The sequence below is a fragment of the Lytechinus variegatus genome, chromosome 14 (assembly GCF_018143015.1).
Source record: "Lytechinus variegatus isolate NC3 chromosome 14, Lvar_3.0, whole genome shotgun sequence".
Taxonomy (NCBI): Eukaryota; Metazoa; Echinodermata; class Echinoidea; order Temnopleuroida; family Toxopneustidae; genus Lytechinus; species Lytechinus variegatus.
The window spans coordinates 29,971,160-30,043,248 of NC_054753.1; the positions used below are offsets into that span (position 1 = coordinate 29,971,160).

General features: G+C 37.0%; 6 non-coding genes across 6 annotated transcripts; all 6 read left to right on the forward strand.

Annotated features, from left to right (window-relative positions):
* The first annotated feature begins 26,536 nt into the window (after positions 1 to 26,536).
* On the forward strand, positions 26,537 to 26,608 carry TRNAP-CGG. The gene has a single exon. It is a non-coding gene; the product is annotated as a tRNA-Pro (tRNA).
* Positions 26,609 to 27,217: 609 nt separating this feature from the next.
* Positions 27,218 to 27,289, forward strand: TRNAP-CGG. Its single transcript has one exon. It is a non-coding gene; the product is annotated as a tRNA-Pro (tRNA).
* Positions 27,290 to 27,552: 263 nt separating this feature from the next.
* Positions 27,553 to 27,624, forward strand: TRNAP-CGG. The gene has a single exon. It is a non-coding gene; the product is annotated as a tRNA-Pro (tRNA).
* Positions 27,625 to 28,166: 542 nt separating this feature from the next.
* Positions 28,167 to 28,238, forward strand: TRNAP-AGG. Its single transcript has one exon. It is a non-coding gene; the product is annotated as a tRNA-Pro (tRNA).
* Positions 28,239 to 28,671: 433 nt separating this feature from the next.
* TRNAP-AGG lies at positions 28,672 to 28,743 on the forward strand. The gene has a single exon. It is a non-coding gene; the product is annotated as a tRNA-Pro (tRNA).
* A 1,070-nt stretch (positions 28,744 to 29,813) lies between these two features.
* On the forward strand, positions 29,814 to 29,885 carry TRNAP-AGG. Its single transcript has one exon. It is a non-coding gene; the product is annotated as a tRNA-Pro (tRNA).
* The last annotated feature ends 42,204 nt before the right edge of the window (positions 29,886 to 72,089 follow it).

Sequence of the window (72,089 nt, forward strand, 5' to 3'; positions counted from 1 at the left end):
AAAAAATAAACAAAAAATAAAAATAAATAAAAATAAAAATTAATGAATCAGTATACACTGTATACAGAAATCATAAAACGATTAAACATATATACAAAGAGAAATTAACAAACACATTTACATATTAAGTTCTGAGTTACATAACTTTGTGGAAAAAAAAACGATAATCTAATATGAATCCAGAAGATATTTTTTCAGTTTTCCTTTGAAATTTTGTATTGAATTACATTGTATAATATCCTTTGAAAAAGAATTCCATAATTTTGGACCAGTAAAAACAAATGTCTTCTGTGCAAACGATGTTCTATTCAGAGGTTAATGAAAGGAACTCGCCTGGCGAGTAAAGTGCTTATGAATTGTATTATTTTTTACAAACATATTATTAAAAGGTAACGGTAATTGTTTATTAATAAACTTGTACATTAACTGTCCGAGTTGAAAAGAATATAAATCTTTAACCTTCAAGACTTTATTTTTCAAAAACAGAATATTTGTATGTGCCCTGAATTCTGCATGACTAATAATACGAATCGCTCTTTTTTGTAATATAAAAAGTCTATTAATTTGAGAATTCGCTGCGTTACCCCATGCAACAACTCCGTAATTCAGATAAGGTAAAATTAACGTTGAATATAATGATAACAAAATATAATGGGGTAAGAAGTGACTTAATTTTCTAATGACACCAATATTGCGAGCAATGATTTTACAAATATTATCAATATGTGTTTTCCAAGAAAGTTTATCGTCAATGAACAGTCCCAAAAATTTAGTAGATCGCACTCTTTGAATAACAGTATCATTTAAAATTACATCTTTTGGTACAGTCGTAATCTTGTTGCTAAATAGCATGTAGCTAGTTTTTGCTAGGTTAAGAGAGAGTTTGTTAGCTGTTATCCATTTAGAAACATTTTTTAGTTCGTCATTGAATATTTGCGTCAATTGATCTGGGTCGGGGTGTGACAGAAATATATTAGAGTCATCAGCGAAAAGTATAAATTGAAGCAATCTTGATGACATATCAATATCATTTATATAAGTAATGAACAAAAGTGGGCCAAGAATGCTGCCCTGTGGAACTCCACAAAGAACAGGTTTACGTTCAGAAATATTACCATCAAGTGAAACGAACTGTGAACGCCCGGTTAGATAATTATTGAAATCATTTAAATAAATAGAATGACATAAACATATACAATAGATATATATATAATGAGGCAGATATAAGAAAGAAAGGGAAATAAATAATTATCATGGTGACTATTATTTTTTATATTATGTCGAACTCTATCACAAAATTGGATTTTAGTAATGAAACTGCAGAAATTTTTGGTCTCTCGCTTTCGCAACTTTGTATAAATTTTACCCGATATCAGACCCCCTGAACATTTTGTCGAGTTGCGCTTGAGTGAAAGAGGGGGAGGGGGAAGAAAAGAGAGATATTCTTTGGGGGTAACATGAACAGCATGACAAAATGCTTACCAAAGTGAATAGAATTTTTAAGTTTTGTTGTACTTGGACGACGCCAATGAGCAATCTTCATGCAAAATTAATGATCGGAAAATAGGCATACACCTGTGAAAAAACTGACATTTCTATTCTTCAAAATGAATTAACTAGTTTTCTCCCAACAAACTACTATTTTCTTCCTTCAAACTCACGGCTGTTGATTTTAGAATACGTGAGCAAAAGGAACATAACCGGAAAAAAACCCAGTAGGATGCTGTGAAATGAAGCGTTCCAAAAAAAGCCCACTTACAATAATCAATGATTCGTCGTGGTTTTGGGGGTGGTTAGTAAAACCCCCCGAGTAGTAGTATTTTAAGTTGAACTCATCAATGATTCGGATCCCACGGAACTATAATATGGCAATGCACTTGTGCGGTTACTATACAAATTCAAAGGCTTGAATTTGGAGTATCTGTTTGTTTATGCTTTTGTAAAACGCCCCTACGGAGTTGACTTATGTGGTACAATAATTGGGTAGGGTTTTTTTTTTCATTACATTCATAGCCAGGGGGAGGGGGAGGATTGAAATGACTTCGATGATGATTGATAACGGAATTAGAAAACAATGATTGCTTACGACCGCCCTCCCTAATAAAGCCAGGCACCACATTAAAAATAAACGAGCAATACAGAAAAGGGGTGTATTCATATTCAAGGTATATTTATTCAAAAAGAAAGAAAAAAATTACAATAATGATTCGCATAATGCAGGGTTAAAATGTTTATGTTTACCATTATTAAATTACATGGGTCATGTGGGAACATGTAGGTGTGGTATGAACTAATATCCTTCTGATGTTCAAGGAAAGTCACAAATGCAACCGAAACAGTATAAATTAACAACAACTAACAAAGAGAAAGGGGAGGGGAGATGGGGGCAAGAGAGGGGGGGGGGGGGTCGACATGAGCTTCCTATTTATCATTCCTGATAAAGTGAAGTTCAACGTGGATTCCATTTGTGCACATCAACAATGGAAAATACAGGATTTGCATGCTCATAGTACAAAATGTAAACGTTTACCTTCCCCACTTCCCCATTCTTGCCCACGCCAGGTTCAAGGGAAGTTAAAACACGAGTAACTACACGTAAACACCAGATTTGCGCCCATGAATGCTTAAACACCCCGAGGGCAGTGACTTAACTTACAACGTGATCGATTCGTTGTTTTAACCCTTCTAACCACGCTTGAACAAAAGTACGCTCTTTAAAAACTAGATTATACGGTATTTATTTGAAGGGGGGGGGCGAAAGGAAGGGTCATTGCCCTCGCTTGCCCCAATATTACGTCTTATGATCTTGTTTTAAAAGTGACAAAACCCTCGAAACAACAACAACAATACTACTACTAATAATGATCGGTTCATTATCCCCTTGCAGCGATGGTGCTACAGGCTAGGGAAAGACCACCCCTTAAATAGAGCAAAAAAAAAGTAGAAGTGGGAAGAAAAGGAGAAATAAAACGAAGAGAGAAGAAAAAAAGAAAAACATAGATTAAGACTACTAATTCTGCTTTTATCTCTGTAATTAAACTGTGTTCAAGAAAATAGCACCCCCCATCAGATTATTTTGGCCCCGCCCCTGTTTATTGTTATACTTTGCATTATCACTTTATAACTGGACTGAAACATAATAATAATTTACGATGATAAAACATTTGACACTCTTTCTGGTAACCAGCATTGCTTATTTTTTTCAGCAGGAGGATTTTTTTAAAATTATAATAAGTTCACATCTTAGGGAGATAGCTCGAATACGGTTACGCGGGTTACACACGTCCGATGCCGGTGTTGGCATGCCAGGTGGGTGTTTCATAAAGCTGTTCGTAAGATAAGAACTACTTTGAGAACGACTGGTGATCCTTTCTTTTGGTAAATGCTATACATCATTTGCGATGGTTTTGCGCTTATAGAAAGGTTCACCAGTCGTTCTTATAGTCGCTCTTAACTTACGAACAGCTTTATGAAACGGCCCTGGGGTTCTTGAAATTCATTGCATACAATACTTGAGATGTCAGCTATACATGTCTAAATGAAGAAGAATTCAAACCTTTTCATGATTCTTTTTATGTGTTTAGGACAATTTACCACTTAAATTGATAACTTTAAATGCGGAGATATGAAAACGAACAAACGCGCCAAATAAATTTAAGACAGAGTATTACGTAGGAATACCGATTTCATTTTAAGTATGTCACTGGTTACTTTTCTTATAAATTCAGTCAATACTTCAACAACAAAAAAATTACTTACTCCCCAAACATGGTAAAAACATGAAATCAGTTTTCCATCTGAACTTTGCAAATGTCTTACTTCTTTAGAAATATCTACTATCTATTATTGAGCGTATGATACCTAATCTACAAATGAAAACTAAAATGCTGCAGCTAGTAATAATAACAATAATAAAAAAACAGCATTTATGATGCGCCATCTTTCTAGTAAACTCTTCCGAGGCGCAGAGGGATGGAGGGATTACGGAAAAAATGTTTGCTCGTGTGGGTGTATGGTCAGATCATATTACCTTAACATATTCAACAAAAGTAAGAAGAAAACAGATTTTAGATACTTTTTAAACGCTTCAAGCAATTCAATTGTTCGGATCCTCAGTGGAAGAGCATTCCAGAGAGAGAGAGAGCTAAAGAAGCAAAGGCTTTTTCTGGCCTTTCCTAGGGTTAAATTTGTTCTCTCTACATTTAGTTGTTTGCTAGTGGTAGTGGAGGAACAAAGATTTCTTGCGGGAGTGCACAGCAAAAACTGTGGTGTTAACCGGTGTACATAAGAGGACCGCACCAGTTATTTTACACTGGTGTTAAATTGGTAGTGTTAGTTTTACACCTATAGGTGTTATTACAACATCTGTTGTTGTTACATTTACACTCTTTGGTGTTATGTTTAATATCTAGGGTGTAATTTTAATACCTCAGGGTGTGGTCCTACATTAACATCAATTGGTGTCAGTTTTAACACCACAATTTTTACAGTGTGTATTCTGAAGGTACTAGTATATAGGGGACAGATCATGTAATGCTTTCCATGTGTGGAGTAAGATTTCGAATTCTATTCTTTTAGATACCGGTAACCAGTCAAGACAAGAAAACAAAAGGGGGGAAAAAAGATTGTAGACTGAGTATTAAAGAATGAGAGCTGATTAAGTAACTCATCTATTTTTTCCCAGATAAAATGTATTCATATCTAGCGTAGATAAGTTAACATTCACATAACTGAAAATAGGTGTGGCATCTGAATAATATGGGAGATCTAGAGCTACATACCGTTTCGACCGTGCATATAGTTTGAAGAATCCGTGAACCAATTGAATCTTTTAGTATTTCAAACATCGATAATTTCAAAATTGCTTCAAAAACCCATTTGTTTGAAATTGCCTTCCAGTAGTTTTCCTTCATTGTCATGACTGTCCTTCTTTTATCTTTGTCCCATCCTGTTCCGTGTAAGTTTTCTCTCATTTCCTTTTTGTAGCGCCTTGAGCGCATAATCAATGTGGATTCTATATTATTGTCATTATTATTTACAAGCGATCTCATCTAATCTCAGTTGGTCTGTCTTCAATTCCAATTTGATCGATTGACTTTTTCTGTTATTTTTTTTCGTGTGTGGGGGAGGGGACAGCTTGTCCTTATCGCATCGATCGCATATTGTGCGCTGGGCTTTAAAAAGTATCTTATTCCCTCAGTGTTTTTCATTAAAATGTTCCAGTTACTAGTCCGGGATGGAGTCGATGGAGTATGTGGAACGAGTGGAACCACTGGTCCTATTGCTCCCTGACCTGCGGGGAAGGTCGGCGGTACAGGAGACGCACCTGCAAGACGAAGACCAGCGGCCATGATGCGGACATACAACGGTGTGAAGGGAGCCACAGAGAGGTCCAACCGTGTTTCGAGAGACCTTGCACCGGGCAGCGTCCCGTCAGGAGATACCGCGGAGGTCGATGAGAGACTAATAATGCGACCAGCAAGAAGATGATGGGACGATGCGAACCTTGGATTACCATGTTTATAAATTATAGGCCTGCAATATTCATCATGTAACCATTAGTCTCATTGATTACATAAGAATATACACGTATTTGTGATGGTGTTGATGTAAATTAATACAATGTATTATTTCTAAAATAAAGTTAGATGCAATGCAAATTTCTGTATATATATTTTAATATTGGGGTATGGCTCGGGGGGGGGAGGGGCTGAGCCGACGGGAACCATTGCAATGATACGCTAATATTCATCTATGGATGAATATGAAATTGAATTAGAATTTGAATCTATGGACGATAGAACCATGATGGGGGGGGGGGTGCCATTGCTGTAGTAATTATTCTTTTGGTGGCATGCTTGCTTGTGGATTTGTTTTTGTTAAAGATGTTTCTCGCTCTTTTGCTTTTTGCTTTCCATACGATCTATTTGAATTTGAACAGGGGAGCGTTTCATCAATATTTTCATCCGACAAGTTGTCAGATCTGACATTTTTTCATGATTTTGATTGGCTGAGAGGTACTGTTCCTATGGTAACTGTCGGATAAAATGGGACTTGTCGGATAAAACGTCCGACAAGTCCTTTCATGAAACGCCCCCCCCCCCCCTATCTAGGGGTGCACTTAATAGAATTTATGTTGAAAGATTAGATTCTTATCAAAACGAATATTTTTTTTCACCTGGCATGGTATGGACATATTTTTTCGTAATTTTATCTATAATTTGTAAGTTAGATTCTATCAACTTACACCCTGGTACACTCATCAAATTGCAGTAATTTCATGTGAACTGTTTGTTAGAGCGAGTGTGGACCGACCAGTTATCATGTTCAACCTATTCACTTTTTCGAAAGCCAGTATCAAACATAAATTTAATGGAAATGCATCAGAAAAAGAAAATGAGAAATGTTATCGCGAGCGCAGTTTCTAAGAAAAAAATATGAAAAGCTTTATAACATTAAGATGTACCTTATAGATCTTAAATCAGTTAATCCTTTAGTAACGCATTTTAATTTTTTTTCAATCAATTTCAAACAACCGTAAAGAAAACATTATAGTTCGGTTTTTTTTGCTCAAACAATGTATGACTACCAGAGATCCCTGATGAATAAACTGCATGGCTATCGATTCGATTAATGCGTACAGACATGCTGTAACAAAAACATCGAAATGAAATAAATTAGGGCAAGTAATGCATGAGATTATGTTTTGCTTTTGACATATACACAGTTCATAAAACATTTATTTATTTTAACATTACTTTGGCGTGCAATCAAAGTAATGTGTTTGATTTCCCCTGGTGATTAACCGGTTCCCTGGACAAAAATCCTTCATGTTCAAAACTGCTTAAATAAAAGGGAATAATTGCATTTTCTCTGTTGCAGCACAGCTGTATCTGCACGAAAGATCTCGGTATTTCGATGGGGGGGGGGAAGACGTTATGATACCCCCTCCATTTTTTCCTCTTCTAATTAAAAGGAGGAATGTAAAGTTACACGGCGGAGATCTTTCTGTTTCTTTTGCCTTTTTCTGTCCACCTTTCCCTTTCTTCCTCTTTTCTTCTGTTTCTACTACCTTTTTCATCTTTAATAAAAAAAACACAACATAGGAGATGGTCATATCTCTGACCCCCGGCCCCCTTGGCGACACTCTTGCCATAGATGATTCTTTGCCCCCCCCCCTCTCTCTTTTTCTCTCTCTCTCTCACTCTCTAAACTATTCGGAGGGTTCTTCAGACCTTTCGAGACAGAATGGCCCGAATTCACAAAGGTGGTTTTTGCAAAAACCACCTGAGTTATTGAGATGGTTATTGACAAGGAATAGTTATATAAGGTACAGACTGTTCATGATTATTCCAAAGCTTTTCCAGAGAAGAATTGCGTAATTCATTCAGCTTTTTTTTTTTTATAAATAAATGAACATTTGAATAAGTGATGCAAGTGCTATAAATCTTAATAAAAAGTGACAGTAATGTCTAAAGGAGCCTATAGCTGTATAGTCTGATCGATTTATTGAGAGTATATTATGATGCCCTATTTGGATAAAAGTCCAATAGGAAAAATGCATGTGTCGTATAGGAGAATGTAAGGACATTTTCCTTCGAGTGAGTTTATGTAAAGATCAAATGTGTATGAACAATACAGAAAAAACCCAAAATACATGCAAATCCAATAAGTCTTTGGCTCCAAAATTATCATTACAAGAATTATTGATATCCATGTTATTCAAAAGCACGTTTCTTTTGAAAAACATGTCGAAATTCATCATGTTGCGTCTAGCTTTTCAAACAAGACTTCATATTCTAAGCAATTCAAATCATCTTCTATTTTTATATTGTGATTAACATACAAGGGAATTAAACAAATGCTTTGAGAAAAATTCATCTCCAATCAGAAGATGTCTGAATCGCCAAGACTTTAATGTTTTACGTTTAGCTCTTATTGTAATCATCTGTTATATATTTGGTTCACCCGTCATGGGTTTATGGTGGATTAGCAATTCGTATCTTTTCGAGATGTAATAAAGTAAGTATTTCAAGATTTTTCTTTCATTGCTCTATCTTTTCGTTTGGAGGATTGTTTTTTATTCGTCCCTCCCCTTCCCTCAACCAATCTCACCCCCTTTCTTTCCCTTCTCGTCTCTCTCTCAGCCTCTCTCCAGCCCATCTTTAAAACAAGCTGATAGGGTATCGAATTGGAATTGGTGTATATCTTGAAACATTCGACAAAATGCAATTTGCAGAGTTTACAATATCCCCTTTAGCCCTTTCCATTAATTAAAACTTCCATTATGATTTCGATGATGGAAGCGTCAGTCGTCGTTGCCTTTCGAATCTTTCATGAGATAATTTCATGTAATAAATGTATTGCTTTCAATTCGAACTTTAACTTAGATTTGAATTCAAATGATTGAAGTCACCCTTGGATGTTAAAGATGTTCGTTTGTGATATAGACAAGAGGATTTTCAAAGCAAGTGTCTTATAGTATATATTTTCCTTTTCTCGGGCGCTATGATTCGGACAAATTTGAATATGACAGTGATAACATTTACATTATTGCTCCTAATCAAAACTACAAAATTAATCTTAGATTTGCATTGCACTAAAGTGGATGTATCACCCTCCCTCCCTTGCTTGGAATATATTAGAAAGATATTTTGTGTTGATATTGACATGCAACTGGATTAAGTACATAATGAATATACAGTTCGGGTATTATACCACTTGCAATGCAAGAGTATCATTCTCAAAAGCTCACTTTTTCTCAGACACTATAATATGCATGGGGATTTTTTTAATTGCGACCATTAAAACATTTATTTCGATTCAAACTTAATATTTAGACTGAAATCGCATTAAAGTGGATTTATTTTCCCCTTGAATAATAGAAGATGTCTTGTGATGTGGCATAGAAGTAATAGTGTAGAATGAATCAGGCTTTATTCGTATACTATTATTCAAAAGTCGCATTTTATAATCATATCCCCTTTTCTCGGACACAATGAATAGGAAACATTGAAATGTGACGGCGCACCATACCATTAATATAGAGCTTTTAATTCGGACCTATAATCTTGAATTGCATTTAGGTGGATTTCCCCCTTTTCTCTTTGAATAATTGCGATAGAAGTTCCGTGCTAATATGCCGAGGATTTAGTGCAGAATAGAAAAAGTAATTGACTCAGTCTGACTTATCTGCTTATTATGTAGAAGTATTATTTTTTCCCCTATTTCGGAATGATAATCTTCTAATTGTGCTGGTGATTATATTAACATATTGCTTTGGAAATCAAAATTAATCTCAGAGAAATCAATCCCCAAAATGGCTCTTATATTTCTCCTTGGATATTGGGAATGACTTCTCATGCCGCATAATAATGCCACGGGGTTTAGCGTGGAATTATTGAAGCAACATATCAAATTGGCAACATTGCGCAAGTATTATTCGTTATACTTTCATCTTTTCGGACGCAATGCGTCGAATCGCATAACAATGGCATTTTGATTTCTCCTTGAATACTTTTACTGAATTTAAATGGTGCATAGGCCTATATGCCAAAGGATTTAGAGTGGAATGAATTAAGTCACACGTCAACAATGCTTCATACCATCACGGACTCTGTGAATGGACAACATTTTAATTGGGAGTGTGAGGTGCATGAAAGAATGAAATGAAACGAGGAATTAATGCAAGCCGTGATTGACATCATCGATCAAAATGGATCACTGGTTCAATATTGACCATCAATCAAATGGGTCACGTGATCATAATGATAACAGACAAACCTGTCATCTTCAATGGTCTTTCTTTTACTGGGAGCCGATCGCAAAATCGCGGTTTAATGAAAAAGCCCAATTTTCACACCTATCTAGAAAAAATAAGCAATTCCATCATCCTTTGCTTAAAAAAACCCCTGTATGTATCATGGAATGTCTGAAATATGTGAATAAAATGCAACAATTCTGAAAATGGGAATGCAGCATATAAGCTTTATTGGATTGCAGAGGGATAAATTTTTCTTTTTATTTATCATGCAAAAAAAATACCCCAAATCATTATTATGTTTTCAGTTTCAGCTTTTCTCTTTTCTAATTTCCAAGCAAGGTGTAAAATATATACATGTCATGGCATTAAACAATTAACATAGAAAACATGCAATAATGTTAACATAAAGTTAACACGAAAGTTAATAAAGACTCTTTGCTATTCCAAAAACTATTACGGTGAATTAATGATTAGCCGCTGGAAATGGAGAGGTCCAATGCAGAAGCCGGGCGTGTACATCGTGTACCCCTTGCTACACCAAACATTGCATATTATGTATTTTAACCACAAGCTCGATATTGAAACATTTTAAATATCACTTTGCAGACACTTTCTATAAAGACGAAAATCTTTTGTCAAAAGCCGTTCATAAAAAAACAGCCTTTGTCGAAAATCAATAATTCAAAACAGCAGTGTCGCCCTGGACTCTGGACAAACTGCACATTTGCGTGTTATGTTTTGTTTTGTTTTGTTTTGGTCCGAATCTTAGGGCGATGTGCTGTCCTTGTCCACCGACGTTTGACAATGACCTCTAATCTTTCCATTGTTGACAGACATTTTCAATAGATTTTCAACGTTCCAAAAAGCGTCTACGAAGTTGATGCTAAATTACGCTATCGCTATATAGTTGATAAAAACCTCGCGTTTATACAATCTATCGGATAATCCGGAAAAACCGGGAGATTGTCCTTCAAATGACCTTGACAGTTTCACACCAACCCCCCTTAGGTTCACAGTCTATTACACAATCCTCTTTAAGATCAACACCGTCTTCCGGTAAATCTCGCGAGGAAATTAAAGTATGATGTTGTTTATACAAAATCATCGAGCGAATATGACCTTCAGAAAAATCCAACATTCGAGACAAAAGAATTGACTTGGGCCATGTTGGTCGAAGGAAGTTGGTTGTAAGGGCTTTTAGCACGAACGATACCGTTCGAGAAACCTCGGAGAAACGGTAGGTTCAGGGGCCCGTTTCGTAAAACTTGTTTTAATAACACATTTGCAATAACAGTGTAGAGCTACTGCATTCCTTCGATTTGGCTGGCTGATAATATAAAACTTGTTATAGAAATTGTGCATTTGTTATATTATAACAAGTCATGAAAATGGGACACAGTGCCTTCATAAATCTCTTGTCAGTTGGACGATACTGCCGTTGTATAATGCTATTTGATTGGTCAATAGTATTACAAATAGCGAATAGGCATGAGTGCGATGGTGCGAGATTTCGCATGAGGTGAAAGAAAGATGCTCTATTCGACGAGGCGTTAGCCGAGTTGAATAGAGCGTTTCGTTCTTTCACCGAATGCGAAATGTCGCACCATTGCACGAATAAGAATATTCGCTATTTGTGTTGTACAACGCCTCGGAATCTAGCGAAAATATGAAAAAACAAGAGTTTTTCCCTCCAGTAATCTATAAAAAGGGAGCAAAAATATTGAAAGCGAAAAGCAAAATCCCACAAGCCGGGCCCACAAGCGCACATGATCTTGGACAGCATTGCGCATTTAGCCAGCGAGCTGTACGCGCATTGTCATCTTATTCAATGAAATCGCATTGTGACGTCACCTCCTAAAGCCGTGCAATGGTATATTTTGGACGGTACATTTTGGATGGTACGTCTTGTGTGCAACGGTACGAATGTATGACATTCAGCCTCCCATTTGATCGCGTACAACTAGCTAAGTAGGCGTTGTACAATATATAGAGCCTGTATGTCATAGACTTCTAATTTACTTGCAAGACCATAGAGAGGAGCGCTGGTCAAGGTGGGATCGTGGGCGTGGCGCGACCACTCTATTATAGAATATGGGTATTGCAAACGCCAAAACCAGAAAGCGATGTGTTGATGAGAATTATGGTGGGATGCAAGAAAAAAGGTTTAATTTCTGAGTTTGCCACATCGTGTTTATTTGGTTTGGAGTATACCCTCCCCCAAATATAAATAAATTAATTAATAAAAATGAATAAATTCCTTGATTAGATTCATATTCATAAAGATTTACACTTCTTGACTACAAGAAAATATGTAGAAATATAATTTTATGTAGATATCTATAAAAAAATGTGTTTAAGAATGTGTGGAAACCACGTGGACTTGTACAAAAGTACAGTTGAATGTCTCCATTAAGAGTAGTTGTAAAAGACAATATTTTCACGAAACGAGCTGAAACTACGATAAATCTGTTCATCCTAATTAAATCCCAAACGTATACACTTCTAAGAAAGATAAAAAAAAACTAGTCGGTATGAATATGAAATATGCCACCCCATGGACGTTAGTGACGAAGATGTGATGACGGATCTGATGAGATGGTAAAACAGCAGTGTTTAATGCGCTTGGTCGCCGAAACATTAATATGGGCAATTTCATTGGGTCTCTCTTCTTCGACCCCTTAAAATCATATACACGCACGACTTGTCTCGCGTTTAGAGAAAACAAACGAGTGACTTAATTGAGTTTACATGGTTATAGGGCCCCTATCACGAACCGTCTCGAGCAATTTCAGACACCCAGGATTATGACGTTAATTACGTCGTGAAAGCTCAGCGCCATGTTTTTTTTCTTCTCTGCTTAACGTGCTGCTCGATGGGGACATGTCAGGGACTCGGGTGGAGTAGGTTGGAGGAATAAGGGACGCTCGGAGTTAATTCCGTTGGAATCCCACTGTCAAGAGAAGAAGTTTATTGAGGAAGAGGTGGAGGACGGAATGTAGGAGGGAAATGCATGATGGGAATAAGGTCTAGAGGATAAAGAAAAAGTAGATTGAAGAAAAGAGCTGCATACATAATAGGATAAATAACTGATAAAGTGAAAAAAAAATCTCGATGTTGATGATGGTGATGGTGGTGGTGGTGGTGGTAGAGGTAGTGGTGGAGGGTTGATGATAACGTGGAGGGGGATGGATATGATGATAGTTCTGACGGTGATGATGATGATTATGCTGCTGCTGCTGATAATAATAATGATGAGGAGGAGGTGGATGTTGTTGATGATAATGATGATGATGATAATGATGATGATAATGATGATAATGCTGCTGATGATGATGTTTATGATAATGGTATATGGTTATGATGATTATAATGGTGGTATGGTGGTGGTGGTGGTGGTGGTGATGATGATGATGATGTTGGTATTGAAAGAACCTTAGAGAGAGAGAGATGGGGAGAAGAGGGGAAGGAAGATAGGTATGAGGCGGGATAAAACAGACGTCCGTAAACAGAACGAATGAGGAAAATGGGGAAAAGAATGAAAATTAACGTGAAGAGAGGATCGGAGGCGGTGACGTGTATCTCACAGCGGAGGGTACTTTGAAGGCAATCAATCAACGCATCTAAGAGGGATAAGAAGAAGGAAGAACAGAAGTGGAGAGACACTTGACCAATAGTACAGCTGAAGGGGTGTAATCGATTCAACAGGGTGAATCATGCTTTGACGGCGACACGGCGTTTGCTCCGGCGACAAATGCTCCGAAATTTATTACGTTTAAGATAAAGAGTCACCGTTAGGGTTACAATATGGTTGTATGGTAAGTTTAGGGAGGGGTATAAGGTTAAATCCAGGATCCAGGTTTGAAGTTGGTAATTCCATTAATGTGTGACGGGAATTCGCAGTGGAGCATCTGTCGCCGGAGCAAATGTCTTGGAACCGCTAGACAGGAGGAGAGGGAGGGGAGGTGCGTGTGTGTGTGTGTGTGGGGGGGGGGGGGGTGGGGTGTCAATCATTCAAAATTTTCCCCAAAATTAGCTCATCAAGGGATATCAGAAATTGGTTTGTCTAAGGATATAACCTGTTTGGACACCCGGCTCCCTTGATCCTCGACGCAGATCCCTGACCCAAATGCAATGAAAATACGTCAGTCACGAGTCTAATGAAATAGCCTACATTCCACGAAATAAGGTTTAACATCAAGGGATGAAGATTGTGAAATGAATTCGGGTAGTTCGGTGGGATTTATCGGAATAATGACCTCAGATTGCCTTTATAATCAGAATAATGACCTCATTTCAACCCTTCTTTCACCGATAAAAATTTTCAAGAGATTGACTCTAGAGTAGTTTAAGTTTAACGTTGAATGATACACTGCCCAGGAAATTTGTTCCGAAGCTTTTCATTTTAATACCAACAGTAGCGTAATGAGTAAAAAGGAAAAGAAAAATGAGGGGCCTGATATGGCAGAACTTCTAAAGACATGGAAGACATGCTATCCAAACGAGCAAAAGTTGTGGACTTCTTGATTTAAAAGAGAAAGTTTTTGTGATAAATTATTACATAATATTCAGAAAAAATCATTTTCTTTTCCTTCTTTTTTTTTTTGGTTTCCTCCTCTTTCTCGTAAAGCCACCCTCCATCTGAACGCAGTGAAAACCGGAATACTTGGCACATCATAATTATTGAAGTTTTATTCAATAAACTTCAAAATGTATCATTTTATGAAGGAAGACAACGCTATAATATCCTCAATCACCATATATTTTATTTATTTGGGTGTTAATTAGGGGAAAAAACTTTATCAGCATAACAACATATATCGTTGTGTAGCACCTATTCGTATCAACAAAATTCAAAAGCATTATGAGAAGAGTTCCTCCGGAAATTAATCCTTCATAAAGCTTGCCAGGACGAATGCAGCATAATGAAAAATCATTCATAATTGTTATATAGTAGCATTACGAACAAGAGGCGTTTGATACAAAAGAAGTAGATCGCAACAAGATGGAAGTCAGAACTAAAGTATTTCTGTTTTTTCCCCCTTTACCTATTGGTTAGCAGTAATCCGATTAAATTTCGTATTATCATGATTATAGCATATTGCAGAGGGCATTGGTAGGCTTAGTATAGTACGATTGCCTCATGAAAATAAAAAAGAAACTCTTTGAAACTCGATGAAATAAACTTGACCATAATTATTTTGCTTTCAGTCGTAGATATGAAGCAAGTAATAGGGAGTCAACTTTAAAAATATCTATTTTATTTCACCTCCATCTCTCTCCCTCTTTCTCTTAATTCATATGTACCACTTTATTTTTCTCTTCATCTGTTTTCTTCCCTTTTTCTATTTTCCCTTTCTATCTTTTCCTATCCAAGCCTCTTTGCCCCCCTCCATCTCTTCTTTTTTTTCTTTGTATTTCTCTCTTTCTCGCAACCTACTGTATGTGCATATAGCTTTTTAATTTTTCATCCCATCTTTGTACAATACTCTTTATTCCTGCCTTCTCTCTCTTTTTCAATCAAAGTTTGATTATTTTTTTTTATACATGATCCATTTTCAGTGCAAGTCTATTTGTTGTCCATATCAAATTCGTAAGTTCCACATACATAATTATTGATAGATTTAGATGAGACAATATAGAGGGTGACCTTATTAAAATAACTCATAATAGTTATTTAAAAAACAGAGGACTGCTTTTGCTTATAAGTGAGTTCTTTGGGCCGGAGTGAAGGGGGTGGGGGGAGGGAGTGAGGGAGGCCCCCTAATGTATTATTCTCGTGCTTGGATACGAAATCTAAGTTTAGAATGACACAATTTTTAGTCTTCTGGAAAACTACGTCCGCTGTATAGTTCAGTAATGCTAAGTTGAAGAAATGTGTCTGATGTAGTCATCATTCGAGTGTTTTTATGCGATTTTTTTAATTGAATAGGATTATCCATAATATTGAAAAATAAAAGTAAACTTACCTCGTTTCAGCCCTTATGGAGCGTCTACGCATAAGATTTTGTTTAAAATTATCCTAATAAAGAAAATATAGTTTTGGTTTGTTTACTCTCTCTCTCTAACTATTTGGTTTTGCATGTGCGCACTGCTATGACGTAACAATGTGTCACTTTAAAGTCACATGATCTTTCAATCTACTTGAAACACTATTTTGACGGATTATGGCATGGAGTATAATGTACCAGCCACTTGAAAGCAATGTTACCATGTGACATAATGTCATTATCATGCATCTGTTTGAAGGAATTGACTACCCTCTTCATATTCGCCAATGCTAAAAAATCCGATTCATATTCGATAAAGCACTCCCAAAGGTCCCGTTCACACGCCGTAATAAAGATGGATGACATCCGTCAGACGACCTTAGGATTTGCGGCTTTTTGCGGAAAGTTGGCATATGTGAACGTCGAATTTTCGAGTGGTCTACAGACACTTTCTGAAGCCAGGTTTAACTTAAACGCAGGTTTAAGTATGGACAGCCAAATTGTGTAGGAAGTATAAACAGATGATTGTCTTTACCATCGATGAATCAGGAAAGAGCACAGTAAACATAAGAAACATACAACTTAAACTACAACTTTAAACCTGAGTTTAAGTTAAACCCGACTTCAGAATATGGACCTTTGTCTACTGCCTCTTTGGTCTAATTCCATTCTGACAATAAACAGTTCGTCTAATAATAACCCTTTCGTCTAAATATTACGTTGTCTATTTTACCATTTCGTCTTATTCCACATAGGCTAATCCTATTTCGTCTGACTCTTGATCTATCACCATTTAGACTAGTATGGTAAGATGAAAGATCATTATATTTGAAAACATAAACAAGTAGGATAAATAGGAATTAGACCAAGGGTATTCTGCACAAAATGGCAATTAGATTCAACTGGTAGTAGACCTAATGGCCCGTATTCTGAATGCTGGTTTAACTTAGACCATGGTCTAACTCTGTGCTAAAACTATGGGAGGCCATAAGTGTCAAAATTCTTGTTAATGTGTATGTTTCTTATGTTTACTGTGCTCTTTCCTGATTCATCGATGGTGAAGACAATCATCTTTTTATACTTCCTAGACAATTATGAATGATTTAAGAGCCAAATGAGCTGAAATGTGATATCTCTTCTGTTAGTGATTTATGTAACAATTGGCTATCCACACTTAAACCACAACTATAAACCTGAGTTTAAGTTAAACCCGACATCCGAATACGGGCCAACTGGTTAGAAATAACGAGGGTCCTAGCGACTGCCAAGCATGCCAGAATGGGGGGGGGGGTAATATAGAATAAATGGCGAAAAAGAAAATGAAACTAAACTTTTCAATACGAAAATTCAATTTCGTTATAGATGTTTTTACATCTTAACAATGCCATATTTCACCCTATTTCCTTCCCTTTTACTTTATTTTTTCTCAACTCTATTCTTGGTCGTGAGACTTTTGTGGGCATGCCCCAAGACCACTCCCCATCTGTATGGACGTGGATTAGCCAGTGTCGTAACTGATATACAAACGAACTGCATGTCGACCAAAAGAACGTAAGCCATGTGAATGGGGGTAATGCGTCACTTCCTCTTTACCAATTCAGAAATGACTCCACAAACGTGAAGTTTGATAGATATCTCGGCAAATAATCATGTCTTCATCTATTTTCAGCGTCAGACAACATGTTGCATCGTTTTTGCATACATTAGTCTACATGGTTACTTCACTGTTACGTCAGTATATCAATGTGCCAGGAATAGTTTCATTATGGTTACAAATTAAAAAAAAAATATATAGATAGCTCGATTTGACTTTTGACAATCGTTACCTAACGATTGTTTTTTAAACAATTTATTTCATTTCTAGCAAATCATAAATCCTGATAACAAAATGATATACGTGAGAATCCTGGATTAAAACCTAATTATCTGCACTGTAAATTGAAAAAGTAATAAAATGAACCTTTGAGTTTCCGACGGCTCGTATTAAAAATGTATAACGTTGAACGATCTATTTCATAAAATTATAGCCCTAATATAATTCATCGCTTTTAATTCAGACACCATGTTGACAAACATAAACGGAAGATATTGCATAAGGTAGTTTTTGTTTTATATTTCAATCTTCAATAAAGATGCAAATACTTCTCAAACTTAGTCATCACATGATCACACCTAGATCAAGACAGCTAAACCAGCGAATTGTGCGCAAAATGTTTACATGCAAACAAAGTGCGATTGTTTCCTTAAAACACGTAAATTCTGCTTCCGATCAGTTCCGTTTTAAACATTTTATTGCGAAGAGTATTTTGTAGAATATGTTGTATAATTATTATTTCCCCTTTTACACGAGGGTGATTGCAAACGAAAAGTAGTTATATGGAAACAAACACAGTGTCATTTTTTTAATGCACACACCACAAGATTCTGCGTTCGATCATATCACAGTTTATTTCCTGAATCCTTTTTTTTATAGCGAAGCGTATTTTTAGAATAGATTGTATAATTCAGAAAAAAAAACTTGGGTTTCTTCAGTCACTGTTTCAAGATGAAAAGATTGAGCTGCAATGACATAACAGCGTCAGAGGGAATAATAAGCAAGATAGAGTTCTTTAAATAATCTGTGACATTTTTAAGATATCCCATTGCCTACGGTGCTGGCATTTCTTGATATGAAATAATTGTCTAGGATATATTATGGCAAATATTGCGATATGGAGCTCCTATTAGAAACAACACATTTTTGGGGGATGGGGAGGTTAGTAATAGTTGCAAAAACAATCTGCTTTGGAGTAAGAGAGGGGAAAATGACATTCATAGTTTCCTTTTCAGTTTTTTGACGAATGCATCTGCGATACATGAAATGTGTTACCTATAATGGTTAATTGTCTATTTTCAAGAAATATTCTTTTTTGAAATACTACAACGTTGTGAGTAGTATTAGTGACGTAATTAGCAAAATGAATTAGATAATAAACTTTTTTTTCCAAAAAAGAAAGGAATGTATTTCTTTTTTCCTTTCTTTACCTTCCGTTTTGGGATGAAGGACAGATTGATGTGAAAATACGGCCCTAAGACCCCTGCCCCTTCCTTCGAAGTGAATATTATGTACTTGTTCATGCTTAGATGACATTATGATGTGTCCTCTTTTGAAGAATGGCATTCGAGGAAAGGTTGGAAATCGGGGAAGTCGCCTTCCCAATGTTTATAATAATCGTAATGACGTAATGATGATTATACCTCAAGTCTGGTGAACATGCCTTGTACCATCATTGGTCGACTGAGCGTGGTAGGATTTCATTTCATTCGTTTATTTCCATTTTCAACAATTACAGTTTCTTCTGTACATGTTGACATAATAAATAACAAAACATATTTCAAATATTCCTGTATGGAAATTATATTCAAGATTATTACAAATCAGGTTGGAAATGGAGGAGGCTGCTAAAAAGCGGAGCTTGTAGAGTGCAGCCTCCTAAAAAATATACTTGCAGTTGTTTAGCATATAAAAAATAAAATAACAACTTGAGCATAACCAGTTGAATTAAAAGGAAAAATGGGAAATAAAAATAGAAAAGGAAATAAGAAAAAGAGAGATTAAAGGTCTCCAGAATCCAGCCCCAGCACTCACAAACGAACCTCGCCGATCAACAGGGAAACGAAAGAGATGTAAAAGTGTATACATGATAAACATGTTTGATTAAAAAATACAAGAGTTTGAGTGATGAAGAGTTAAATTCAATGGTTATCTTGAAGAAATTTTTTGAACTTATATTTGAAAGAATTAAGGCTTGGAGATTCTTTGATGTTACTATTAATAGTTCCCCAGAGTCTTGGGCCTTCAAAAGTAAAAATTGATTTTGCAAGGATGATCCGGGGTAGTGGTAAATGAAATTCATCGGATTGACGTGTGGGATATTTGTGAAGGGTTTTGTTTTTGTTAAATGAAGAATTGAATATGGGTGGTAACATATTCTTGTTTATCTGATACATGAATTGACCTAAATTATATTGGTACAGTGTTTTTATTTTTAGAATTTTATTGTTTAACAACAACTTATCTGTGTGAGATCTCCAGGACAAGTTGAAAATAACACGCAATTACTCTAGGCTTTGAAAATACAATCGGAAATAGCCTTAGCTTCTAATATGCGTATAAGAGAAAATGAGATACCATATTGAAAAGAAAGTTGAATTTGCCAAGTCGTCCAAGATAAATAGTGTTCAGAGAAGAAGCAACGGTGCTATAGCATCGAATGAGAAAGGCTCCTATAATTTCATTTGCTGTAAACATTGAGTAGATTACAAGCATCTAATTTTATTTATGTTCGATAAACCGATCCCATAATCGAATGATATGCTAGTATTGGACGTGAAAGTTGAAGTGATATCGGCAAATGCACCGAAACACATACAGCTACTAGATGGTTATGAAAAGAAGTGTATTGCATTGTGATCTATTGGCTGGGGTAGGTGACTGTCTTTAGAATTGAAGGGGCATCACCTTTTGGAGAAAAAAATAAGGGTAAAAGAGGGCCCCAAAAGCACTGTGTGGCATCGAAAGGCCTATGTTTTCTAATGATGAAAATAAAAACAGCCTGACAATTTGTGTCTGAACTGTTAATTCAGAGAACGAAAAATTCCGCCCCCCCCCCCCTTAATCCTAAAAGGACTATAGGGATCCATAATGCCCCCTTGACGCTACGCGCGATATTTCCGAAACGAAAACGGATAACGCCGGAAAATTGTGTGACTTTTTTCCTAAAGCCCCAGTCACATATAGACACGGATCCTCACGGATCAACACGGCAATGCCGGCATGATCCGGGGAGGTCCGGGATAGTTTTGCCCCGGATGACTGTAAACACGGCATCAACACGGCAGCTTCACACGGATCTACACGGACCATGCCGGCAGAGCACGTCGTCAACACGGACCAACACGTCAGCAACACGGACCAACACGTCAGCGACAAGGACCAACACGTCAGCTACACGGACCAACACGTCAGCTACTATGACCAACACGTCAGCTACACGGACCAACACGTCAGCTCAAGGACCAACACGGCAGCTATATTGACCAGCACGGCAAATGAAAATCTGTTCATAACAATGAGCTGATATTTATCTAATTATTTATTTATCTATTTGTTCATTTTTTTCTCATCCTTGTCGCAAAATTATCATGTTGTGTTTAAAAATATTATATCAAAACTTCCTTAACCAGTAAAAACGCAGTTTTTTATACAACACAGTTTACTGTTTTAACAGTAGTTGTTAAATGTAAAGTACTTTAAATCTTGAACAACAAATGTAATTTCGATTTGATTTGATATCACTTCATTGAAATCACAATAAAGGAAAGGAATTTACAAAGTCTATACAAAACATAATAACAATTAAGGCCCAGGTTATGACGCATATTACTGTCGATGCAGGGCAGTAGTATAAAACTTAATGTACAATTTCGATGTAACAGGTACATAACATATAACATATACATATAAAATATTTTTTAAAAATGAAATGTGAAATAATAATAACAGACAAAGTAGTGGGTAAATATTAGGAAAAAAAGAGAGAAAAAAAATTATTCATACATGCACTAAGTTTACAAATATTAGGTTGGGGCCAATCTCCAAAGCGTAAGAAAATATCCTGAATCATTTAATCATCCACTTGAATAAATTAAGCATGTTTGTGTCAACTGTTTAATAACTACTAAAAAGTTCATAAAGTAAATAGCGCTGTAATGATTTTGATGGGGAAAAAAGAACACGGACTGCCAAGGATACTCCAGGCAGCCACACGGACCTACACGGCAGCTACACGGACCTACACGGCAGCTACACGGACCTACACGGCAGCCACACGGACCTACACGGACCATCCCGGATGGCTTTGCCAACACGGCAGTCCACGGATGACGCCGGATGTTTTTGACAGTCAAAAACTGCCGTGTTGGCCTCCCGGACGTTCAAGGACCAACACGGACCACCCCGGACCTCCAAGGATGCCCAAGGCGCCAACACGGATCTCTCCCCGGACCACCCCGGATCAGATCCGGGATGGTCCGGGCTCTATATGTGACTGGGGCTTAAAGCCCCAGTCACATATAGAGCCCGAACCACCCCGGACCATCCCGGATCTGATCCGGGGTGGTCCGGGGAGAGATCCGTGTTGGCGCCTTGGGCATCCTTGGAGGTCCGGGGTGGTCCGTGTTGGTCCTTGAACGTCCGGGAGGCCAACACGGCAGTTTTTGACTGTCAAAAACATCCGGCGTCATCCGTGGACTGCCGGGTTGGCAAAGCCATCCGGGATGGTCCGTGTAGGTCCGTGTGGCTGCCGTGTAGGTCCGTGTAGCTGCCGTGTAGATCCGTGTAGCTGCCGTGTAGGTCCGTGTGGCTGCCTGGAGTATCCTTGGCAGTCCGTGTTCTGTTTTCCCCATCAAAATCATTACAGCGCTATTTACTTTATGAACTTTTCAGTAGTTGTTAAACAGTTGACACAAACATGCTTAATTTATTCAAGTGGATGATTAAATGATTCAGGATATTTTCTTACGCTTTGGAGATTGGCCCCAACCTAATATTTGTAAACTTAGTGCATGTATGAAATTTTTTTTTCTCTTTTTTCCCTAATATTTACCCACTACTTTGTCTGTTATTATTATTTCACATTTCATTTAAACAAATATTTTATATGTATATGTTATATGTTATGTACCTGTTACATCGAAATTGTACATTAAGTTTTATACTACTGCCCTACATCGACAGTAATATGCGTTATAACCTGGGCCTATCTTAATTGTTATTATGTTTTGTATAGACTTTGCAAATATCTTTCCTTTATTGTGATTTCAATGAAGTGATATCAAATCAAATCGAAATTACATTTGTCGTTCAAGATTTAAAGTACTTAACATTTAACAACTACTGTTAAAACAGTAAATTGTGTTGTATAAAAAACTGCGTTTCTACTGGTTAAGGAAGTTTTGATATATTTTTAAGACAACATGATAATTTTGCGACAAGGATGAGAAATAATTAACAAATAGATAATAAATAAATAATTAGATAAATATCAGCTCATTGTTATGAACAGATTTTCATTTGCCGTGCTGGTCAATATAGCTGCCGTGTTGGTCCTTGAGCTGACGTGTTGGTCCGTGTAGCTGACGTGTTGGTCCTTGTAGCTGACGTGTTGGTCCGTGTTGCTGACGTGTTGGTCCGTGTAGCTGACGTGTTGGTCCGTGTAGCTGACGTGTTGGTCCGTGTTGGTCCTTGTCGCTGACGTGTTGGTCCGTGTTGCTGACGTGTTGGTCCGTGTAGCTGACGGGTTGGTCCGTGTTGCTGACGTGTTGGTCCGTGTTGACGACGTGCTCTGCCGGCATGGTCCGTGTAGATCCGTGTGAAGCTGCCGTGTTGATGCCGTGTTTACAGTCATCAGGGGCAAAACTATCCCGGACCTTCCCGGATCATGCCGGCATTGCCGTGTTGATCCGTGAGGATCCGTGTCTATATGTGACTGGGGCTTTAACGTTCTTTGCAGCTTTTGAGACCAAATTCGCGACATACGGGTATAGCATCGCGACGCCACGTGACTTTTTATGAGACAATGTCATGCCAAAAATGGCTCATTTTTATACTTTGGGTAACAAAGTCTATGGGAGATGAAATTGATAAAAGGATGGTTATTTTTTTTATTCTAACTGGTCTGATTAATTAATTTAGGGTTTGATTTAGTTGTCAAATGGTGTGTAATAATTTCCAATGAAAAACCAAAAAAATACATAAGAAATAAAAAAAGACAAAGAAATGCATGAGGTAAAATGCTCTTTCGCAATTTCTTTGTGAGAACCTTTAAATTAGATTAAAAAGACGACATTTGGAAAAAGAAGAAAATTTGAAATAAAAGTGTATGTTAAATATACAATTAATGTTTTTCATTATTAATAAATTTGCATATTTTATTCATATTAAATAAAAAGATAATCATGTTCAGATTTTTTTCGTAATGGCTTGTAGTTTATGAGCGAGTACTGACTTTTTCTCGTTCAAATTTGAACTAGACAAACCAGCACTCAGAAGTGCAGTCACTATACACAATCTTTAAGAGCTAAATAAGCCCTTCGTAGCTCTTCGTTTCTAAGACATTTAGAGTGCAGATATCAGTTCAAAGCTGCTGGTCTATTCATCAATTTTCGACAAAGAACCCACTCCCAGCTCTTCATTGCCCTTTTACGTATATTTTCAATACATTAACCGTGTGCTTGAATCCGCTCCGCGTCGCGGTGCGAAAACGCCCTAATAGCATGGGTGAAAATAAAGAGGAGACGATTGTCGAATTGTAAAAGCGGCATCTATCAAAGAGGGAGAAAAACACTACGTAAATGAATAATAGGAAATGGGCAACCACTCAAGCATTCAGTGGGCACAAAATATAGTTCACCGGGATAGTCAATTACATCGTCCTTACAGAAATGAGCAATCAACATTTGGAAATAAGCTCAATTAATCATATTCAAAACGAAGTTCAAAGTTGTCATTTTTAAAAGATAAATTAACGGTATTAAAAGCAGAGTGAAAAACTGTATCTACTAATGTACGGAGGTAGGGGTAAATTCATTTCAAAAGAATCGGCCTCATAATAAATACTATCTCTCAGATGATATTGCCTTAATAATCAACAGAAACCAAAATAAATTTGCGTCTACTTGCTATAGTCCTTGAATAATTGTTAGATAAAGTGGATGAATATGGTTTGATATCATGCTTTATGTGATGAAGAGAAAAAAAATACATGCCATTTATCAAGTTCGCCTGAAAACGTACACACATGTAACTCATACAATAAATATACTCCTTATTATGCATGTTGCAAGCTGCAGATGTTTTATTGAATGTGCATGTAAAAGACCTTGTGATATCCTGTCGCAGGCACATAAAGATCTTCATGATGAATTCAAAATAAAAATTATCAAGGTATTAATGTGCGAGAAGCTCTTTCAATTCAAAATATTCATTTATAGAACGTTACAACGCCAGTAACCTCTGCAGCACCTGCATAGAGTTATCAAGGTCGGAAACGACAGTATATAAAATTTGGGCATATGGGGAAAGGAAACATAAAATACACTATCCCCGTTTCATAACCGCTTTCTCCATAAGGATATCACTTGAAAAGATGTTATCTGTTCACTAATGATATCAACGACATTTTTTTATGCATACTTTTTCAATTTCAGTATACCTTGATAAAATACACTGCAAGTTTGTCGGCTATGAGATCAAGTACAGACTGGGGTCAAACCGAATTTCAAAATACTGTAGTAGTCTATTCATTTCAACTGACAGATTTAGATAACCACCTTTTCCCGATCCCTCAGGAAACAACATGGTGTTCGGAATCACTTTAATATCACTATATATAACTTACGAGCAGGCACTTTTTGTTCTCAAACTGCCTTCGCTTGCTGATCGACGTAAGGCATTGTCTCTCTCATTCGCGAAGGACCTGGTGAAGCCAACATCCCATTTCCGCCATCTCTTGCCAACTAGAGACTCGAATATTCGATCAACAAGGCATTCTAGACCATACACACAACTTAGATACAGGACAAACAGATTAAGAGACAATGCAATCCCATATCTTGTAAATCTATTGAATAATTTATAATCATTTACACACCCAACTGAATGTTTCCACTGGCTGTTCCCAAAATGTTTCTTTTGTAACGTACCTTCGATATTCATATTTTGTTTTTATTTTGATTTTTACATGGGTAAATAAAAGTAATTATTTCCCAGAACCCATCTGTTTTATATATCCTCTTTTATTGAAACCACTCATGTACTTCTTTTTTAATCCAAATACACCTTTATGACAAAAATATTATTTCATTATGACAAATCATACCTACCTGGATAATATCATTCTTATTTCCTGCATAAACAGTTGAATGTCAAAACAATGCTAAATAATGTTATTCAAGATGTCATTTTCCGTAATTGTTGAACTGTTCTGAATTCCTTTCGTTGCACTGACTTAGATACATGTATCCAAATATGATTTGTTTCTTCCTTATTTTTTCATTTGTTGCATTATAATCACTATTTCCGATTTTTTTTCCCCATCTTTGTTAAATACCCAATCTCTTTAACTTTGTTCCTGTCTATCTCTCTCTTCCTCTTGTTTCATTTTGTCTTGCGTTCTAACATGTTCTCACTACATGTACTTTATTCTACCTCTGAGGCTTTCTTCTCAGGAAAGAGAAAAGGGTGAAATATGATGCGTTTTCTGAATGCTATAACAAAATCTTCTACAAATTTGATTTTAGTAATAAATATGTTGAAATTTCGAATGATCAATGTTGAAACCTTCGTATTAATTTTCTCGATATCTCCACATTAATCTACCCCCTCAAAATTTGTTGCCCATTACGCCACTGCGTTATACGAAATGAACACGGTTGATTTTAGCTGGTTTGCAGTAAAGCCTATACAAGGGTTCGATCGGAGAGAAATAATATCGATGTATTTTTTTTTAAAGAAAAAAGAAATGTGTATTGTTTATATGATTAAAATCATAATAAACTACACGTTTCAGTTGGCGATTGAACATTTTGTCTTCTTTCGTTCTTCTTTCTCTTATTCCTATTATTTTTACCCTCACCCTCTTCTCCGATCTTCCCTTACTTCCCTGATCAACCCTGTCCCCACATGACTCCACATTTAAAAATTTCAGTGAACTTATCTATAGTCAAGTTTTGAAAATTTTCAACTGGCTTGTTGGTCTAGTGGTATGATTCTCGCTTCGGGTGCGAGAGGTCCCGGGTTCGACTCCCGGACAAGCCCCCTTTTTATGGCCTATTTCAGTCATACAACATTTACTTTTTTATGAAACCCCAAAACACCAATGAAAACAAACACCACAGCTACATTATCAATGAACTTCTTCTTTCGTTATTGTCTATTTAAAAAAAATATTTTAGAAGCGCCGTGGTATAGCAGTTAAGACTCTCGCTTTATAATCAAAGGGTCGTGTGTTCGAATACAACCGTGGCCTTGCGATCCACCTTTGGCACTCTCAACCCAGGTGTTAAATGGGTACCCAGTAGAATGCAAAAGCCTATGTAATATGCCAAACAATTGAAAATTGTAAATTTTGTTGGAATGCTCCACAGGGAGTGTAAAAATTATATCATTCGTGTGCGGGCAAGTCAGGATCGGTTGACCGATGGTAAACAATATATATTTAGTGCTATATAAATGTACATGTAACTATTTTATTTGTTTTTTATTCTACCTTTAAAAAATATGTGCTTGACTAATAGGAAAAAGGGCCTGCATTCAATTGCCAATCTCTTTGTATCATCATAGAAGAAAAAAATGAAAAACTTTGAAAATGCGATATGATTTGAATCAAGGTTCCCAAGAGATCATAGCATTGAAATGACATCGCCTGGCTTGTTGGTCTAGTGGTATGATTCTCGCTTCGGGTGCGAGAGGTCCCGGGTTCGACTCCCGGACAAGCCCCTTTTTTTATTCCATATTTTTGTCCAGTCCTTGTACATACAAGTGCCATAAATCAATAAAAATTATACAATCATCTTAATTTCAAACAACACCTACCTTTCACATACATTTTATCTCCCCCCTTAAAAAGCATTAATCCTGCTTAAAAAATGAATAAAAATTGACAAATAGGAAAAGATTTTGCATTCAGTTGCCGTTCTCCTTGTATCATCACAAGGAAAACAAGGTGAAACACTTGGAGGTTGCACATGGTACGTTATCTCGGCTTGTTGGTCTAGTGGTATGATTCTCGCTTCGGGTGCGAGAGGTCCCGGGTTCGACTCCCGGACAAGCCCCTTTTTATTGCATAGTTTTGTCCAGTCCTCGTACATACATGTGTCCTCAAATCAATGAAATGATACAATCATCTTAATTTCAAACAACACCTTCTTTTCACATATCTCATTTTTTTTATCCCCCATGAATAGCATTAATCCTCCTTAAAAATGAATAAAAATTGACAAACATGAAAAGATTTTGCATTCAGTTGCCATTCTCTTTGCATCAGCATTAGAGAACAAGGTGAAAAACTTTGAAGTTGTACGTGGTACATTATCTTGACTCCCGGACAAGCCCCCTTTTTATTACACAGTTTTGTCCAGTCCTCGTACATACACGTGTCCTCAAATCAATGAAATGATACAATCATCTTAATTTCAAACAACACCTTCTTTTCACATATCTCATTTTTTATCCTCCATGAATAGCATTAATCCTCCTTAAAAATGAATAAAAATTGACAAACATGAAAAGATTTTGCATTCAGTTGCCATTCTCTTTGCATCAGCATTAGAGAACAAGGTTAAAAACTTTGAAGTTGTACGTGGTACATTATCTCGGCTTGTTGGTCTAGTGGCATGATTCTCGCTTAGGGTGCGAGAGGTCCCGGGTTCGACTCCCGGACAAGCCCTGTTATCTCTTTTTTCTATTTAAATTTGAAGAAAACCGAAGTGCTTGATCGGGTCACAGTGAGCATGGGGGTGCCGTGGCCGACTGGTCTAAGACGCCTGGAAAGTCCTAAATTCGATCCTCGGCCACGGCACCTAAGTGCTTTGCATTTAGGTGCCGTGTGCTTCTGTTAAAAAAAGATAGGGGAAGCTGTTTAGATGTTTATCTTTATGAATTTTAAGATTATTACCAACGTCACGTTTTTTTACATTACCTTTTTATTTTGCCTTCCTTTAGTGTATCAATGAAGAAAAACAAGTTTGATTATACTTTCTTACGGGGACGGGGTGCAAAAATTGAAATATGAAAAGATTTTGCATTCAGTAGCCATTCTCTTTGCATCAGCATTAGAAAACAAGGTGAAAAACTTGAAGTTGTACGTGGTACATTATCTCGGCTTGTTGGTCTAGTGGCATGATTCTCGCTTAGGGTGCGAGAGGTCCCGGGTTCGACTCCCGGACAAGCCCTGTTATCTCTTTTTTTATATTTAAATTTGAAGAAAACCGAAGTGCTTGATCGGGTAACAGTGAGCATGGTAGTCCACCTCCTGGATTGTGTTATTTTGTACGACACGACTACCAAACACCAAACACACTACAACCCCATAACACGCATACACACATAAAAATCGTCCAGGACGTGGACTATGAGCATGGGGGTGCCGTGGCAGACTGGTCTAAGACGCCTGGAAAGTTCTAAATTCGATCCTCGGCCACGGCACCTAAATGCTTTGCATTTAGGTGCCGTGTGCTTCTGTTAAAAAAAGATAGGGGAAGCTGTTTAGATGTTTATCTTTATGAATTTTAAGATTATTACCAACGTCACATTTTTTTTACATTACCTTTTTATTTTGCTTTCCTTTAGTGTATCAATGAGGAGAAACAAGTTTGATTATACTTTCTTACGGGGACGGGGTGCACATAATCACAGTCGGACATTGTGCATGTATCAAGTGGAAATGGTGGTATATATAGCGTCATGAAACAAAATCGTAAAGTTTACACATTATGTGGCCGAACGGCATGTTGGTCTAGGGGTATGGTTCTCGCTTTGGGTGCGAGAGGTTCCTGGTTCGATTCCCTGACATTCCTCGACATACTGTGTTCCTTTTATTGCTGGTAGTCTTAAGAAAAGGAGCGCCAAAATGTAAAATCCACCCCCCCCCCCTCAGAGATGTAAATTTGATTGTCATCCGATCTCAAAAATATCAAATCTATAATAACCCTTTTATTTTCTTCTAATCTAATTCGAGCCCCATAAGTATTATGTTTACTGTATGTAATTTGAAAAAGTCAACCTGTGTTGACTCTGAAACAATCTGCCACACGATTTAGCGTCATAATATATATTTTTCCGAAATAGTCTAATTATCAGTCCTCTAGCCATTCAAAACATTTTGCATATGAGTTGAATACGAATTAAAAACAAAAAATCACCCCCCCCCAAAAAAAAAAAACCTACTGATAAGATCAAGTTCACCTTTTTCTTAACAGTTTGCCTATATGAATGATATAACTTAACAAATTATTATAAGCGTGGCTTGTTGGTCTAGTGGCATGATTCTCGCTTAGGGTGCGAGAGGTCCCGGGTTCGACTCCCGGACAAGCCCCATTCAATTTTATTTTGAAGTCCAGGTCTTAAGAAATGCAAGGATCTAGGTAAGAAGTAGTAATAACAAATCTCGAATAACGGGAAAGTGTCCCTTATGAGCCGTTGATACTTTTTATATATTCCAAGTATTCTCGGGAGAACGCTCAAACTGAGTGGCGAAAACAGCCCCTGTTCTCATTAACATTGTTTGATTGCCCCCTTCCCCCTCTCTCCTTCCCCTTCTTAATGAATTTTGAGTTCATACCTGATCGCCAAATAATTTTAGATTTTTTTTCATCACCCAAGCCCAAAGTTTTAATTTCGCTACAACATGTTGTATCTCTCATTTGCACTTTGAACTACGGAATGCCGTTATTGCATTTAAATTTTCTTTGATCATCATGAAGCGACCGTTCTGTTGATTCGTACATTGAAAATATCTGAATTTTTAATAATCAGTAGAGCTCAGTTTACAATTTTAAATTAAGGTCTATTGCTAGGAAATCTGTATCAAGATAGAGCTCTGCTCGCGGAATGCATAATCAAGAAAAGAACACAAAAGCATGAAATCCCAATACAAACTTAAAAAATAATAATAACTTTTGGTTGAATATGAGTTTGCAATCCACACTCCGCTATTAACTGTTATTAGTGTTTATTAGAACTAATTTTCTACTCTAAAAGAATGAAATATCATTTAGTTTCGAAAATCCAAGTCAAAGGGAATAAGTATGTGTTTTCTTACTTTGAGATTAGTTACAAAATGGATGAAAAGAAACATTAATGCCGAAATTACTCAATTTTTGCAGTTCAACATTTGCATAAAACAATTTGAAAACATGATAAAACAGACGACTTTCTTATATCAGGACCATTGTATAAAAAAGCTGCTGTTGATCATGCTTCTTTTAATCTTGTATAAATAAATAGATAAATAAAAATGGATGAGTAAATAAAGGAATAAATAAACATTTACATATAGATAAATAAATTAATTAATTGATTAAATAATAAATATATAATGAATAATAAATAAATAAATATATAAATGAATAAATAAAGTAATATATTAATGATAGAGGGAGATTCATAATGTAATGCCTAAAATCCTTCCAAAGTAACTTTCATCAGGGGCGTATCCAAGATTTTTCAGAAAGGGAAATAATATTTTCTGAAAAAAAAGGTTTTAACCTAAAATTGAAGGTCATTTCGTCCGCAAAAAATTGGAAAGCAAAAAAAAAAACCGAAAAGGAAAGAAAAGTCCTCACTTTTGAAACGGTAAACACGTTACATTTACATTACAAATTTTGATTATGGCTCTCAACAGGGAGGAAACACGGGCCGGCTGTGCCCCCCCCCCCCCCCCCGGATCCGCCACTGACTTCCATTATATTCTCCTGAGACCTTACTTCAGCAATTCTAATTAAAACTAAAAATATATTAACAGTAGAATAATATATTTGTTATACATGTATACTCCGTTCTACACCCCCCTTTTATTCATAATTGAAGAGCTCACTTGCAAAAGGGGTTAGGTCCATTTTTCATCAATTTGATTTTTATGTCTCAATGTATAGATTTTTAGTAGCTCTATAAGATGATACCAAAGAAAAGTTGAAATTATTATTGAAAAGTGAACTAAAATGGCAAAGAAAAATCACTTTAAAAAAGGGGGTTAGGTCCATTTCAGTTTAGTTGCAAAAGGGGTTAGGTCCACACAGCTTTTTTGGAAGAGAGTTAGCTTTTTCTTATACCCAATTTTAGGTTCCCATGGTAGGGTATCATGAAAATTCAGTTTCACATAAGATTATTGCAATATGGGAGAATAAAAAACATAATTTCTTGGATTGGACCTAACCCCTTTTGCAACCAAACTCTTCTGGATTGGATTCATTTCAGTTTACTTGCAAAAGGGGTTAGGTCCGCAATGATTATTTTCATATATAGAAAAAAAATACGACAGGTAGATTTCTTTTATGTTTCACATGATAGGGCAGGGGCCGCGGAACGGTTTTCAAAGTGGGGGGGCTGAGCCAAAAGTGGGGGGGGGGGCTGACCATGCTAAAAATCACAATCGTATGGTCATTTTTGCGTTTTTGTACACGGTTTTGGAAAAAAGTGGGGGGGGGGGGGGCTGAAGCCCCCCAGCCCCCCCCCCCCCGGTTCCGCGGCCCCTGTAGGGTATCACTACATGACAATTTAGTTTCTTATAAAAATATTGCAAGAATATAATAATAGATATGAATAATATATACAAATAAAAAACATGGTTTTTCGGAATGGTACAAAGTTCCAAAGTGGACCTAATCCCTTTTGCGACTAAACTCTTCAATTAGAGGTCTCAATTGGTTGATGTACGCTCTTTTTATACACAACGCCCACAAAAATGCTGCACTCCTCTTTTTCCAATTTAGCTAAAATGTCAATTTCAGGATTATATTTTGATTGGTCCGCACACGGATTTTTATTAATATTTTATGATCATTTTCTCAATGAAAGGAGAAAAATTGGGGAATGCATGTAAGGGCCCAGTAAAGCTTTAAATCCTTGGAATAATTACCTGACAGGTTAGTAAGTAAACCGGAAATGAGAAACTGATCGTCAAATGAACTGTTAGCCTGTATTTCCCCAGTGATATCAATTTCAGGATCTCGATATGTTTCTTAAAACATGTAAACCGAGTGACCTAAATATCAAAGCATTATCCCAAAGACATTTTGGACGATTTTGATTGCGGCTGAAACTACTTTGTGATTGTAGGGTACATGTTCCCTCGGGGTAATTTTATTCATTTTTTGTTTGTTTGAGGTACGGAATAAGTGATTTCAACATTTCATAGCGTGTGCAAGGGATTTCCGAAATGGTTCCGTGATGATCAAACTAAAGATGTGATAATGCGCATGCGCAATGCATTAACTGCTGGCCAATCATTTCTTAGACTACCATTATGGGGGGGGGAGTGGGGGAGGCATATTACGTTGTTTATTTGACCCAATAAATATAGAAATTCGTTAGCTTCTCCATTATCCATTACGATCGTTGAATTGTTTCAATTTTTACAAATGCGTGGTTTTTTTTTCTACTCGTCTAGGGGAATATCTAAATAGGTGTATTATGTTATTTCCCAATGAAATACAGTCCGGAGTGCATGTATTTGTCAAAACGACCAACCACCTAATCATGACAAGTGCAATCTGATTGTCTGCTTCTTCAAACATGTGTCGAGCTAAGGCAGGGTAATAATAGCAGCGCTTTGTATCCCCAGGCGAAAAAAAAACGCTATATAAAAACCAGCTATTATTATTATTATCGATATGATCATAATTATTATTCTTATTTTAATTGCTATTATTATCATCATTATCATAATAATAATAACAATTATTATTATCATTATTATTACTATTATTAGTGTTATGATTATGCAACAAATAACAATGAAAATTTAGTTTTAAATTTGATTTGCTTTTTTATTACAGGAAATAGATCAATCATACACTAAACAAAGCACAAATTAATTATCTTACATCTCTTGAAGTGTCAGTTCTGATCAGTCTATTTGAATATTTCAAATTATATATATATATCCTGGTTGGCTGGCAAAGGTTCCCTGAATGAATGTCCACAATGCTGATTATGAAATTGAATTTGGAACACGATGAATAATAAGAGTCACTGTAACGAGTTGAAATGTCTTTGAAGACGATGTTGATGGTGATTAACAGTTAGTTTCAGCCATTAGCGGCGGAAGCCAAAAATTTTAGGAGGGGACAACCAAAAAATTTTTGACAAGCAAAAAAAAAAAGATTCTCGACCCCAACAAATTTTAGGGGGGACGTAGGAAAATAAATTGACAAAAAAAAAAGGTCATCAACAACAAATTTAGGGGGGGACCGTCCCCCTCCTCAAATTAAGGGGGAACACGTCCCCCCGTCCCCCCCCCCCAGCTTCCGCCGCCTATGGTTTCAGCAATCAATGGGTTGAAAAGCGTTCATTAAAACAGGTTGATGATGTCGATGAGAACTGACAAATCCTCTGTCAAAGCAAGGAGATATCAGATATCTCCTTGTAACTGCAAACAGTCATTTATGGCATGCAATAATTCCACAGAGGATAAATGTTGCATTCCAGTTGGAAATAAACTATGCTCTGAGTTTTGTGTGAAACTCTGAGTTCTGATCTCATATGATGAAGAAACTGCCAGCTGATATGTATAATTTTCACAATTCTGGAAGCTTCTAGTATTGTCTTTGATAAGAAAATTATCCTTCTTACTGGAGCAGTTAAGCTAAGTCAAGTTATGTCATCTACTTTCTTATTTATCTTACTCTTGTTTCAAACATCCTTTGTTTGTTTTTATCAAACCGTTCCTTCAATGTATTCCTATTTGCAAATGTAACTTGTTGTCAATGCGAATATTAGTTTATATGATGAAGTAAAAGAAACCAAAAATAGAGCAAACAAAGTACACACCCCACGCCTACACCCCCCACACACACCCTTCCTGTCTTTATTTTTTGTATTCTAAAAAATGGTTCCATGCGCTTCGCGCCACTACCAACAAAATAACATAATAAATGAGTGTGTACTTTTGTTTTATCAAGGTCTCACAGGCCTAGTTCATTCCCCATAGACTCATGTGTTAAATTGGCACTTTAAAAAAATCATAAGAAATAAGGATGAAATTCGGGGGTCGAATGTTTACTACCAGTGGATAGGATTTATATCTGGCAATCCATATCTGACCAGAAAAGGGTCCCTCGACCGGCTCATTTTAAAAATAAATTGGCGTGTTTGAAGACACCGTCGGGTGGAGCAGATTCATCACCTTAAAGAGCAAAATAGCCCTAATCCTTCCGCCAGTCAAAATATAGTCCAAAATTTGTGATATTTCTTCCCAATTTGGGAAAAGGAAGTTCAGTAATTACCAAAAATAGAATCAGTGTTAGATGGACAATCATATGCATACACTTTGTCAATCAGCCATATCAAAATTAAAAAAAATAGCAATGGGTTGTCTCGAATGAATATCTATGGCCTGCCACTAGTGATTAGGCCCTCGAAACCTCAAGAATGGTTCTCTTCAACATGCACTAGGCATTAAAAATATGTATATTAATCATTTTAAGTTGAAGCCCCCTTACGGCTGCTAACCCCCATACATATCTTCTTCTTGGCGACATACTGGTGAACCACCATGCGGAGGATCTATTTCTGATCCTCAGTCGTCCTGAGGGATCAAGGATTCGTGACTTTCTTCAGGTTTCGGTTCTTTCCAGGGCGATTGGAACTCTTTGATTGACCTTAAACTGTGTAAATTAGAGCACGATGTTGGCGGGTTCAGCTGGCGGTGTCATGCTATGGATGACGGCTGCATAATGTTTGACTTGCAGCGCCACCAGCGATTAGACCACGCTGTTGAAACAAAATGAGTAACCGTTTTATTCTTGTTACTTTGCGATGATTCTGAGAAATGTGTATCCTTTTTTTTAATCACATAAGGGTAAGGACCTGAAATCTCGAATAAGAAAAAGATAAACGAGATATCCCGCTGAGAACAAATGAAATTCAATTGTTGTTTAAACACATCCTTCTCGTCCTTCTCCTTCTCCTCCTCTTCCTCCTCCTCACAACTGCTGTAACTTGAATATTTTGCAAAATGCGCTTGCGCAGAAAAGTTATTCCTGTTCTCCCCATGCAGCCCTCTATAATTATAAAGAATCATTTTTGCCAGATAAACGCAATTCATTGCTAACTGTTACCATTTACATCATAAATAAAAATGAAAGGCTGTGGTATCATCTGATAAAAATTGCATTTCCTATCATAAAAGCACACACTAAATTTTTTTTTTATTGAAACCCTAATGTTCCACTATTGCCCCTTGTTTTCTATATAACCATGAAAATCAGGAAAATTCTGTTTTTAACATATTTCACAAACTATTATTGTGTAAATCTTCCAAGGTACATGTGTTAGAACAGTCCCTTTAATCTGCCGTTAGCATTGACCTTATTCGATTGAAATCGTTGCTAAACAACCTCCTGTAATTTGCAGTGATCGGATACTAATTTGGATCGGGTCAGAAAGCTTTATTTGTCGGTCAGTACAGGGACCAGCCCGCCTTGTCCTCCTATGTCCTAACCGCCAATGGGGAGATCCTACTAATGGTGGATTCCATTTCTTTCTATGATAAAGGAAACGATAATTGAATCGGTATTCGCGTCATTGCCTGTTTATGCTGCAGTCACACCGGCGAAACCGATTCCAAATCGACCGATAGCATGTCATTGTTAATAACGTACCAGTTTGATCGGTCTGGAGTCGGTTTCTTTGTTGTGACTGCAACCGAAACCGACTTCAAACCGACCGATAGTATATCATTGTTAATAACGTACTAGCTTTGATCGGTCTGGAGTCAGTTTCTTCGGTGTGACTGCAACCGAAACCGACTTCAAACCGACCGATAGTATATCATTGTTAATAACGTACTAGCTTTGATCGGTCTGGAGTCGGTTTCTTCGGTGTGACTGCAGCCGAAACCGACTTCAGACCGACCGATAGAATATCATTGCAAATAAACGTATTAGCTTTGATCGATTTGGAGTCGGTTTCTTAAGTGCAACTGTATCACAATGCTTTACAGTCAGACCGGCGTAACGGATTTCAAACCGAAAGATTGTATGTCAATGGAGGTAATGCAATGGCTTTGGTCGGTTTGAAGTCGGAAAGTGGGACTGTGACCAAATGGCAGCACATATCTCGTGTCAGGACAAAGATGGATGGGGAGGGACAGAGACCTATATAGGCATGTTAATATTACTATAGTAATCGCAGAAATAGACTAACTGTCGTCATATCATCATTTATTGCCTCTACGCTCACTGTTAATTAAAATTAATGCTCTTCAGACTAAAGCTTTTAAATACCACCACTATCCCCCCCAAAAAACCCCCCCAAAAAACACGTTGATATCCAATACATTACGAACTTTTAGTTGATTTCTTCATAAGCATATTTATAATTCAATGGGTGGATATGCTCTGCCTATTTCTTTTTGTCGCTAACAGTAAAAAAACACTATAATCAATTCAACAACCAGTGAGGGTATATAGCCAAATGAATTTGAACTCCGTATGCGGATGTTGTTTGTGATCTTATAGGAACTACATGAAAATACGTAACCCTCTTCCCATATGGTTATGTTTTCAGGTTACAAATGACAAGGTGTATGGGTGGGTCATTGCCCCATTGTGCCCCTGATCTCTCCTTTATCTTTTTCCATTTTTTGTTTTGTTCGTATTGTTTGTTCGAAATGTTTAAACATCTGTTGAATAAATTTTGGTGGGGGGGGGATTTAAAACCTCCATTACTCAACGCACGTAAAGTCTCACAAGTTTCAACTGTCTAGATAATCGCCAATTACTAGAAGCAAAGATCGAAAAACCTACAGGAGAAGTCCTTCATTTCCGTACCTGATGTGATGTGATGTATTGGTAGATTTGGCCGCACCCCTAAGCCATTTAAACTAAGTCACCACTACTTTATATTGACGTTAGTCATGTTAGTGGCGTAATACTAATAGACCCGGCATACAAAAAAAAATTGGGGTATTTGAACATTGGTGAGGGACAACATTTATATCATAAGAAGTCGCGAGCGAAAAAAATGACCTTTCAAAAACGAAATTCAATTTTATAAAAGATTTGCACAAATTTTCATCAAAGGGTTTCACAATATTGTATCGCATTTTTTTCCTCTTTCTTTTTTTCTCACGTTCTAGAAATTATTGGGATCCACTGCCTCCTCCTAAGAATAAAAAAAAAGACGCCAATGATGTTAGATAAACTAGGCCTGATTTCAACATGATCAACTGTGTACAAAATTGATGGTCCGTCCAGAAGCACTTAACCACCATCGTATTGACCCTGTAGATGCTTTGATTTTTAAGGTAAAGAGATACCCCCTCTTCCTAATGTATCTGATGACAGGCCCTATGTTTATCTCCGGTGAACATCTGTTTAAATTGGCCGTAAACCGTCGGCTGGGTGACTCATTACTTTGTATGTATTTTAGCAGACCAGTGATTGACATTTTGTTTTAAAAACGCCGATTCCAACATTGCGTCCTCGTCCTCTTCCCTGACACCGACTCCATATCTCTCTACATGCTCTATACACTTATCGTTTACATCATCAATGTACACATACGTTCAAGAGTAGACTCTCTTTCTTTCATCGGAGGACGTTCAAACTTCAACTATGAAGTCGTCGAAAAAGCCTTGTGATATCTATTTTATTTATTTATTTCATTCTAATTGTTGCTTCGTTTCACAGACCAGATGACCTAGCTCATTTTTTTGTATCTGTTTTGTGTTTGATAATATGAAATATAAAATAGTGTATTTTTTCTTCATTATAATGTGAAAAAAATATTGATGTCAATCATAAAGGGGAATCCTAATTGTTAACAATATAAAAGTAGCAAAATTTTCAATTGATAATATAAATACAAATTAAAATGTTGATGAAATTGTCAACATATCGCTCATACAATTACAAGACCAATCATCCGAACAATTTACTCATTAATCTACCAACTGTAGAGAATTTGGAAAAAAAATCATTAGACATGTTGGAGAGAGTGTTCTGACTATTCAATATTTGTGCGGTATTTGAAACCTTTAACGTTCCCAAAAAGGTTTTTAATTACCTCGAACATTCTTTTGGAGCCCTTTTTGGTTTTTTATATATCCATTAAGGTTTTTGGGTAAGCAAAATCATTTAAGAACCCCTTTTTTCAGGGTTCCAAATACGGGGCAAAAGGGTTCTTAGTGATAATTCGATAATAAAGCTTGCGTATCAAATATTAAACAAATCTATCAATCAATCAACAGCCAACCAATCAATCAATACATCAATCAATCAATCAATCAAGCAAGCAAGCAATTAATTAATGAATGAATGAATCAATCAATCAATTCATCAATCAATCAATAATCAAACAATCAATCATTCAGTCAAGAAAAAACAATAAACACGCAATCAATATGTAAACAACTAACCAATTGATCCATCAATTAATCAATCAATAAATCATCAATCAATAAATAAATAAAAAAAAACCCAGATCCCCAACATGTCAATCAACAAATCCATCAAACAACCAATCAATCAATACATTATTCAAACAGTCAATAAATCATTCCATTGATGGGCACGTTACTGTGGAAATGTATACAGAATGTTTAACAACCCATCCACTCAGTTTTCCATCGTATTTCGTTATTTTTTCCTTACCAATTAATATATCATGTTAGGTATCTCTAGATCGCTAGTGGATTCGATCAACGAAACATTATTTAGATTGGGTAGGAAATTTTGAGTCCCCCTCCCCTGCCCGTTTATAGTCTATAGGCCATTGAACCCTTGTTTTCTCACATAACTAGAATCATTTTTCTTTATTGCACTAGGTTATGTTCACAGTACTTACACATCTTTCAGGTTGCAAAAACCATTCATATAAGTTTTCAAAATCATGTCGCAGATATTCCAATGCGTAACCACTTGGACCACCTCCTCCTCTTCATTGGAGCACTCATTCAAATGATTGTTATCACTCTAAATGCAAAAGAGCTAACCTGGGGCCCGTAACACAAAGCACAGCAATGATCGTATAACATTTTTCTACGATTGATTACATTGACTACAATGAACAATCAATCGTAAAACTCAAGCGTGTAATTAATCGCTAACCTTTGTGTAACGGGACCCATGGCTCCATAACACAAAGATTAGCAATCAATCGCTAAATGAACTGACCAATCATTTTCAATGTTACACGCGCAAAGGGTTTAAAATACTGACCAGGGACCAATCAGTGCGGTTCTTTCATATTTGCAGTTCATCGCAAACCTTTGTGTTACGGAGACCTGGACAAAAATCACAACCCTCTTAGAGTGAGACGAGGAAACAGTCGTTTTTGAGTGGGATTTACATCTTTTAAGGGTGAATTATGGCTCCTTCTTTACTTCAGTAGGGGATATAATGCACTCTCGAAGATTAATATCCCATTAAAAAAACAAACAAACAAGCCCCTCGATCGTCTCACCTTGAGATGAGTGTAATTAGGGACCAAGTTAGCTCTTTTTGAAACCTGCACTATAATCATCAATGTTCTTTCCCGTCACGCCACACGAGAACCACTCGTAAGAATATTTACAATTGCCACACAATAAAAAAAACGAACGCATGAATTTAATGGAATATATTTAATTTAGACCAAAAGGAAAGTTGTATATAACAGTCACGCCAAAAATATCATAATTCAACCAAACATGTTTTCAAGTACATAAAGGTTGTTTTATATCGTGATCCGAAAAAAGGGTCGAAAATGGTACGTTTTAGAATGATAATCAAATCCAAAATGCTCAGCCAAAAATTACAGTAACAGAACTATGTTGACAATTTGTATTGATCTTAATACAGAACATGTTTCCAAAGTTTAAATTTTGTATGATTGTACTGACATTACAATATCGAATGGAATGATTCTTGTGAATACAACTACCAGTGATACATTACGAGAAACAGAGTGAGTAGTTCAAAAGAAGAAAAGGAATAAAGACACAGCTACTGGAAACCAGACAACATCATATAGCTTTATTTACTACTAATGAGTATATATATTTATATCTATATCTTTTCCCAAAAAACTTCTTTCCGTATTAGCATTATAACGTTGTAACACAGATATATTTGCAGTTGAAAGCTACCAAGTGTCTTTCTAGAAGCTATAAATATGGTCCCAATTGTAAAATCAAAGATACTTATGTGATTGCTGAAACAACACTTGCTACTTTCCTTGAGTAGACCATGGCGGTGTTTCACAAAGATTTAGGTATGACTTAGAGTCGCATTTAAATCTTTATGACACATTTCCCCGAACTGAAGCCCCTTATTCATGTAAGTTCTTCTCAACGATGGCATGGATACAAGCTGTATTCATTTTGTCCTCTATATTCAGTTCTACTATGGGGCAAGCCTTTCTACTCCCATTCAAGATATCTAATGACTTTTATCTGGACAACAGAATTGAAAGAAGCAGGAATGATTTTGACTGCTATGAAAACTGAATAAATGTCCCACAATGCGATAACATTGCATTTCTATTTACATATTGCACCTTTTAACTTTTCTTCAATAATTGTTGCAAGTCAGTTTAACTGGTATTTCATATTTACAGCTATTCACAAACAGGAACACATTATGGCTGCAAGTTGCCACAATAATCTAATAAGAGACGTAGAAAGGTAAAAGATCATGAAGAAGAAAGGGGGGGGGGGAACGTCCATTTGAATTGAGGGAGGAAATAAATCATAACAATGTTGTCGCTAATCAATGGTTTAGAAACAACCAAGATGTTTACGAATTCGTGGATTTAATTATGTTAACCTAACTCGCCGTTGATTTCCTTTTTAAGGGCAAATAACTCTGATTACCATTTAAATCAAACATATTTTTATGAAGAACAAAAATAGAATGTCTGCATATGACCACCTTATGATAATTATGCTATTACCAACAGTTGCGATTACTTTTTTTTAAGTATTGAATGTTATTTCCAACAATTAAAAAAACCCTTAAGAAAAATCGTCAGTCCCACGTATTCGTTATGGCGGTGGTTAGTAATCCCATTGTCCCACTGGTGAGTTTTTGTGTTAGGTGGTGGTCCATAGAGGAGTCTACTCAATGTCGGTCATCTCTTCAGCAGTTTCCCTCCTGTTTCGGGAGACAAGTTCGGCGAGGTCATCGGGGAGGCTGCTCCTCTTCCTCATGCAGAAGTCTTGGGCCAGGCTGTCGAGGAAGGCATCGTTGCAGAAGTTTCGCTTCCTTGCCATTGTGTATGTGTTGTGGAGTTGGTCTAGGATCGCGGCCAAGTCTTGTTTTTGCTGCACGTGTGAAATAAAACAAGAGAAGAGAAAAGAACAGAAATTAAAAACAGCATTTTGGAGATGAAAACATTTCTTAAAATGATGACTGGCGTTGCACCCATAGGCGGCGGAAGCGGGGGGGACAGGGGGGACGTGTCCCCCCTAAATTTGAGGAGGGGGGACGGTCCCCCCCCTAAATTTGTTGTTGATGACCTTTTTTTTTTTTTTTTTTTTTTTTTTTTGCTTGTCAATTTATTTTCCTACGTCCCCTCTTAAAATTTTGGGTTGAAAACCTTTTTTTTTTCCTTGCAAAATTTTTTGGGTTGTCCCCTCCTAAAATTTGTGGCTTCCGCCGCCAATGGTTGCACCTAGTTCGTTTATAATGTAAGTTGTTGCGTAAGAAAGTTCAAACAATGAAGAAAATGTAAATTAAGGGAAATTAAGAGAAGATGCTAGAAGATGAAATGTAAATGATGATACTGAGTTTGAAGGGGGAAAAGAGTAAATAGGAGTGTAAAAAACAGAAAGAGAAGAGGAAATAGGAACAAAAATAGTAATAATGAAAAATAATTAAAACAAAGAAAAAAATGAAGTCAGATATTTGCACTGAAAATTGCATTCCAAAATGAGAAAAATTGTATTTCATCTTTTGCATTCATTCAAATTTGAGCGATCAGACAGCAATAAAATCTCAATCTTCCTGACGCCTGGCTGTATCCTTGAGTCTGTAATTCAATAGCAGTCTCATTCGAATACGACTATTGACCATATGTCATGTGATTTATTCACTAATTTTGCAATAATTACATAGACATACGGTTGGTAATATTCCTCCTAATGGCCCATACAATTATGCCTGTTAATAATCAACACTGGGAATTAGCTTCGAAAAATAAATTTCTATTATTACGTAGTAAATGGTAAAAACAATGAATTTACCCCCAAATCAACCCTTCCCCTACAACCATTTATTAAATCATTGCACGGTAGACACGCTTTATGAAAAAAAATTGCAATATGAATTCATCATGACTTGTTCGCTTAAAAGAAAATTGTTGAAACTTCAAAAATCTATATTCAATTACTGATAATTATTGTTGCATGCATTTTTAAAAAAGTTTTTCATCTTTTAAAGATCAACCTTTACTTCCTTATGTTAATGTGCATTTTGTGAAAGAAAGATATGCATTTTGTTTGATTTTAAGATTGTGTATTGTCGGTTTCAAAAAGTGTGAAATTATTGTTTTTTTCATTATCTGTTGGTCATGCTGCATATCTCTCCATCTACCCTTTTCTCTCTCCCTCTCTCTATCCCTCCATCAATTTTTAACCCCTTTTCACTTTGCTCCCGCGGAGCCCCCTGTGTGAAAATTTGTATGATATGACATTCCCAAACATAATATTACCAGGACCCAATCAAATTCCCTTGCCGGCGAGAGGAGAAAAAGCAATCTAAATACTTTAATTTCTTTTAATTTCAACCTCGTCCCCCGGAAGACCAAGTGGAATCAATAGAACTGCGATGGCCGGTCTATATGGAGGCGATTCTCCCGGGTGTTCGGAGGTGTGCGTATCACGCAACCTGCGCGTTCTCCTGGGAGCGAGGTTGACACGTTACCCTCGCACCATGGGACGGCTTTCATTGGATAGCTAATACATCAATATGGTATGCTCATTGTAATGATGGCAGAAACAGACACCACGAAACTATCAATCCTTTCCTCCAATTTATCCAGAGTGACGAATTCATACATAGGCTATCTTGAACTTCAATTGCCTGGGATCGCCCGGTTATTTTTGCACCGTACGAGAAAGGCAAGTTTCATGGCCATTCCGATATGTAATCACCGAGTAAGATAATCTATTCGCCATTTTGAAATGGTCTGGAATGACACATAACGCTTCACCCTTTACCCTTCAATAGTTCATCCAACTTTCCTACAATGAACGTCACTTCGGTTCAACTCGATGTATACATGTATTTCATTTCCAAGAGCGTATTTCGTATGCGTACCACGAGATTACGGCCTACGCATGCGTTCCTTTAGTTTGCGCTTACCCCCTGCGAAGGAAATCCTCCATTCAGCGCTGGTTGTTTGTTACACTGTTGCCAATCAAATACTCTTGTATTTAAGAAGTACAAGAAGTGTTTACAGAAATCAAACTCTCGCTGGTCAGTTCAAGGGGACAGAAACGTGATCTGTTAGATAATGACGTTTGTTTACTTAACGATGATAGGCTTATCACGTTAACACGATTCATCCTCATCTTCTCAGAAGGGGTCGTGACACCCAATACCGCGTAAATGAGATCAATTATTCGTGAATTGAGGAACTCCAGTCGTGACAATAATTCTGATCGGAAATTGCCAGCTCCTCCTTATAAAAAAATTATTGGTCATTGTAGCAAGCCATTTGTCCAATTTATGCCCTTAATGTCATCAGCACTGAAAAAAATGCCGGTGTATATTATTTTTAACCACCAGCCAGATATCAGCAACAGAAATGCACCAATTAAGAATCAAACCGATGATTTTATTAATACTTTTGAAATTGTGAAAACTGGGGAGCGTTTCATGAAAGGACTTGTCAGACGTTTTATCCGACAAGTCCTGTTTTATCCGACAGTTACTATAGTAACAGTGCTTCTCAACCAACCAGAATCCAGGAAAGTTGTCAGATCTGACAACTTGTCGGACGAAAATATTGATGAAACGCCCCCCAGGTCAAGTTAAAAAAAGGGGCGGCGGATTTTTTTTCTTAAAGTCGATACACTTATATTTTTTATAGAGAGAGATTTGCGCATTGAGCGGCATGAATATGATACATAGCTTCCTATGTTTTGGTGCATAAACACTTCAAAAAAGTGCAGGGAGTATGTATTTTTTTTTTCAATTTCGGGTTTGGTGATTCTTGAAGCGATTCTTAAAAGCAATCACATCTTTTAAAAAAGAGAATAGTCTTTCATTCCATATGCCTCTCACTGCATCTTAATATTGCTTTCGCAAGATGACCATTGTGGTTCTGCGTAGACCTACACCTTGGAATATAAAATACCCTGGATTCATCTTCATAATTGAATGATCATGATAAAATATGAATTTGTTGTCTCCTTGAGAAAATTGTCTACTGCAGACAAAGGCTGTGAAGTCTGATTTGACATTGAGCGCGTAAATGTCTGATCATCACGCGAACAAGAGCGATGGACGGCATGACTAGACGAGGAAGCACGATTCAATCAAGGGAACTTGAGATCTCACCTATGATAATCATTACAATATTGGAGCAAGTTCGATTCACATAAAGAAAGCCAAAAGAGAGAGTGGGAAGAGACATAGAGAGGGAGAGATAGAGAGAGGGGGAGAGAAAGATATTTCATCGACTATGGAAGTATTAGACGAGTGATGTTGCGATGATAACAATCATTGAGGAAATCACATCTCATTTGTAGATTCCAAGGTATCCGTGAATGATGTTGTAAAGAATGATATCGACGAGAATCGTACAAGAGCAATCAAGAATTAATAATCATCCCTGAGAAAAGATGGATGCAAACATAGTTCACCTACCATTAATAATATTATCTCAACCTTCTATAACAAAAAGGCGATGAAGAGTGCTGACGCAAACCTAAAACAGCTTTTTTGTCTCGTCTTAACAGTTCACGCCAGTCTTATAATACTAAAGCAAGCCAACGTGTTTCATCCGCGTATCAGATGAATTCTTCGCTGGGGGATATTTTTCTGATTGATTCCCTTGTTTTGTTACAATACAAAGCAAATCAGCCATTACTCCAAGCAAGATGCTTTCTCCTGCGACAAATATCTATTTTCTCCTCGTGATTCGGCAATTTAAAGGAATTTCTCTCAAATAAAAGCAAAAAAAAGCAATCATTCCAGAACATCTCGATATTGTATACCGGTTTAATCTGGTTTCTACCTAAGGCATTCAAAGTGGTTTCTTTCCTACGGAATTTAGTGGTATTTAAGCTTACAAAATAGTGCTATTTCACATATGCCATTATAATATTATCCTCTACGTGGCACCGTTTTTCACCTCTAATCTCCGAGTATGTAAAGATCTATATGTTCCTTGGCAAAAACATGGACATGGACCATGGTAAAACTGGGTTCAAACAAGATCAAAATGTTTCAAAAAAATATTCACGGTGAACCCTCATGTTTGTATCCCTTATCTTATTTTGGTTTAATTTTGAAATTAGTGTTAGAATAAGACATTCCTTATTACATCATGGTTTTCTTACTAAAGGGTACACTGTAAAAACTGCGGTGTTAAAACTGACACCAATTGGTGTTAATAGAGGACCACACCCTGAGGTGTTAAAATTACACCCTAGAGATTAAACATAATGACACCAAAGAATGTAAATGTAACAACAAAATGTATTGTTATAACACCTTTAGGTGTAAAACTAGCACCACGAATTTAACACCGGTGTAAGATAACTGGTGTGGTCCTCTATGTACACCGGTTAACACCACAGTTTTTGCTGTGTATATTTGTTGTATTATTTGGTATTAACACTCATGGTTGGCGTGATGACAGCTGATCCATAGTTTAGACATTTTTAACGGATCACAGCCCGGATTGAAGAATGAATTCCGACCTTGACGCAGAGAAGGTGGGTGCTTACTAAAGCACAGTCCTTATCGATGATACCACTGGCCATTTCTTATCAATTAGTGTGCGTTTGAATTCCTTTCATGTCGACTGATGAAACGTGTCTTTTGGTCAACAATCAATTTCATCGCTGATTTAATCTAAATAGCTCTAATTAATTACACGAACTAACCTAGTAGCTTCTCCTTTAATGTCATGCTTCATTCCTTTGGTCGGTGTAAGCTCAAACAAGGATTTAGCCTGACTTAATGGCAGGGAAATGACGACGTCTCCGAATCACTCACCCGGCACCAGATCTGGCTTCTCCTAATATACCGACAAATGATCTTGATTTGTCTGTAAAAACTGACCTTTGTTAGTGGACCAAGGGATAATATGTTGGAATGGACAGTTTGTGATCTGTTTTCTTGAAGGGGTCAATTAATCCCAAATTGCTCTGAGGACGTCTGAGCGCATGAGGCGTGCAGCGGATATCACCAAGAAAAGACATATCGAGGGGCGGGGAAGAGTGACAGCGTCACAGACGTCACTTTAAGGGATACAAATAGTTCTTATTGAACGTCGTAAAATGATCACAATGTTCATTGCTGAAGTTTTAGTGGGTCAATGGAATTGTATGGAACATTCTTTTTTTCTTCAAACGGTTAAAGAGGCAATTATTCATACTAATGATAATGATAATAGGCATTTATATAAGGGAATACATCATCAAGAATATATTCCATTCCGAAGCGCACTATTATTATTAAGGTTTAGCTCGAGCTGACGATTACATCGCTGCATTAGCGTACCTACGGGGGGGGGGAGGGTGGGCAAAGGTGGCAGACTGCCCCCCTGATAAGTCATAACCCATGCAATGGACGTATCCCCCCCTCTGACGAGTCACAACTGATCCCTGACAAGCCGCAAGTGGCCCGCTCCTTTGAACTTGAAGACCTTTTTTGTGGTTGAAGCTCTTTTTTTTTGGCTTGTCAAATTTTATTCTGGTACGAAATCCTTTATTTTTTGTTGAAGACCTTTTCTTTTTTTTGCTTGTCAATTTTTTTTTCTGGTACGAAATCCTTTATTTGTGGTTGAAGACCTTTTTTCGGGGGGGGGGGGCTTGTCAATTTTGTTGGCGGTCGAATTTACCCCCCCCCCTTTTGGAAAATCCTAGGTACGCTACTGCATCGCTGTATATTTAAAGAGTTAATGAGTGGAACATGGCACAATGTGGGTAACTTTTTTGTTAAAGGAAAATAATATGTTATGGCTGGGTTTGGAATCCATGACCCTCCGATTGAAAGATGGTATCAATAGAAACCGTTATAATTAAATAACTAAGAAGTAAACATTCATAAACCCCTCTTGGTAACTTCTATATAAAAATATTTGTTCACGTCTGTCAAGCCATAATGCATTGCGTTCGATGTCATGAATATCTAGTGGTTGCTCAACATGAAGTATTATTGTACAGGTCACACCAATGAAGCGTTCCCAAGACCGACCACAGCTTTTACACTATTTCCAATGGCATATACTATCGGTCAGTTTGGAGTCGGTTTCGGTTACAGTCAGACCAACGAAACCGACTCCAGACCGATCAAATCTATTATGTTATTTCCAATGGCATATTATCGGTCAGTTTGGAGTCGGTTTCGGTTACAGTCAGACCAACGAAACCGACTCCAGACCGATCAAATCTATTATGTTATTTCCAATGGCATACTATCGGTCAGTTTGGAGTCGGTTTCGGTTACAGTCAGACCAACGAAACCGACTCCAGACCGATCAAATCTATTATGTTATTTCCAATGGCATACTATCGGTCAGTTTGGAGTCGGTTTCGTTGGTGTGACTACAGCATGAACAGGAATAAAAGTTCAACAACATACATGACATTGCTTTCCAAGGACAAGGACGTCTGAACAACGGAGATTCATTGGTTTGATACGATACCAGAATGTCAATGTTTAAAGATCAAGAATGGTGAAAGATGGATGGGATAGATAGCGGACACGGACGTTTTACGAAACAACAGGCTTGAATATTAGTAGCAGAGGAAATACTCAGTGACGCGATGGTACGCAAGGTGGAGAAAGATTAAAGGGTAAGCCGACGTTTGCTAATTCGATTTTGGGGCCTGTTTTCCTATAATAAATGTTTAGGGCTAATACTACGTTGTTACAGTAAGGCTTGTCCGAGATATCGTGACGGTCTTATATATATTTATAATTTGATAATGAAACGAATACCCAATATATTTTAATGGAATCTAATAAAATGAATAACAGAAAGCATGATAAGAAATATTTGCAGTTGAAAACGAAAAAGTCAGAGACAAGTAGAAGGGCAGAGTGAGAATGGGAGAAGACCTATGTGTGTGGGTGCGTTTGAGGTGTGAGTGTGTGTATGGGTGGGTGTGTGTGTGTGTGTGTGAAACAGATACCGAGAGAGAGAGAGAGAGAGAGGGGGGGGGTTATACCTTTATGAAGACAGACATACTCGGACATAAAAAGGAAAGGATGTCATTGGTGCACAAGTCGGTCCATTCACATTTCCTTTAAGTCAATATCTACTTAAGATAATAATCGTCGTGCAGGGACCATGGAGTTGGGGATTCAATAAAAGAGGGAAAGTGGTGCGAATTTGAAGAGTAATAAAGGGAAAGGGAGCAAGAGAGAGTTAAAGGGATAGAGAGGAAGGAGATTAGAGAGGGAGGGGAGAGAGAAAGATGGAGAGAGAGCAGGGGCGCATACTTAATATCTACGTAAGATATTAATCACAATGCAACGACCATGGAATAAAGAAAAGAGAGAGGGGGGAGAGGAGGGGAGGCGGGTGGTAGGATGAGAAAAAACAAAAGGAAAGGAAGAGCGACAAAAAACGAGCGAGGGGGGATGGGGGTAATAGAAAAAAAATCCAATCGGTCCAATTAAGTTCATATCTAATGAAGATAAGACTCGTTCTGATATCCACTGAAGATAGCAATCTTCTTTTAAAGGAGCATTTGGGTACAGAGAGAAAAAGATAGAAACGATAATGGAAGAGCAAAAGGAATGGAGCAGAAATAGGGGGAAAGAATTATTTTAATTTAAAGTCAGAAATAAACTAATAACAAATATAACAAACAGAATGAGGTATTGGGGAAAGCGACATAAGAGAAATAGATTCTGAGATAACTCGTTGATTTACGTCTACTTTTCTGAATGTATTCGATATTGCTAGAGGGAGAAAGCAGGTTCCGAGAGAAAGTGAACGAGATTCTAGTTAAAACAAATTGCAAAAAGCTGCGAGGGGGGGGGTCCCACCGCATCGAACGCTTGCGGTAAGACAAGCCAATGGCCAATTGACTTTTCTAAATATCAAATGCCAAAGAATTTAGAGAACACGAGATAACGTCTTGTCACATTTCTTCTTGACTTAACTACGATCGGTCAGATTATGGTTTTAGTGGTTACGGTTACACTGTTTTCTTAGATCAAGGGGTCGTTTTACTCTAAATAATACATAATGCATGCGTAATGCGGGCGTACATGCATAGGACATTTTGCTGTGTCGATGGAGGCTGAATTTTTCATTATAAACATTTTTTTCTGTACAAGATATATTCCCTGTATTGTTTTTTTTCTTCACTTGGCAGTTTCGACAAATACAATTTTTTCTGTAGTATTGTTATTTTTTATATCGATGTTTCCTTATTTAAGGATAAAACCTTAAAGTTCTTTCATGAGCCATGTCTGAAAATATAAAATGAATTGTTATCAATAAACAAGTATAATAAAGTTCAATTCAAATGTCAAATGTTGAATTTCAAGTACTTTTATTTACTCAAACTATTATGTAAGTAAAAACTTGTAAAGATGGCAAAAAAGTAGGTTAATCTTCCACACTAACCCAATTTAGTAGGCCTACAACCGTAGATTTTTTTTCTATTCCGATGACGGCATACAAAAAAGTATGGTAAACGATTTAGAAACAGGTAACTTGAAACATCTAGACAATCTTTTACTTTTAGACTTTTTATAGGTCAAAACAAGATTTTGATGAGATTAACTCGGATGGAAGACTTCCATTCAATGTGGAACATCAAAGGCAAACTTTCGGCTGAAGACTGTAATCTGGAATTCGACCCATTCATTAGACTATCTTTCCCCCAAAAGGTTAAAATTGATCACATTTGCTGAGTGCTTCATAGTGTTTGATGGCTTGAGATTCAATCTTTTCCTAAAACATGGAGAAGAATTTGCCAAAAGCAAAACATCAAAAATATTTGCAAGAAACAAAGATTAACTAAGAATCTGTAATCTGCAAACACCCGGACAAAACGCACACGAAGAAGAAAAAAAGCCAAGATATCAATCTTGGGGTTAAACCCATTATTCTTCCCCTTTCAAACAAAAAAAGAAATGTGTACAAAGAACATAAATTTAAACCCCGTAGAATTTAAAATAAGATATACCATGAAACTTTTAAAATGTTCCGATATATACATGTAGCTTAACTCACATTATTTCGGTTATGATAACTGGTCAAATACAAAATGTACTTCAAAACTTGGTGCATGGTGCTGCAAAGTTTATTTAGGGACAAATCGGGAAATCATAGTTAAATGAAATTAAAAGAAAAGCCAATGAAACATTAAGCAACAAAAATAATATTTAGGTCACAGAAAAAAAACTACAACGTAGATTATTTACTGACCGCGGGCACAGAAGTGCACCTAAGGCTACCAGAACATCAGGGGTTTTCCCATCTTAATACAAGTGCGGACTTCACGAGAACATGATATTAATGTAACAATTTTCTGTTTTTCAAGCGTGGAATATATGAGATGTAATTCAAAACAGGATCCCCAATTTGGCAAGCGGATCAATTTATTGCACCAAAAGCAAATAATTCAGGTATCGAATGGCAAAGCTTGCACGTCATACCCCTGTTCATAGCAAACACAATATTTCTCCCTACTTCTATGTAATAACTCAGTAAATCTTTGGAAAAGATTTATTTGTCATTGTTGTTTATCTCTGCGCACCCAATCTCAACAAATCTGATTTCCTTCCCCCCATCCCTTTATGACGTTTGAGAATAATGGAGATTCGATGCCTACATAAATCATTGGTGAATATCTATCTATTATTTGTTTTTCCAAGAAATATCGGTGATCAGATTGTGGAAAAAAATACTGCAACAACCAGAAAATCACTTTCATTGTATAATCCTGATAATAATAATAATCCGCTTTTATATAGCGCTTAATACATCGACACGACGTGTCTAAGCGCTTTACAGATATATTATTACCCCAATCAGTCATTCCCGCACACACTTTGTGCACACCCTCCACTCCCTGGGGAGTATTCCAGTCAGTCGCCGGTGAGGCGTGCACAGTACTGGACAAGCTACAATGACTTTCACATCCTACCGGGACCTATTTAGCACCTGGGTCGAGAGCGGCAAAGTGTGGATTAACGCCTTGTCAAAGGACGCTAGACCGCGGTGGGATTCGAACACACGACCCTCTGTTTACAAGGCGAGAGTCAGAACCACTACTCACGGCTCCTCTACAGATGACAGAGTAAAGTTGTAATCTTAATCGGTTTCAGTTATCATTCGAATTCATTTCAAAGTTAAAACTAATATGAAATTGAAAAAAAATTTGACGGTGCAGTTAAGTTTTACTCCTTTCCCTATTCAGGTAAGGGCTTACAACATTGTGTTTGGTGAATGTTCGGTGATATACAGCGCGTCGTAAATCTCATCTATGATGCTTAACTGTATCGAAGCTTAACAACTTATCATTTTACAATGTGAAAAGTCATTTCGTTTTTCATTAGAATTTTGAGTCACCCTCAAACTGAAGCGTTCCAACAGGATATTAAAGCTCATGCCTGCGATACCTTTTTTTTAAAGAAAAATATGAAATTGAGCTCATTTGATGGCTGGGACGTTTTATTTATCCCGCCTTTCGACTGGCTTTCGTCAGCGCATGCAGAAATGGTAACCAGTGCAAATAAGTAGTGCATGGTTTGTTTTATTTATACAGTATGTTTGCAAAGAATTGATATCCTTTGTTGAAACGTGATTGCATTTTCTTGATGGTATCATTTTGCTTTCAGTCCATGCCATAAAAGTATTTATCTGGAACATCACTAGTTTGATGTAATGTACCTGATCGACTGTGCATGCTTCTTCTTTTCTTTTCGTTCTCCTTGTCCTCCTTCTTCATCATGTTCATCTTCTTCTTCTTCTTCTCCTCCGCTTCATCTGATCTTTACACTCAAAAGTCCTGCTTTTTACCATGATTATTGTGAGTTGATTTTTTTATTTTTAAAATCCCTACAGATTGTGTAAATTATCACATTTATTTCATTGAATGAATGTGGATACACACGATATTGTTAAACCTTATGCCACATTTGTTATGCACTGGAATAGCAGGGGCACGTTGTATACCTTTGCAGGGTTAAAAGTTTCACAATCATGGCAGCACCCTTATAATTTCATGGGGGAGAAAATTTGATTTGCTTCACTTTCTTTTAAAAATCTTTTGCTCTTATTATCTTCTTTTTTTCACGTTTATATATGATAGAAACAAAAAATTAGTTTGATTTCCCGTCTGACCCCGTCTCCTCCTCAAAGATATGAGACATATATTGTACAAAGAAGGGTAAGAGACAAATCGGAGCTGCGAAGCCAAATTAATCTGCATCAATTCGTACCATTGCGGCTTACTTGAATGTTAAGAACGGCGTGTGGTAAAAGCGATCCCCAATATTCTAGATGATATTTTACGACTCCCTTCCACTACACTTGATTTTTAAAATGCTATATGAGATTCGAGGAAAAATATCACCACTAAGCCGGTGATCATGGAAGATATTAATTCGCATCACTCATTTTAAGATGGAGCATTGACGCTTGCAAGAGGATTATAATAGCGCCAACCCATGCGGCTGCTTAGAGCAAAGATTGTTTTAACATGGTGAGTTGCTAGAAAGAGAGAAATGACAATGAAAAAGACTGTCTTCACCATGCTTTCTTTTCTGTAAGATATCCTTTACTCTTGCGAATAGTATTACATGTTTTCCTTTTCTTGTGTACTCTTTAGGAATTGACTTTCAACTATAGTACAGAAAATCGATGGATTATCTCGCTCGGTGATTCTTTTTTTCATAATACGATCATGGAATGTAATTAAAAGAAGAAAAAAGATCGCAAAGACCATTGAAACGTTAGAAACGGCCTCGACTGGCCTTTTCTTTTCACACGGCAATGTTAACAGCAAATCTTCACCGCACTTTTTTAGAACTACACAGCATCTTCAAAGAAACATACAGACATCGCGATATAACGGATTTTTCGCACAGAGATGCACGGCAGAGTAATAAACAGAGAAGATGTATTTACAAATCCCCTTCCTAAGGAAAAGACAGCTAAGATATCTTTGTCGAAAATTGGGGAATCAAAACATCAATTTAATCCTTGACTCTGGACAAACGACATATATGTATTTTTCTCGTGAGCTCTAAAACTTCACATGTAGGTCGAAACTACTCTTTCAGTTCACCACCTTTCGTCAAAGACCTCCCAGCTATTCTTTGTCATTTGACAGGCATTTTCAATAGATTTACTGTGTTCTTGAATCCTCCGTATACGTCGTCGAGCGAAAACTCCTTAATTGCTCCAGTCACACCAACGAACGAAGCCGACTCCAAATCGACCGATGGTATGCCACTTACGTAATAGCTTTGATCGGTCTGAAACAGGTCTCGCCGGGAAGACTGTGTGACATCGGACGTGAAATTCAAGCGGATTTTGCTTCTCGGTAACGGAAGCAATATAGAAACAAAAAAGATACCAACATGATCAAGATGGCATTAATGGACATTGTATCATGAATAACACAGATCCTATTACACGGACGATGGAATATTTTCATTTACGCTTGAACATTATATTCGCATGAACTTTTCAGACTCCTTCCCAACAATGAATTTAAAAAAATCTTTTTTATTTCTAAAAAGAAAGTGTGTTTCGATTCGTATAAAGATTGAAAAAAAGTACATACATGTACATTTTAGATGTGGAACGCGAGACTTAACCTCGAATCATGTAGGTAAAAATCCCTATGAGATGCCTACATAGCTGTACTTTCGAATTGTTGTTATTCTTATAATGTTCGCAGGTCTTTTAGAAACATGATATAACATACCCAACTCCGGAAGAATTTTGTATAAAGCAGGATAACAAAAAAAGTTTACATAATAAATCGATCGAGTTTGTTGTTGTGGCCGAGTTAGGAATGGCCGAATCTGACTTGCATTTTTTCCCACTTCTTTACCTGCCTCAAGTATATGTCATCAACCCAATATGGATTTAATTTTAATCTGATTACAATCAGAGTCAACCACGATTAAGATCCATTAGGATCGTTTGCTTGCATGGGTATTAATTCATCTGATTCTTTAGAATGATTTGGTTTATGAAATCTCCTCAATGCAATAGGAAATCAAAGAAAAATCCAAAATCGTGACAAAACAGTTGAATAAACAACCAATATCAATATTCTCAAGGAGTTGTGCAAATAGTAAGACGTATCATATAGATAATTTAGCTTTGATAATATTGAAAGGAAGATTTTTCCAATAGAAATAAATATGATATAAAAAGAGTAAACATAAATATGATCGTCGTTGCTTATATTAGATCTGATAACAATATGGAAAAGACATGCAGATTAATCTTAATGATAGCTAACAAAAACTATTAATCAATAAAAATAAATATGATATAAAAAGTAAAACTCAAGGTAATTTAGAATAAAATCACGACCATACATATGATCACGATCATAAATATGATAATCGTTGCTAATATCATATCTGACAACGATATGGAATGCAGATTAATTTTAATAATGACCACAACAAAAAACATTATTCATTTCTTAAAATAAATGCCTGTCATGTTTTAAACCATTCCTTGATATAAACATTATTTTATGGCATAGTTCTGGAAGATGGGAGACGTTTTCTCCCAGGTGGAATTCCTTGCATTATAATTGATTATGCATTGCGATGTATTTACGGGATGGATTCCCCGGTGATTTGGCACGTTTGCTGGGAGAAATGGTCCAATCAAGAACTCATTAATACCCCTCCATGATTTCACCTTATCATATCAATTATACGGAATCACAGGGGTGCGGGCTTAACCTCTTTCAGAGGTGCATGACGCCAAATTGCATCTTAATCACCACTTACAGGTAGGTAGGGAAAAACATTCGCGTTCCTTTGCATAATGCAACAGGGGCCATTTACAATCTAAATGGACGATAATCTAAGGGTTTAGCAATTCTGCACGGAAACTGTCAGATGAACATGTGACGGAACTGAATAATTACACTGCTTATCCTCAAGTCAAGAAAGTTAATGTGAGTGAAGAGGGGGGGGGGGACGTTTTATACAGTTTTAAAACTTGATAAAATAGGTCTTTTGAACGAATTGGGCCCGAGTACAGCCCACCCTTTTTTTGTGTCAAATTTTTGAAAGGATAACCAGGTTCTCACCACAAGAAACAGAATTGGATTTAACATTTTTTGAAGGTTTTGCTAAGAATGAATAATGTTGGAGAAAACTAAAGATAACTCGGGCCAATTTGATAAAAAAAGAGATACAATTCTTTCAACTTTGCCATTGTGACGATTACCATGGTAACCTTGGTTGTGATTAGCAGCTATTAAAAAAGCCATTTTACCATGCCAGGCGCCACCAACGTTGTAACCTTTTTTATGAAACGGGCCCCTTGAATAATATTCTATTTACCCTTTCTTTTACCCCTCTCTTTTACCGTCACTGATGCAGGTTTACCCCTGCACTTTTACTTTTACCATAAGACGATGCGAAGAGACGAATCACAAAGAATACCCTTGGCAAAGTCTTGTTCTATTTACTGGAAAGTGAACGTTTCACCCCTTGCCTCTACTAGTATCCACTCACTTACTCTTCTTGTATTTTTTTTTCTCAAAACGTTGAAAAAACCTAATCGATAGACCCACCCACTCATAAGCCAAGGTCGTGACAGAGTGTTAAGTGTATTACAAGGATATGACTTCTTCGTATTTATACTACAGCCGAACCTACGAAACCAACACCATACCGATTGTCATTGGCAATAAGGTAATAGTTTTTATCGATCTGGGTCCGTCAAACAACGGTTAGCGATTGATTACCAATATTTGAAAGAACAATTCTGATTGGTCCCTCGTCAGTCTACTGAGGATGACGTGCGTGCAATGATCACTAAATAAAATGGCGTATCAGGATCATCATAATTATTATGATGATCCTGATACGCCATTTTATTTAGTGATCAATCGGTAACCTTTGTGTTACCGGCCCTGGTCAGCAGGTTACGTCAATGAGACATAGCATTTCCTTTGTGATCCTAGTTAAAATCTGCACGGTATAATTATCTATCATCATAACCATGTCCCTGTTATTGATTAATTTGCGTTTTTTGATATTTATATCTTTTTCCATCTTCAGCGTGGTCATAATGTGCAATCCATTGCATTCTATATCCTCGTTTCCTGCCTTTTTTTCCCCTGCAACGTTTCCCTTCGTAATTCCAAGAATTTTATTTAGGAACATATGATTTTAATAGTTTTGCAAGATTTTGCGTAGTTAAGGATCGAATGAATTGTCAGTCAGAGTTTTTGTATGAAGACGCGTTTCATCCCTCCATATTTTTATTACCATTTATGATGAAATATTGGAAACATTTAACATTTTGTTATGAGAGTGTGTGTCTTTGGGGTGGATCGATTTCGGATCGTGGAAGATGTTAATTTGATAAATTGTGAAAGAGGAGGACATTAAAGAATTTACTTTCATGGGAATTAGCATGATAAATCCATGTCAAATATATAACTGCATGTTGCCAATACTATTGACTTACAGTGTCCAGATTCCAGATATTTTCTCTGTTTATGTCACTTATTTTTGTTTTGTTAGTAAACTCTACAGTTTCTTTCGATCACCTCAAACCTTAATGCGAAGGCACAAGCACCTCTGTCTTTTATAAGTCTAAGAGTATACGTAAGTCTATTTTGCTTGAACAATCCTGGATGACCTGTAATCTTAAAGTTTCTCTGCAATGGCTATTTCATCAAAGAAAGCTAGAAATAATGTCTGTGCATTTTCGTAAAGGTTCACGAGATTGACAGAAAGGCATATCAATATAATGAGAAGTGATATTACCCTAGAAATAACTGACAAGTTTGTTTCATTGTAGCTGCCTTCAATGTCACCTTCGAATGATATTCTGAGTGTAATCCACTTTCCTTTCAGGGCGTTTTGTGTAAATTTTAACAATAGGACAGTACAAGAGTGACGACCTTTGGAGCAAGCGGCTAATAAAAGTTCAATAGAAATTAGTAGAGGTCAGAGATGCAAAGACTGAAAAGCCGCAGTTCTTACAATCTGAGCGCAATAATTCTTCTTATAAGAAAGATTTACACTGATCGAATTATCGCTGATTCGATAGAAACAGAATCAAAATGGAATCAACTGTAGAAATGCCGTGTTTGGACCGAAAATACTCCTCGTTACACGGCTTGTACGCTCATTGTCTCCTGTAAGGTTGTATTCGAAAATGAATTAAATTTGAAAAATTGTCAGGGTGTCGTACAATGGTTTTAATGCTTTGACGAACCGAGTGGAAAAATCAATTACTGTGTTATCTGTGACGTCAGAGATAGGAAATTCGTCAACCTTGATCGGGGAAAGTTGAAAAGGTAGCAAAGATGAAGAAGTTTGAGGTGATGCCATTGCCGATGGTATCCTAGAAATAAACCGGGACAAAAGAAACCAACAAGAAAGGAAACGCGTGGCATTGCTAAAAACACTTTCAAGCTGCATCGTTCTAGGAAGTCACGTGTCAGACAGAAGGTTTAATCTATTGCAAAATCGTTCCTTTTGCACATCTCGAGTATCAAATATAACGCATATTAGAGCGGAGGATGAGAAGAGTCTTTGATTTCAGTATTTCCTTCATTTGAAAGGAAAAATTCAAACGAATATTGCCATAATCATGCTAAAAAGGAGAGTATAGAGAAAAATATCTTGTTAACCAAACGAAAAAAGGAAGAAAAAACGGAAACGAAAATTGTAAATGGTCTCAGTTCTGTAAGAGAATCACTTTACTGTAAAGAGTGTTCTTTAATCGTCTTACGTCTTGAAAAATAGTTTTCATCTGAAAATAAATAAAAAAGCAATATATCGTCGCATTATACTTTTTCGTGTGCACGCATGTTACGTACTTTATATCTTCATCTTTCTATTTTATCTCTTATCATCTGATGCTATCAGAATGACGATAAAGACAATTTATGCAGAAATGAAAGACAAGAATCGTTATTCCCAAGCATCGCTGTTTTGTCGCGTATTATCGCGTTACTTCGTAACATAATACCCCATTACAAACACAAATTGTGATCCTCAGGATATATAGCCGAGGGAAAGAAGAGTCTCTCTCTCCAAGCCTCAAGGCAAAAGGTCGGCCTGTGTGATTGGGCATGCGTGTGTGGGTGAGTGTGTGTGTATAATTTTCCTCATTTGTTTTCTTCATGATATTAAAGCAGCTTTATCGAAGGACGTTCAGGAAACTGCGATCAAGACAATATATTTTGATGATAATATTATTTCCCTGCAGAGAGAGTGAAATGTGATTGGCATTAAGCCTCTATGAGAACCAGACGATGTCATTGTATTTTGAGATTTCATTCGTTCACATTGGATAATTATAATGCTGTCGAATTAAATGAATGTCAGCCAAGGGGTAAGGGTATTCCGATCAGTTTAATGATAGGTAGCCTATTATGTTTGAAGTTGAGATAGAGAAAAATGTCAGTGTTTTATTAGGAGAGGGTGTGCGTGCGTGTGTTTGATGGAAATGAAGAGAGGACGAAGGAGGAAAAATGGGGAAAGTGAGCGTTGGTGTGAATGAGGTAGAAAATGAAAGAAATAGACTGGGTTTATGTTATGTAAAGCAGTACAAAGAATAGATAGACAACAATTAAGCGAGAAATGCAACGAGGGTTTTCATTATGAATGTGTGTGTGTGGACGTTGAGGTGTGTATGTGTGCATAGGTGTGTATGATTGGGAGAATAAGGAAATAATGAGAAAAGGTGAAGTAAGGTAAACAGGGGCAAGTACAGCCGAAGACGAGAGATAGAAACAAAGAGAAAGAGAGAGAGAGAAAGAGAAGAGGAGAAATGAGAGAAAGATTAGAAAGGGTGAAAGACGGGCAGGAGGCGTGTGATATAAATGAGTCGGAAGAATCCAAGCTTCAGCTGAGAAAGTAAAGAAATAGGGTGAGGACTAATCGATATTAATGGAGTATATAACTTGACCACAAGGCCCCCTAGCGTCAAATATGATGGGATGCGCGCCGGGGGACCTATCACTATACGCTTTCCAGGTTTTTTGTCACTTTGACACATAATAATGACATGGTGACCTATATTGACGGGTGGCGGGTCCACGCAGATGTTTCATGCCCTCTTATGATACTGTTGGGTAAATCGTCGAGCATTTTGGTACACCCCTTTCGCCCCCTGGACACTCCTATTCTCCAGAATAGCTTCATTATCATGATTGTGTCCGATAAGATTTACGATTACATCGCAAAGGAGCAATAAACATTTAATAATGGTTTATTGGTGGTGTGGCTCGTCTAAGACAATTTAGACAACTAATTTGTGTGTGTTATATGTTTTCTCTCTCTCTCTCTCTTTCTCTAATGCACTCTCTTACTTCCTCTCACACTTTGCCATTTCTTTTATTTTTTGAAATGTCTTTGAACATTTTGGTTAAATCTCTATCTTCGTTTTACCTTGTCCCCTCAAGAAACATAATGTCCTGGCCTGTTTACTGGTCAATATCGATATTTAACATGGTACCATATATTTTTTCTAAATAAAAAGCATGCTGAAACAAGATGCAATAAGGAATAAGAAATGGTTGTGTAACATTGTTGTAATCAACAAAGTGCTCTGGAAATTGGATTTCTCTGCTTAAGTATATTATCTATCATGCTGTCGGGTAGCACTGTACAGTAAAAAACATTGATAGCATATTCAATCTCAGAAACTAATGATAAAACTTAGTGTCTTCGAAATTGACTTGCGATTTCTATGATCTCCTTGGCAATATTATTACCGCGAGCACGTTCAGCAACGAACATGTACTTAAATGGCACGAATGTTTTCCGAAAAAAGCCCGCAAAAGTCCACACATAATTTCATGAATGCATAGAGCATTTCTAATTTATTTCACTGCAGGATAAAAGAGCACTCTCGATTAATACTTTGCTCACGAGCAGGTGCCGCGGCAGTGGATCGAACCCCGGATTTTTCAAATGTCTAGTCGGCGCCTTAGACCACTCGGCACCTGGACGTATCGATTACTTAAACGATATCAGACAAAATAGCGATATCTCCTGTTTTATTGACATGGCAATTATTCAGAAATGGTAATTATTCAGAGGATGACAGGACTCTATTGATAGTTGTCAGGTTCAGGGTTGTTGCCGCAGGCATTTATCAAAATAATGGCCCCATGACAGATCTGGTTGAGTGAATTGACATTTGCCGGTTCAATGTTTGAATGTTCTGACAGATAAATGCTATTCATGATCAAAATGCTCGTCATAGTTCTTAGAAAGGTCATACTAATTTACGAATAAAACATGTATGACATTTCAGTTCCATTTGCCGATAAGTTGCGAAAAGGAAGTAATATCACGTTGTTTGTAAGGAATAAAGAATGTCATGATTCTTTATGGTGGGGAAAGAAAATGAGTGAAAATCAGGATAAAAATGTAAATAAAAGGATAATACGTAACAAGAGACAAGAGAAGGAAGGGCATCCGAATTTACGAACCAATAAGATTGGATCGATGGGGGGGGGGGGCAAGAGCGTGGTAGCGAGAGGGGGGGGGGGCACGAGGGAAGAAGATGAATGAAATACACAACCCAGTTACGTGGATCGCTTGTTAGCTTTCTACAGCACCTTCTTATTGACGAATCAAACAAAACCATTCCCGAAGAGGGGTGTGCCAATCTTGGTGAATACTTCCCCACGGAAGAGAAACGATCGCGCCGAGGAAAATTAGATCGTGCCAAAATCGGCTAATTAGGAAAATTTGGGGATGGTAGAGGAGGAGAAGTGGAAAACTAAGGACGAGGTGCATTTCTGCAAATGTGTGTTTTAGAGGTTTTCAGCAAATACCCCAAAGTGCTTTACTCTTTCGGGAGAAATGTAACCATCCAACACTTCTAAAATCAAAGTTTAACCAAAACGACGCTCTGAAAAAAAACTTCAAGTTGAATGCGCTTGCTCCCCAAAACGAAAATAAGATGCAATTTTTAATGTAATTTGTAAATGCCCATTTCGTAAATGTCATTCCTTGCCTACCGGATGTAATTTCTTAAATATTTTCAAATGTTGCTCGTTAAAAGTTTTAGCAATTAAGAAGCTTTGCGATCTGATATGTCAACAGTTAAAGAGACTCAAAGTGTTATTACCATTAAACTGTCAAATTCGTCACACACTAATCCTATACATTCATTAACAAGCTTACTGTAGAAATTCAATATTTAACAGTCATTATATTGCTGTTAATAACCAGCAAAATAAAAGTCATTAAGCACTGTTAAAAATCAAAACAACTTTTAGTGACAGCCGTTTTCATCAACACATCGTTATCAATCTCTGATATTGGAATCGACATCAGTGATGCCTTTGAGTGTGGTTGGTTGAGAAGCGAGGTTACCATGGTAAATGTCACTGAATGTCAACTTTTCTGGGAAAACTGAGCCCCCCCCCCCTCACTACCTTCTCCAGTCTCCATAAGTGTGCCTTTAAGCATGTTAACTTAATAAGAAGTATTGTGTCTATTCGTGCAAAGCATGGATTCTAATGCATTCATTAGGAACTGACTATTGTGACACGCCTTTCCTTGGGAATTGGGGTTTATAAGAGGGCATGGAGAGGAGTAAAGGTGCTACGAGGGAGTGTGGGCGGGAAACAAAATCATCTGCGCCAAGCCTAATGACCGCTGCTCCACGAACACTTCTCAGAAAATCAATTAAATATCCGTGCTATTGTAAGCACCACAAATGCGTGCATCTACTACTAGGTATTTTTGCAACACTACGCAGACGCTACATTGGACGTTGAAAATCTATTGTCAAATGTCCTTCACGACAAAGCACTCTTTGTAAAAAAATCGATGGATCATGGAAGCATTGTCATACTGGTTTCTAGACAAACATATCTGCAATATTTGATCAGCTCCAAGTCTTAGGACCATCTGTTGTCCCGGTTCATCAATTTTCGACAAAGACCTCTCAGCTGTTCATTGTGATTCGGCTTGCATTGTCAGTAATAATAATAATAATAATAATGATATAGGATATTTATATTGCGCACATATTCACCTTGTTACATGTAGGTGCTCAAGGCGCTCCTATATTACCCGGCTAAGCTAGGCGTTCATAGCGCACACAGCTTTTTAAGGAATTACTTCCTACCGGTACCCATTTACCTCACCTGGGTTGCGTGCAGCACATTGTGAATCAGATTCTTGCTGAAGGAAATTACGCCATGGCTGGGATTCGAACCCACGACCCTCTGTTTCAAAGTCCGAAGACTAATCCACTGGGCCACAACGCTCCACAGTAGATTTAATATGTTCTAGAATCCTTCCCCCTTATACCATATTCTGTCAGTAAATTGATGGGGGGGGGGGGGGTTAACCACAGAACTGCATCATGACGCAAACTGAGCAGCTTGAAATAGATTACAATCGAAACAGCCGTTAATTTATAATAAATAAAGGAAAAATACGTAAAGACTTTGAAGGAGACCTAAACCCGAGCGGTAAGCAGAGGATGAATTATAGAATAAATCCCAGACATGGTGATTATTTAGAGGTATCTATTTTGCATCAAGTATAAGGATTATTGTTGGTTAAGATTCTGGATAATTATTTGTAAAGCTATACCGCCTCGAACCAGTGTCTCAGGTTGCAATATCACTTTCTGCTACAGACATGATAATCGGAAATGGGATCAAATAATATAGAATTTCATTTAAAAATGGGTTAAGGAGATTTCGTGAGTTCCTGCAGAAAATACTTTCATATTGCTATTTTCGTCCTTTTTCTTTATCCATCTGGAGTTGAAAGCAGAGACCAAGATAAATTTTCAATCGATTTTTATTGATAGGGCAAGGACAATTTGTTCTCTTGGAAGATTAACATAAAACCAAACTGACAAGATAGTACAAAGTAATGCCGGTTAGATGGGGAGGCACTGGGCCCCAAAATTCCACGAGCAAAGAAAGAAAAAAAAAAGATATAGCAATCATAATATAAAACATATTGTCTGTTTTTTTTCTTTATTATCTTAGTTTGACATCTTTCACAAAATTAGAGTTTCATCTTCAAAAGGTGTTTACCTACGCTCTCTCGCTTCGTTCGCTCACGACTGAAAATAATGATGCCCCATGTACCATGCCGTGTCCCTTTGCGCCTTATTTTACGACCATGTCGGCGGAAGAGGAAGACTTAAAACGTGTATAACGGAGAATAGGATATGTATAGACGTGTTATTGATGACGTACAGGGAGGATGCATGTGGCATTTCGGTATACATGGGCCGATTTGAAATCGTTGTCATATTCACGGTCAGAACATTTCAATACATAATCGCATATGAGTAGAAGATGCCATCCCTCACTAAGTAGCATGTTCGCTTTGATTGACATTCACTGTCGACTGAACATTTCGGTTAATTTTTTGGTCGATTTTGGAGGCAAATCGATAAGAATGGTTTGAAATAACGATCGGGGTAACGTGTAAACCCATTCCTCTGTGAAATGATTACAGTGTTATTACGCAGAAACTAAAAAGGGCAGAGGTATATAGAAATCAATTATTTTGTATGCAAAAACATAAAATACCCTTCGTTTGATCTGTATATATATAGGCCTATGCAGCCATGGCGTAGAGCACCAAAACAAAGTAAAGGGGTCTTCTACTACTCGAATACCTCACGTTTGTAAAACAACTAAAATACGTATTTTTCAAGATAACAGTTTCGGCAATTTTGCTTCTATAATGTTATTCTTTAATTTGTTCATATTTCAGATAACAGAATATAAAAGGGATATATTTTGTGTGTCGCACTGTCTATATGTTAACTGTTCTCTGAGAATAGACAAAACATAAAAAAAACTCTTGCCTTTTTTTAAAATCTGTCAACTGATTTTGAAGGAATTTTTCATAGTTACGCTAGTTGGTATGGAATTTGTTTCTAAGACGTAATGGTGATATCATTGGTAAAAAAATAATATAAGTAAATGACTGAGACGTGTCTGCGCATTTCCCGTTACTCATCACATCGTAGATCGAGAGAATTTTTTTTATTTTACATGACATAAGAACATACAAATATGTAGTAGGTCGCTGTACTACTTGCTACCAAGCAGTAAATATCCGAGACGCGCATAACAGTCGAAATCTTCAGCCCAGTTTTTCCCATATACCGTTTCTTGTTTTTAATTGGCGGTTATGTTTCGACTGGCTCTCTATCGATGCGTATACTTTAACGTCCCAAGGGAGGATACATTCAATATGCTTGAAATGAAGAGCGAATCAATGCCAAAAGAGCAGCTTTTCTCACTCCCGAAGCATGGGAGATGGACCTACAAAGGGTAGCGAAAGGTAGCTGCATTGAAATATGAAGGGACTTATGAATCTTAGAACCTTTCTTTGTCCCGAATTCTGAAACTTTTAAGGTTCTTAAAAAAAACAGAAAGGGGTTCGAAACATTCCTTTAGAACCGTCATTCTGTTCTACAAGAAACCATTAAAAGTTCTCCACACAGCCTATGGGTTCGTAATAGTGCACTTGTTACGTTGTACACAGTTAAAGGATTTCAATAGCCAAAAAAGAAAGAGCCTATGTAAGTCACGCCCACAAAAAAATGTTTCAATCAAAATAGATACATTTTGCTCAAAGTTGTCGTGAAAATGATATATCCCTCCCCCACACAAAAACCTTCAGAATAATAATATCGTCTATATATTTTGCTGGACTGTTCTCAGACTCTTGGCATATAAGTACTCCGAAATAGATTACATTTTGATTTCTTTTAGAGAATTACCGGTGTTTACGAGAAAAGGTTTTGAAAGAGATCATCATCAACGGGAACGAGAAAACGATTTACTAGATACTTTGCTAAGCCCTTGAAAATCGTCTCCGCTCCATTTTCTCCCTGAACTGAAATTAATGCGTGTGTGACGTATTATTTTCTATCTACAGAACGATAATTTCCGTTTTTGGAATATCTATATAACCTCATCGATCTGAGTAACATTCGTTATTATTTCAAAACTACATAACAATAACAGGTTACATCACCAATTAAATCTAACCTCATAGTTACATCGTCAGAAATACTATTTAAAGGTATTCCGATTAACAATTTCCTTGTTGTCATAATGCCGAGATCCCATTATTACAATGGAAATAATAAAGCTGTATGAATACATTTTAATGGAAATAAAGAAAAAGGAAATGTCTTTCAGAAAGATTTATGGTCATATTGCCAAGCGAAGGCAAGCACCGTGGCTCAGCAGAAATAGCTGAAACATGTGCATTTATCAGGAAACCACGTAAGACCCGGGTTCAGAGTGGCCGTTTTTTAAGTATAAATCAATCAAACCAAAATATATATGTGAGTGGGACGAGTAATAATAATAATAATAATGATAATAATAGGCATTTATATAGCGCTTTATCAATCTACAACTGTTCAAAGCGCTTCACAATTATTATTACCCGGTCACTGGATTCCTAGCATTCCAAGCAGCCTCTTAGGCGCAAACTTGCTAAACCAACCACAATGACGGTTGTTTCCTACCGGTACCAAATTAGCACCTGGGTGAGAGTGGCAAAGTGTGGATTGATGCATTGCCAAAGGGCGCTAAGCCATGGTGGGATTCGAACACACGACCCTCTGATTACAAGGCGAGAGTCAGAACCGCTACACCATGGCGCTTCCAAGAGTGAACATTGGATTTCAATTGTCTTACAAATGAGTATCATTTACCCTTTTAGCTTCCTATCCTGAAAATCTGAAGAAGAAAAAAAAGTGAAAGCTGAAACAAAAATGATATGGCCAACCATTGCTTGAGGCCTCACCGTTCTTCGACTTTCTTGAATTTATGACGGGGATTTTTTGTTGAATAACCGAAATAGATATAATATGGTATATTTTATTTCAACTTTCATTTTTTCACTCCATAATCATGATAAGCGTCGTCAATCATGAGGATGATGAAGACATGAATTATTATCAATAGACACGTAAGAATATTCCTTTTAAATAACGGATTCAGAACATTTTTTTCGCAATTTTGTCCAGTGGTTGCAATTTTATATCATCCTTTTTTTTATTCTTAGATATCCTTCCGATATTTTAAAATCATAATGAAAGCCCGTAGAGTGGTAGATGTGGCTTTAATGCCGATGCAAATGATGAAGGGGATTAAGTTGCAAAATTTTCAATGATTGTTTTCACCACTTTTTTGTTATTAAGCCTCTAATAAGGAGAGGAAACCTCTAGTAATAATAACAGTTAGCAAGCAAAGCATAAGGTCAGAAAGAGATGTAGAGGGGAAAATTGAGAGACTGACATTCCAATATGAAAACAGATGTATCTACATCTATTGATTGATGAATAAATTCAAATTTCAAAAATCAAGAAATTGTCGTTATTGATAATCAAACATGTTAACAATCATCATGAAAAACAGCAAGAGCTGGAAGAAAATCATGTTTACAAGTTGGTGTTGGCACAAATTAATACATTGTAAAAAAATAGTAAAATGCATTAAAAAGGTTATACATTTAAAGTTAATACAACTTAAAACATAAAAGGCAATTAATGAATGAATGAATCAATCAATAAATCAATGAATGAAGGAATGAAATGAGCGAATGAATGAATGAATGTAATATGATAATGGCAGACTTGAAGGAAAGGAGACTGACACTTATTTAAATGACAAAAATAATTGTATGGTGAGGTGGGTATGACCATTTGCATTGCCTTTCCTAGTCAACCAAAAAAGGCAATGGACTGTTTTTTTTAATCTCGTTGTTCTTATCGGAAATTGTTGATAGTTGTTTGTACACGAAGAGATACGTTTGAATATGTTTTTTTTTCGAGGTAGCCATGTCTTACACAGAGGACGAGTTGAAAGTGACTTTGCAAATTTTTTTACACAGTGTCAGTCTTCTCTCCTTCTCTCCTCAAGAATATGATTAATTATAGAAAGATAGACATGAGATAAATAAAGAAACTTATATAAAAGAATGAAAGAAGAGCGAGATTGGGGAACGAAAGAGGAAAAAAAATGTATAGAGTGCATAAGTGTTTTCAGAAAGAATTTCCTGTGCACTACGTATTCATCTCTTGGTGAATAAAACGTCATTGGCTTTCAGATTTCCAGTTAACACCTTTTAAACGGAAAATGGCAAAGTGCATCGGTTCTGGGTGAGAGACTGAAATCATCTACGTGAAAAATAACATTTCAAAAGAACAGAAATAACGCCAATCTGAATAAAAACCATCATGAATACCACCTCAACAGATTGAGAGTAAGAGTTCTGAATCACCACCACGTCTCAAAAATACAATCAACTTTTTTTAGATTCAATTCATGGTTAGATTCATCATAATAAAATCGCCTGTATTTTTTAACTGGCCTAGTTCTACAATGAAACTTATTTTTCGATTTTGTCTGGTATGTACTACATCGTTGACATCCCCGCCCCCTCTCTCTTTCTTTTCCCCTTTATCTTATTTCATATTCTCTCCATATTCCTCTCCTCATCATTCTCTCCTTGCCTTTCACCTATACTTCAGTTTGATTTTCCAGTTACCATTATTTCGACATGTTCTGTTTACGATTTGCCCATTGCATTTCAACAACAATGAAACTGTACACTGATGTATAGTAGACATTCGGAGTCGCTCAACTAGTCGTACTTAATAGTCTTTTTCCTTCCTCCGAGGCCAAATACACTCTAATATGAAGGGACATTGGATACATGGAAGAAAAACAACAATGCTGAAAATTTCATCAAGATCGGATGTCAAAAAAGAAGAAAAGTTTGACACTGTGACAATTTAATCACCATAATAGGTAACTTTAAAAAAAGGAACGATATAAGTAACCAGTAAGTCATGTATTTTTGTAGACCTAAGAATATTCAAGCATTTGGGGAATGGCCGTCTTTCTAGCTTTGTGAGCCAACCAAATTTCTTTACAGTGAAGATATGGAAGGGTACAGTAATATGAAATATTTCATATTAAAAAAAAAACACACAAAGTTCCCTTTCTTAAAAAAAATCATAACACATTGCACATCGACTTTCCAAAATGACTGCAATTAAGAATGGATGGCAGAACCTTTACTAGTAACAGCATGAATAAATGCATGTACATCTGCCAAGGTAGGCGTATCAAGGCAAAATAGCCATTAGAAAACCGGATATCATGGAAATTACTGTTGCCTAATAATAATTGCTATTTTTCATGATCTGGAGCTTGGACTTTATGACTAATACCTTTAAGGGTTTTATTTTCCCTCAGATGCCTAAAGACTGAACGCCATGCTGCTTTCTTTTCTTGACACCCCACGATCAGGGTTGCTTCCACGAAACAAAAAGGTGGTTATCTTCGCTGGGTATTGTTATAAGCTACTCAAATCCTTGCATCTGATTGGCACATAATAAATTCGTCAATGAGAACCTCTGATGAGATGCTGTATGAAACACTCATCATCCACTGACCGCCAAGGAATGCGAGTGTTTCATCCTCGGAAATGGAGATGGTGCAAGGAAAATGGCAGGAAGGAAATCTTGGATCCGGGAGCGAATCCGTTCAAGCGATTAGCACTGACTGATGATGGAGTGTTAATGACTATGGCGTTGCAGTCACACCAACGATACGAACTCCAAACCGACCAATGGTATACCATTGATGATAACGTAAGAGATGTTTGTCGGTCTGGAGTCGGTTTCGCCGGTGAGACTAAGGCAAAAGAGTGTTTGGAATAAGCAAAAAGGGGTGAAATCAGGGAGTTAAAAGGATGGGGCTTCATTCACTTATTCGTCATGTTTCCTGCATTGCATTAACTTCAACGTCTCGGCACTGAAATATCATGTCGAAATAGTTTACTAGTGGTGTTGACTGCCAAAAATCGCCAATATGGGACAGAAATATATATTTTTAATGTGAAAACTGGTTAATTAATCAATGACGGACTGAATCGGTAAAAAAAGTTTTAAAAATAGGAAAAACGTGTCGAAATGCCTCCATTTAGAATTTGACAAAGAAAGTCACATAGCGAGTCTGTAATATCTGACTTCTGGAAATGCAAAAAAAAAAAAACTACGAGTGCATACTGCACGTTGTAGCCTCACCTTTCTAAAACACCTTATGCATAAATAGTAAAATCCAAATACGAATTTTCAGCTTAAAAAAATCCTCTCTTTTTTGCATTTGTTTAAAATCGTTGGGTATTAACAGCCATATATTTTTCTAAACAAAATAGACTAAGATAGCCTATATTTTAGAGGGAAGTTGGGAGGCTCAAAGGACCTCCCAGCAGTGCCTCCTACCTCTTTAAATCTGGCAGTGCAAAGTGCAGCTTTTCATCTAGGACATCATTTTCATTCTGAAAATTGCACGTGATGATGGACAAAGGAAGAGCGGGAAAATGACGCGCAAAAATTGATGCAGGTGAGCATTGGTTGTCTGCTTAACCAAGTTAGGATCAAACGAACGTTCGGCACTCCATGTTTAAAAGGAGCGGTTAGGTAAGACCTTTCTTGAAATTATAGCATAATGTACTTTTCATAGAGCGAATCGGACCGATGAAATAAAGATGAAGATAAATAGACAGATTGATAGATAGATAGACAAATAAAAAAACACAGTTCAGGCACATGTATATACATGTACTAAATACAGATATAAATGTTTGCAGATTAACAGGTTTGAGTAGAACCTGTACAACATGTAAGTAGGTAGGTATGTTCTAAAAACGTTTACAAAATATCGTGTAAAATGAGAACACGCATGTTTGCAGGGTAAACTTTTACGCAATGTTGCATTGAAAATAACACTTAAAACGTGCCTTTACCCCGAAATAAGGTGACAAATTTACCCAACAAACATGCCTGTTCCCTTTCTACCCCAAAATTGATAAATTTTTACTCAACACCTTTAAGAGTGTAAGTTGGTAAGGGTAGGTAGGTAGGTAGGTAAGTAGGTAGGTAGATAGGTAGGTAGAAAGAAAGAGAGAGAGAGGGGGAGGGGGTGATAGGCATAGACAGAGAGCGTGTGAGGTATGCATGTATAGGGATAAATGAGTAAGTCATCACGAGCTGTTCACGGTGGTAGAATAAAGGGCTTCGAGGTGGTCGGGCACGTGCAAATGGATGGTAAGAGCGGGAAAAACTCCTAAAGTCTTACAGACGAGGCGACCACAGCGAAAAACGTAGATATTAATGCTACATTAAACCCGAAGGATTAAAGAATCTAACCGTTGACATAAGAACGCTTCAATGCATCCATCAGCCATTACTAGTACTTCCTAAGTTCTTATAACTAATATCATACACAAGTAAGAGTGCTTCTCCCTCGCTTCACCTGTTGATTACAAGCAAATCGATTTTTAATGAACGAGCGACGCAGTGATTTTGTGTTTCTTTCGTGTAATATTTGTTGTCGGGATCGACCCATTCCTTTCTGTTAATAGAGTGCATGAAATATTCATACAGGATTTTGTAAATCATTTCTTTGCGTTGGGGATGATTTTGAATATTGTTGTAGCATGCGTGTGCTTAGTGCTTTGATGAACAATACAATAGTATTGATAATGGTTACTTAGGTAAACCCGACACTTCATGCGAGTTTGATCAGCAGTATCCGCCATTTAGAAGGGCAAGACTGAAACACATCTTGAAAAGACTTTGGCCAACAAACAGGCTTTTATTTTTGGAGGCGGGAGTGCATTCCATCTGAATTGTTGAGAGTTTCTTCTTCTGAACTTTCAATATTACGCAAATATACTCCAGGTCCGCCGTAGTCTTACGCGAGCTGCTTCCAGGCATCGCATAAAAATAAGATTTCAGATATTATCAACCAAATAAGGTTATTTTTTATTGGAGAAGTGTAGATATCGTTAGACTGGAGGGAAAGATTTTGAGAGATGAACGACATCATTCCTCGCATGGCTATGATACTGCTATAGCTGGGTGGAAAATATTTTCATATGATCAACAGGTGCTCAAAGCTCATTTACAAATCAAACTTCCATCATGCCCTTATAGTAACACAAGATGAATGTTTGTTTAAGATTTCCTTCAAACAATTGCTCGATAACAGTTACTTATTACAACTTCCCCTCAGCTGAAAATCGGCTTATAGACGTAATGCAAGGTCTATGATACCAATTAAAAGACCTAAATTTCAGCTAGCACCACAGGGGTGTATTTCATGGGAAATGAGGACGTTCTT